The following is a 72,089-nucleotide window of genomic DNA, read 5'->3' on the forward strand; positions in this document are numbered from 1 at the left end:
AAACTCGAGCTCCAGCACCGCAAGTGTCTGCGCGTGTGCCTAGGCCTGCTCAAAAACTCGCAGTGCGCCGCAACGTTGGCCGAGGCAGGAGCGTGGCCACTTGAGCTCCAAGCAGCGCGCAGGGCACTGAATCACATCGACCGGCTTCACCGCGCACCGGACGGCGGCTCGCTGCTGCAGCGTATGCGCTCGCACCCGCGCTCACGAATGGGCGCGGCGCTGCTCGAGTATGACCAATTGGCACAAGGCCCACCCTCTACGGCTACTACGCGCCCTGGCCTGCTGCCACGGAGGTACAGCGAGAGGTCGTCGGCATTGCGGTAAAGCGGAGCACACCACTCTGTGCTGTGCAGCAGCTGGCCAGAGCCGTCATACACGAGGAGCTCCAGGACCATCTCCTCGTGTCAACCGACGGCTCAGTGGCCCGCGACAGCTGCTCCCCTGCAGCAGCGGCTACCACCCGCCCTCCGACTGCACAGACAGCAACACGCAACCTTCCTGGGCTCCTCCACCACGGCGGAGTTGATGGGGATCCGGCTCGGGCTGGCCCTGCTGCTCACCCTCGGCCCTCCGCCGCCCAGGAGTGCTCTACTGTGCGGCTCCCACGCCACCCTCAGCCGCCTGCAATCTAACGGCCGCGGTACCCCACTAGTGCGGGAAATTCGCTCGCGCATCGAGTGCCTCGCGCACAGAGGATGCGCCGTGCGTCCACAGTGGGTGCCTGGTCACTGCGGCATATCCGGCAACGAAGAAGCTGACGACCTCGCGACCGCTGCACACCAACTACCTGCCAGTGATCTGCCCCTTGCGCTGGAGGACGTGAGTGCGGCCATGCACGACCATCTCCGAAAGCAGCACGCCGACCCACGCATAGCAGGAGGTGCGCGCATTGACAGTGTCACCGGCTGTCGCGCACTTACACGGTCAGAACGTGCAATGATCCTCCGCGCGCGCATTGGCTGCGTGTGGCCCGGGGAACGACGGGAGCGTCACGGAATCGCGACGAGTGATGTGTGTGACGGATGCGGTGCAGTGGAAACACTAGAACACCAGCTCCTTCACTGTGCCGCGTTCGCCGATGCTCGTCGCGATATGCTCGCGGCCTATAGGGCGCAGGGCATACTACCAGACTCAATCAAGACGCTATTGTGGCCGCAGGGCAGTGCGCGCACTCATGAGCAAACTTTGGTGAGCCTCTGTGCATTGCTCGAACACACAGGCTTGACGTCCCGTCGGATCTCCGTCAGGTAGTAACACGCAGTGACAGAACGCTCCGCGAGTTCTACCTTGAACGATTAATATCTGGACGCCCCACTCCAGTTTTAGCCAACACAGAGCTGTGCGCGTGTTTTAATTCTTCTTAAATGAACTAATCACGCGCACAACCTGGACACATTTATTATTGTGTAAATAGTTTGTATATATTACTCCTTCTCCTATCCTCTCTTCCTGTCCCCTCACCTCTTTCATTTCATTTCTCCATTCTGCCCGCTTTCCTTTATTTCCGCTGCCCGAGCTTAGGTGCTTTAGTATTGATAGTAGACGCCGCGGCTAGTAAAATCGTTTCCTTCCTTTTTACTCTTCTTATTGTGTAAATCGTTTTTACATATTACTTCTCCCCCTATCCTCTCTTCCTGTCCCCTCACCTCTTTCATTTCATTTCTCCATTCTGCCTGCTATCCTTTATTTCCGCTGCCCCAGCTCAGGTGCTTCAGTATCGATGGCAGATGCCGGGGCTAGCAAAAATCTTTTCCTTCTTTTTTACTATTATTTTTAATAAAACCACTACCACCACCTCTTTTTTACTAATATTTTAATAAATGAAACCACTACCAGCACCATAAATAGACTAATACACCTGGCAGGCTTAACAGATGTCGCTTTATTAAAGGAAATCGAACGAATCTATATTGGCGACACATATTCGGCACCGCATCTGAAATACAACGGTACTTCAAATTCGCATATAGAGAACGACATATCGGAGGCGGTAGTAAGAGCAGCATTAGAGTAGTTAGGCACCGCCTCGGCGCCGGGAGCAGATAACGTAACCAACAAAACGCTAAGAAACCTAAATGACAGGACTGTAAAAGATCTCACTGCCTTTTTCAATCAATGTTTGCTGGCGGGAGAAATCCCGGGTACTTGAAATCACGCAAAGATAATAATGATACCCAAACCTGCCAAGGACCACGACTTAAAAAACCTAAGACCGATTTCTCTCACATCGTGCGTAGGAAAGCATTTGGAACACGTAGTACTAAGCAGAAGTCAGCATCACATGGACAAGGGGGACCTATACCTGGATTCTATGCTGGGCTTTGGGCCTTCCTTGTCAACACAGGACGTCAGACTGTAGCTTGGCGAGGAGGTTGTTAATCCGAAAAACAGTAGGGATAACCGAGCAATACTAGCGCTATATTAAACAAACACTTTTGTAAATGTCAACACGAAGCTATTCTAGAGGCGCCAGTGTCGCTGGGGTAGGGAAGAACACCTACAATTATATCTCAGCGTTTCTTCAAAATAGAACGACTGAGATACATATTAACAAACTCAAAAATGAAACCATTAAATTAGGAAGCAAAGGGACACCACAAGAATCAGTCTTTTCCCCCTTCCTATTTAACATATCTCTCATAAACTTGGCTAAAGAATTTAACAAAGTGCCTAACCTGTGCCACGCACTCTGCGCCGATGACATCACGCTTTGGGCCACCAAGGGAAGTGATGCCGAGCTGAAGGAAACCGCTCAAAGAGGCGCGGACACCGTGGTCAGGGAAGCCGAGCGGGTTGGACTCACCTGTTCCCCGTATAAATCGGAACTTCCAACAATGATGCAACCGAGAATTAAAGAACACCAACCTATTGAGATACTTCTGGGGCAAAACAAAATTCCGGAGGTCAAGGAATTTAAAATATTTGTACACTACATTCCGAGTAATGGTAAAAACGCCACAGCCATCAAGACACTGGCCCCTTGAGTAGGTCAATTCAGCAGGTTAATTACAAGAATCACCAATAAACACAAATGAATGAGAGAGGCAGACACCAGGAGACTTGTTCAGGCCTTCGTCCTGAGTAGGATCGTATACATGACACCGAATTTAAATCTGGACCGGACTTAAACAGAGCAAATTAACACCCTGATTAGGCAGGCATACAAAATCGCGCTATGCCTACCGACAACCACGGCTACGGATGAGTTGTTGGGGTTAGGAATAAGCAACACCATGGAGGAACTGATTGAGGCTCACAAAATCTCCCAGTTGAAAGACTCACTAACTCTAAAACAAACCAGCAAAACAATCATTAAAAAACTCAAAATTGGCCATGTCACCGAAAAATACGAGAAGCAGCGAGTACCTAAGAATATTTACGCGATGCTCAGTCAAGTTAAGGCGCTTTCAAAAAATATGAACCCCACGAGACATGAAGCTGGAAGACTGGCTAGAGATAAAGCTCTCCATAAATATTACTGTGGTCAAAGGGAGGTAACCTACGTGGACGTGGCGAAGCATGAGGAGAGGAAGGGCCACGTGATAGCCGCTGTAAACCAGGACGACGAAAAAACAACAGCTGCCACTGCCCCCACAAAAAACAGCGAGGAAGCAGAAAAGGCAGTCGCCCTGGCGATAACCAACACACAATCTAGAGTCATAATGAGTGACTCGAAAAGTGCTGTAAGGAACTTTGCACAAGAAAAAATGCACAAAATTGCACATCAAATCCTTGACAGCGCAAATTATATTCAAATTCGCCAGATTAAATTGATCTGGGTCCTCGCGCACTCCTTTCGTCCAGGGAATGATATGGCTCATGAAAAAGCTCGAGGTCTCATTAACCGGGCCATGAGCTCTCATTCCTGGGAGGTAGCTGAGGAGCACATGACTACATACCAAAAGTTACAAACTATTACAAAGAACTGAGATTAATATACCCGGCCGCGCATTAATCGCAAAATAAACAGAAACAGGTTGTTTGGAGGCAACTTCAAACAGGCACACTCCCTAGCCCACACAGAAGATGTACGGATGCCCCAGGCTTAAGCCTAGGCCACAATGGCATATTAGCAACAAAGAACAGTGGGAGCCTGCGGTAACCAGCTCGAAACCTGAAGTTCAGAGGCTGGTGGTGGACTGGGCACTGGAGGTCGCCTGCAGGCACGAAGCCGCGGGCATCTCCTGAAGCCTGGAACCAACACCACATCCACGGCGGTGACAACGCAACATCTTTGGTTCAACAAAGTTTTCAATGAAAAAAATGGGAATGACATCTCAGGTCTCTTCAATAACATCCTCCCTCCTCTTGCGGCCCTGTTGAGGTGCTCACCTAGTAGTGAGACAGGTACTGTGCGATGTGTTTTCCTCAAAAACAACACTGACGACAAGTTATACACCTTAACTGTGTACGGGTGTGTTGCCAAGCGTTAGTAAGTTCCATAATAGTAAGAATTATTTACACGCTTCGAAGGAGCTTATTGTTGAAACGAAATTCTAAACTCCTGAAAGTAGTGAAAAGTAATGTATTAAGGGCTTAACAATGCCGATATTTATAATAATAATGACATCTTAAGTCAAGAGCTTTGTTTTCAACGAGTCAACCCTTTGCGACCCCTATGAAAAGATGCGACTGCAGGAATATGAATGCTGAGATTTTGTTGCATTGTACCCACGTGACGATTGCACTCTTTATAATTGTACCGAAATACAGCCGATGAATGAGGCGTGTCGTAAAATATGGTTATTTCATACTGAATGGAACCTGCATGGAGCTTGATCAATCTGGAAAGCAAGCTTCGACCAGATGTACCTCGAATCACCACAGTCACGCCGAACTGAACTGATTGTAATCTGGTCATGAAAAAATTTGATTTTCAAAGCGAAAGATTTACTGGCCGCAGGTTGAGCAGTTTCGCGTGATCCCTGGAGAGCAGTGCTGTGCATGCGAGAGGAGCAGTGAGGACACACAGCGCATTTCTCTCTCTCGCTTCCTAGTAACAACTGCGCATGCGCCACTACAGGAGCATGCGCCACTACTATGGAGGAAAAACGCTAAGGCGCCCGTGCGCTGTGCGATGTCAGTGCACGTTAAAGATCCCCAGGTGGTCGAAATTATTCCGGAGCCCTCCACTACGGCGCCCCTTTCATCCTTTCCTCTTTCACTCCCTCCTTTATCCCTTCTCTTACGGCGCGGTTCAGGTGTCCAACGATATATGAGACAGATACTGCGCCATTTCCTTCCCCCAAAACCAATTATTATTATTATTAATTTTCAGTTTTCTCTTTCCTCGTTCCCTCCCTTCTTTATTCCTTCCTTTACGGCACGATTCCGGTGTCCACCGAGATATGTGAGACGGCTAGTGTGCATCGCGCGCTCACCGCGCCATCTGCATGACGTAAAGCCATGTGGCTCGCCGCCACCATTCCATTCCAAAAACCTTTATTTTCATCGCAGGCCTAGGGGGTAGGGGCCGGGACCCCCGCGATTAAAGGCAGGCGCGGCCTCCACCGCCACATGAATGGCTTGCTTCTGCTTGACGTGATCCGTGCTCCGCAGAAGGGTCTCCCAGGCTTCTCTACTATCAATTCCTTCGTTAGCCCTTGGGGAGTCTACACATCCCCAAATTACGTGACCGAGGGTCCCCCTCTCTCCACATTTTTTGCACTTATCATCTATGTCTTCGTCTTTGAGGACGTGCGATGCCCAGACCGGAATAATGTAATTACCTGCCTGTAATCTGCGCCAGATCGTCGCCTCTTTGTTTCCGAGCTCTCGGTCCGGTGGAGGGACTAGTCTCCTTTGTAATCTGTAGTTTTCAGTTATTTCCGTGTAATTCTGCATTCTCTCGTCTAGTTCTTTGGAGTCGGGCGGTTCTGCTCCGGCTCGGAAGTACAGATCTCGAGCCAGAGCGTGTGCCGCCTCATTGCCTGGAACTGACGTGTGAGCTGGTGCCCATACGAGGCTAATTTTCCTATCTTTGCTCCTTTTAGTATCCGCACCGCTTCTGGTGCAATCCTACCTCTACCATAGTTATATTTGGCCGTTTTGCTGTCGCTAACTATGAATTTTGCTTCTGTCCCTACACAAGCAAGCGCTATTGCAGCTTCTTCTGTTGACTCCGGATTGCGGCTGCGTATGGTTGCTGATGAGACTGCCTCACCCCGGCCATCCACCACCGAGGCTACCGCCGCTCCCAGCTTGCCACTCGCCGCGTCCGTGTATGCTACTGTTTTCTCATTTGCCTCGCTGAAGCGCCTGACTAGCGCCTCAGCTCTCTTCGCCCTCCTTTCCTTGTGAAAGGTGGATATTCCTAGGGAGAGGATCCACCCTAAGTTGTTCTCTAATTATTCTTGGGATGTCCTGCTTCTTTTTCGCCGCCGCCGCCGTTTGGAATGACGTCACACCGCGTTCCTCATCGTTGCGCTCGCCTCCGCTCGCTTCGCCAGCTGCGTCGCATGCCTGATCGCTTGAAACAAAGTGATAAGGCCGCGTGCAGTTTTGCCACTCCGCATGAGGGGTCATCTGACGAAGCCATCCTGCCGTCGAGACCAGACAAGTGCCCCAGTTGCGACAGCAGGGCGGCTTGGTCAGGTGGCACCCCCACGCAGAGCGGCAAGCTTCGTTACACGAGGCGGACGCTTTTACCTTTGACCGTACTTCAAAGGTAACCTATGCAAACACCTCGAAAGGGCAGCCTCATAAGCCGTCACTTTTAACACAAGGCGACCTGTGGAGTTTTGGGTTCCCTCGCACAGTTTCCTAGTTAACTGAAACATACAGGACATGAGACAAGAAGAAACATGATATCAAAAAATACCACGGGGTACTATGCTTTTAAAAAAAAGTAACAATGTTGTTAGCCGTCGTGTCCTCGAATGTTTCATCGCCTCCGGGACATGAACGTTCGAGTGCAGTGGGGCCGTGCGGGGGCCCAATGACCTGCGCGTCCTAAACTTCCATGCGTGCAATAAAGTTTCCACTACCTCCACCACAACGCGACGAACGGGACTGCGTTGTGTCCATGCGTGTTTCCTTCTAGGTCCTGTTCGTCGCCCTGAAGTCAAGGAATATCGTCACCAACTCGCCCAACTTACCTTTTCGTTCTTGAAATAATAAATTATTGAGACCTTCTATAAAGCGACCGTCTAAAACCTTAGCTCGAAAGCCGCGTTTCTTCAGTGGAAAGTTGTTGGACACCTCGAACAACGAACTTCGATATTATTGTTTTGGAGTGCCCAATTTTACAGTATTCGCCGAATACTGTATGGCCATGAACAGGCGCTCATTTGAAGCAATGTAGCATGGACGCCTTCTGAGCGCTTCCGCCGTTGCACCTCAGGCGATATACAGTTTGGCAGGGGTCTCAAACACACGCCCTGCCACGCCTTGCCAGGCTTCCCGTTCATCCCAAGGATTTAGGACTCTAATTCTTCGACGTCCGCTCGTTTCTACCTAAGTCTATGGCTAGCTTTTTTATGATAAGAGTCAAGAGACATTGAATACAGTAGCAAAAAAATTGGCAGTGGCTGAGCTCGGCTATGCCAGGATATACGTATCGAAAGCTAAGGCATAACAAGGTTAGCCTTGGTTCCTCTTGATTGCAAGTCCAGGTCACGTTGTTCTTCAGTTTCTTGAGCCCGCTGAAGTCTCTTCGTCGCATTCGATCGTTCATCACGGGCCGCCTGCAGTGAAGCAGGACTCAGGTCTCTCCGCCTGCTGGTGGTGCTGCTGCTAGCGGTCGAAACACCGGACGTTAAACGTGCCCTTCTCGCTGCGGCATATTCACGGCGTTTAGCCAGTCGTTTGTCGCACTGTTCCTCTGTTTCCCGGGCGATTCGTTTGCTCTTCATCTCGTTCCGATGTCGATTCCAGGCCTCTTCCTGCTTATCAGAATTGTCGCCGTCCATGCTGCTGCCTCAACTGTGATTGCGGCTCACGCGAGCTCTCCTTTTCAATCCTAAATGTTAACAGGCATGCGACGCAGCTGGCGAAGCGAACGGAGGCGAGAGCAACGACTAGGAACGCTGTGTGACGTCGCACCAAACAGCGGCGGCGGCGAGCCGCGCGGTTTGACGTCATGCCAGATGGCGCGTTGAGCGCGCGATGCACAGTGACCGTCTCACATATCTCAGTGGCCACCCGAACCGCGCCGTAAATGAAAGAATAAAGGAGAGAGGAAAGAGGAAAGATTAAACTGAAAACTGAAAGTTGGATTTTGAGGAAAGGCGCGGCGCTGCGCAGCGGCGGAACACCTGTGGCTCGGTGCTACTAGTGGCGCATGCGCAGTTGTTACTAGGAAGTGAGAGAGAGAAATCGGCCGTGTGTCCTCACTGCTCCTCACGCATGCGCAGCACGGCTCTCCAGGAATCACGCGACACTGCTCAACTTGCGGCCAGTAAAGCTTTTACAAACTTTTTCATGACCAGGATAGGATCGGTTCGGATCGGCATGACTGTGATAATTCAAAATATATCTGGTTGAAGCTTGCTTCACAGAATGATCAAGCTCCATGCAGGCTCCATTCAGTATGAAATAATTATATTTAAGGACACGCCTCATTCATCCGCTGTATTTCGGTACGTTTAAGTAAAATGCCCTCGTTACGTGGGTGCCGCGCTAGAAAATCTCAGCATTCATTTACCTGCTGTCACGTCTTTCCATAGATGTCGCAAAAGTGGCGTCGTTGATAACAACACTCTTGACTTAAAATGTCATTAATGTTATAAATGTAGGCATTGTTAAGCACGTAATATATTACTTTTCACTACTTTCAGGAGTTTATAATTTCGTTTCCAAAATGTGTTCTTTAGAAGCGTGCAAAGAATTCTTACTGCTATTATGGAACTTACTAACGCTTGGCAACACACCCGTACACAGTTAAGGTGTATAATTTGTCTTCACCGTTGTTTGTGAGGAAAGGAAATTGACAGTACATGTCTAATAGGTGAACACCTCAACAGAGCCGCAAGGGAGGAAGGCGGGATGTTATTGAAGAGATCTGAGATGTCTTTGCGATTTGTTTCATTGAAAACATTATTGAACCAAGAAGGTTGCGTTGTCACAGCCATGGATGCGGTGTTTGGTCTAGGCTTCAGGCGATGGCCGCGACTTCGTGGCTGCTGGCAGCCTCCAGTGCCCAATCCACCACCAGCCTCTGAACTTCAGGTTTCGAGCTGGTTACAGCAGTCTCCCACTGCTCTTTGTTGCTAATATGCCAACCTGGCCTAGGCTTAAGCCTGGGGCATCTGTACATCATATGTGCAAGGTTCCCTTTTGTATCCTTACACATGGGGCACTGTGGTTTAAAGTTACCGGGGTACATTAGGGCTCTTCTGTGTAGGCTAGGGAATGTGCCTCTTTGATGTTGCCTCCAAACAACCCGTTTCTGGCTATTAATGATATATTCGGGGCCACGTATGTTGATCTCTGTTCTTTGTAATAGTTTGTAACCTCCTGGTATGTAGTCAGGATCTCCTCACCTATCTCCCAGGGATTAGAGCTCATTGCCCGGTTAATGAGACCTCGAGCTTTTTCATGAGCCATTTCATTCTTTGGATGAAAGAAGCGTGCAGGGACCCAGATCAATTTAATCTGACGAATTTTAATATCTTTTGCCCTGTCGAGGATATCGTGTGCAATTTGGTGCATTCTTCCTTGTGCAAAGCTCCTTACAGCACTTTTCGAGTCAGTCATTATGACTCTACATTGTGTTTTAGTTATCGCCAGGGCGACTGCTGCCTATTCTGCTTCCTCCATGTTGGTTGTGGGGACAGTGGCAGCTGCTGTTTTTTCTTCGTCCTGGTTTACAGCGGCTATCACGTGGCCCTTCCTCTCCTGATGCTTCGCCGCGTCCACGTAGGTTACCTCCCTTTGGCCACTGTAGTATTTATGGAGAGCTTTATCTGTAGTCAGTCTTCCAGCTTCATGTCTCGTGGGGTTCATATTTTTTGGAAGCCCCTTAACTTGACTGAGCATCGCGAAAATACTCTTAGGTACTCGGTGCTTCTCGAATTTTTCGGTGACATGGCCAATTTTGAGTTTTCTAATGTTTGTTTTGCCGGTTTAGAGTTAGCGAGTCGCTCTAACTGGGAGATTTTGTGAGCCTCAATCAGTTCCTCCATGGTGTTCTGTATTCCTAACACCAACAACTTATCCGTAGGCTTATATGTGAGTAGGCATATCGCGATTTTGTATGCCTGCCTAATCAGGCGGTTAATTTTCTTTGTTTCAGTCCGGTCCAGATTTAAATACGGTGCCATATATACGATCCCACTCAGGACGAAGCCTTGAACAAGTCTCCTGGTGTCTGCCTCTCTCATTCCTTTGCGTTTATTGGTGATGCTTCTAATTAATCTGCTGGATTGACCTATGCAAGATGCCATTTTCGCGATGGCTGTAGCGTTTTCACCATTAGTCTGAATGTAGAGCCCAAGTATTTTAATTTCTTTGACCTCCGGGATTTCGTTTTGTCCCAGAAGTATCTCAGTGGGTGGTTGTTCTTTGATTCTCGGGTGCTTATTGTTAGAAGTTCCGATTTAGACGGGAAACAGGTGAGCCCAACCCGCTCGGCTTCCCTGACCACTGTGTCCGCGCCTCTTTGAACGGTTTCCTTCAGCTCGGCATAACTTCCTTTGGTGGCCCAAAGCGTGATGTCATCGTCGTATAGTGCGTGGGACAGGTTAGGCACTTAAGTTCTTTAGCCAAATTTACGAGATATATGTTAAATAGGAAGGGGGAAAAGACTGATCCTTGTGGTGTCCCTTTTCTTCCGAATTTAATGGTTTCACTTTTGAGTGTGTTAATATGTATCTCAGCCGTTCCGTATTGAAGAAACGCTAAGATATAATTGTAGGTGTTCTTTTCTACCCCCAGCGACCCTAGCGCCTCTAGAATATCTGTGTTCACATTGTCAAAAGCCTTGATTAAATCTAGCGCTAGTATTGCTCGGGTATCCCTAATGCTTTTTGGGTTAATCACCTCCTCGGCCAGCTGCAGCCTGACGTCCCGTGTTGAGAAGGAAGGCCTAAAGCCCAGTATAGAATCCGAGTATAGGTCCCCCTTGTCCGTGTGATGCTGAATTTTGTTTAGTACTACGTGTTCCAAAAGCTTTCCTACACACGATGTGAGGGAACTCGGTCTTAGGTTTTTTAAGTCGAGGGCCTTGGCAGCTTTAGGTATCATTACTATGTTTGCGTGTTTCCAAGTATCCGGGATTTCTCACTGTAGCCAAAATTGATTGAAGAAGGCTGTGAGATCTTTTACAGACTTGTCATCTAAGTTTCTTACCGTTTTGTTGGTTACGTTATCTGCTCCCTGCGCCGAGGCGTTGGGTAACAGGTGCAATGCTGCTCTTACTTCTGCCTCCGATATGGACCTCCTGCATGTTTGTAAACAAACGAGGTGGCGCTGCAGTCGCTAGCGAGCTCGTGGTAGGCAAAAGGTCGGGGAGTGGCGTCGCGGATAGGTGTTGAGCGCGTGTTTTCAAGGCTTGTAGGCGCGTTTCCAGTTTCTGCGAATCATAGCAATGGTCGATGCTTCCAACTTAGTAATTTGTTGAAGTACACGAGCTCGCGTTGGGCACGTGCGGCCTATAAAGAGAAATAGTTTGCCACTGTATTGTATATGTGGTTAGTAGTAAACATGACTAGAAAGCGTTCCTGCCGTTTATTTATGCGCAAGGCATTGAATAAAACAAGTTTTGACACTCTGCACTAGCCGGAATGATTTTACTTCGGGACAATAGTGAGGGGAAGTTCTGGCCTTGTTTCGTCGGAGCAGACGTGCGCTCATCGTCTGCTGACATATGTACGTGTCGCGCTGTGCGAAAAGTGGGGACAGCGTCGTGTCCCTGATCTCCTCTGTCTCGCTTAGCGCTGTTTTTAGCCGCATGACCACGCACCAGCCAGGCCGACTTGTCCTCTTGTTAAGCTGGTCAATTTGGTGAAAATTTTTGATTTCTAGAATTATTTCTTTCTTAGCCCTGAAGTCTAGTTTCGTGACGAAAAATTATAGCAAAATATTGAGTACAAATTTATAAATTACGCTTTTTAGAAGTGTGGTCGTCAAAAATTGTGAGGTAATTTCTTTGATTTCAGTGCCGCATTTCTTTGACCAAAGCGAAAGCGAAGATGCCATAAACTTTAAGGTTCGTTTTGTGACCTCTCACATTTTCTGCGACTGGATCACTCACCTTCGTAATTCGCATGAAAATCAAATGATTCCATTTGTCGCAAACTATTCCTGAGACGTTGAGGAGCGTAATAAATCTCGATTTTTTTCCCTACACGTGTAGTACTGTGTTAGTTATTTCTTGTAAGAAACGCTTTCATGCAACTATGCATGCATAAGTACTGATCATATAGAAAAAGAACTAATCGCGTCATCGTACAGAACAGGGGTTTATGTACAGTACTCACGGATTGAAATAGGACATTCGGAGCGCTAGCCTTGCAGTGCCACGCAGGCATGTGGTAAACCACAGGCCGGCTCATTGGCTACTGGAAGGAACAATTCTGCTTTGTAGATGTTCTCCCTCTCGCGCCATACCACAATGCACCACATTGGTTCCATGAGCGTCTACGGGCGGCGCTCCATGAAGCGACGGCCACGCGCTCCGAATGTCCTATTTCAATCCGTGAGTACTGTACATGCTGGCATAAAAAAACTGCGCACTATCTACTCAATTATTTGAGACCTTGGGGGGACTTGACGACGGTGTTAATTATAATTACCCAGAACTGCACCAGGTATAGCTATAAATAAAAGGAATTACTGAAACTAGCGTAGGAATTTGGTATTTGCACCAAGTTTAGTTACATATCTCATGCATGAATAACGAAAACACTTTTCATTGCCGCGTCCCCTCTCAATCTCGCCACGTGTCTGTTAGTAGCACTCCTGCGGCTGCTTCTTTCCAAACAAGCTTCGCGATCATGTACTACCTCATGAAACATGACACATGCATGATGCAATGAAAAAGCATATGGCGTTTAGCATACTTAAGGTACGCTATTCTAAGCACATCAACGCGACCGCGCAAGATTGACACAACTTACCAGACTTCTTTCTACTCGAGTGAAATAATTACGTCGTCATATCAAGAAACAGTTTCAAGTAAATAATAAATGTCATAAAACGCGCCATTAAAACATGGTGTGCTATTAACAAAAAAAAAACGCATTCCTTGGGGGTGAGTGAACCTGTCGGCGCCCCGTGCACACCGGCTCAAGGTGATAAGTACGTGTGCAGCTGCACATGTCTTTTTTTTCCTTGAGCAATTATTAGCCTGCTATCCTGAAGTTCAGGTGAATGAACGCAGTAACTTGCATGCTATTAAGTGCATTGAGTGGCAGTGCCTATCGAATCCCAGACTTCGCGCTTTACTACCGTGGCCCAATGCCTGTTAGCCAGTTTCCGAATGCGGCATTTATGCGCGAGAAACTTATCGAGGCTAATTTAATATTTTTTATGCTACTACGCGGATCCAGCTGTGACGCAGCTGGTCAATACATGCTGCTTCTGCAGTTCACAGGCTTGAAGCAGCCACCGGTAGCTGCGGCAGCTGCGGTAGGCACGGGCAAGCGGAATCTGTTTTGCCTACCATGCGAAAGTCGCTGCTAACATCAGCGCCACCGCATCTTCGTGACGTCGCGGGGTGAAGGAGGTCCATACCCTCGCCCATATCTGAATAGGGAGTACCGTTGTATATCTGATGCGGGGTAGATTTGGTGTTGCTAATATAGATACGTTCGATTTCCTTTAATAAAGCGTCATCTGTTAAAGCTGCCTAGTGTATTATTCTTTTTATACCCGTCCTGCTTTTCGCCTTGCTGCTTTCTGGGTCTAACAAGTGCCTCTGCAGTTGTCACCTGTTTTTATTCCCTAATTTACCAATCATCTCATCGCAAAATTGATACCACTGTTGCCTAATTAGGTATTTAGAGTGCTTTTCTATGCTGAGGTCCAACTGGTTGATTTTACACTTCAGTTTCCGGTTGTGGTTTTTTAGACGCCTTTGCATCAAGGAAGCCCTTGCCTGTCACATGTGTAATATCCTACTTTCTATCGCTTGAAGTTCTCTCTCTATCGGCACAGATTCTGTTGCTGCAGCAACGGCCCTTTCGATTTGTTCCGACCAAGTGCTAATATCTTTAGGGGTTCCTTCCTCTTCTCGTTCGGTTCTAATCCGCCTGAATTTTCACGAATTAGTTATTTTCTCCTGTAATTTCGGAATGCCTCTTATTTGCCTAATCGGTAATCTGGTTTCAATAAAAAAGGGTTGCTGCCTTAGCTTTTTTGGGTGTTTTGCCACTTTCTGTCCACCGCATTTTTACACATGGTCAGGTCTGGGCGCTTGGACTCTTTTGCCAAGCTGGGTCGGCATCGTTTGATCATTTAGAAGTGTTAGGCTTTCGTCCTGAATACAGATCCGGATCCCTAAACCTTTTGGTTGGTCTATTTTGTAACCTCACGCAGTGTGCGAGGCGTTAAGTTCTCCAACCACTACAAGTGGCGGTCTACCGCTCACACTAAGCTCCTTTTTAATTGCTTGCACTTCCGGGGGATGCTTTTCTATAGGTGTACTATACACATTCAGTACGAAAAGACTGGTTTTGCTCCTTTGCGAGGGTATCAGCTACACTTGGAGGCAATCTACGTCTACAAAGAATATTTACATGTTCTATAGCCGTAAGGATTCTTTGCACAAGTATCGCAGTAATTTTCTTTTCGAGTGCCTCGTAGTCTATTAATTTAGAAATTTCTTGCTTTTCGTGTAAGGCAATCACGTCCGGCACATTCCGTTCCTCCAAGCTTTGCATATGAAGCTGCAGGTTCTCCCTTTTTTGACGGTATCATCTGCAGTGCCACTGCCAGATTATGGTTTCCTTTTTCTCGTTATCCATTTTGCTCTTCCTGGGCTGGAGCTATGGGTATGGTTACCTCGGCCCTTTGCGTATCACGCTGTGCTATCTTAATTTTGTGCTCGATTTCATGTAATTAGATATGATGGCCTGCCGCCGTTGCCTCGACTTTACTCATCCTTTCTTTTATGTTGATTATTCTTTTGCTTTGTTCCTGCAACTGCTGCACTATTCGGTTTTTGCATCCTCTATCCGCACATTTCTTTTGTTGTTCCTGCGCTCTATTTCTACGAGAGTTCTCCTAAGTGAGCTGGACTGGTCTTCGTGGTCTTGACCCTCATTAGACCGCTTTTTCGACTGAGGATGCCTAACCGGTGAACTGGCTCTCGAGGAGGTCGCTGACGCTACCTCGATTGATCTATTACTTTCCACGGCAAGGATTTTAGGCGCAGTAAGGGTATGAGTCGTGGGCGTGGTTACGGTTTGAGCCTTTTCTTGTAACTTCGGCTGGGGTGGTTTGGATATAGGGATTTCATCCTGTACACTTTGAGCTTGCCCTCGCTTAAGTTCCAATATCTCCTTCTCTAGTTGCGCTACCTGAGCTTTTAAATATTCCATCACCCTTTCCCATGGAAACTGCAATTCCCAACTCACCTGTTTAGTTGTTTATTTCTCTCCCGGCTCAACGGTGGGAAGGATTCCAAGCGACTCCTGGCCCGGCCCCGGCTGCTGTCCCGGTCGCATCCCCTGGTCCTGTTCCTCGATGCTCGCTGATCAGAGCTTTTCGATTCCCACCCGCGCGGTGGTCGACCGGTGTCCTTTCTTTGCGGGGTTTCTTCCTCACTTTGTTGTCCTTAACGTGCCGTGATTTGCCTTGCACGGTGGCACGGCCTTTCAAAGCACAGCTTGCACTTTTTGGTTCCCGTGAAGTGGTCTTCACCATAATTGATGCACTTAGGGGCACAGCCTGGCGAGTCTTTTTTGGGGTGGTCTAGTCCACACCTAGCGTTGAGGTTAGTCCTCGGCTTGACGCACACATCCGCTCGATGTCCAGGTGTTCTACAGTAGAAGCAAGCTTCTTCTTTGGTCTTGAATTTGTACCTTATACAGATGACATTTCTGTACCTAATTTGTCTTGGAGGGTGCTCCTAATAAGTGAAAGTGATGATCATTGAGTTGGTGCGCCATAGTCTCCTTGCGTCTGTGATCGGCAGCGTTTTGTTCGCTTCTATAACGTCTTTAACAAATTCCTTGTGCCCATCATCCGCCAGGATATTGTATAAGATGCATTTAACTGCGTGGTCGACAGAGGGTATGTATGCCCTGAAGGGATAAGTATCATCATTCAATTTGAGGTATAGCAGCTTTACATATTCATTGGCTCTATCTCTATCTGGTGTGCTTAGAGTGAATTAGTTATTCACTGTGTTTATCCGGATCGCGTCCTGCTTGGGGGCCGCGGTCAGTTCCTTGCATCCAGCGCCTTTGATGACTGCTCCAACGTCTTTCCCAAAACGATGTCTTTCCCAAAAAATAATTTTCTTATCTTTCAGATGGTGTGGGCCCCCCGCGGTGGCGCAGTGGTTATGGGCGCTCGGCTACTGATCCGGAGTACCCGGGTTCGAACCAGACTGAGGCGGCTGCATTCAAATGGAGCCGAAACGCAAAGCCGCCCGAGTGCTGTCCGATGTCAGTGCACGTTAATGAGCCCCAAGTGGTTGAAATTTTTCGGGAGCCCTCTACTACAGCACCTCTCCTTTTCTTCTCTCAGTCCCACTTTTATACATTCTCTTACTGCACGATTCACGTGTCCGCCAATACATGAGACAGACAATGAACCATTTCCTTACCCCAAGACCAATTTTGTTTTCGTTTCGTTATAGCTGGCAGGTGGCATGTTACGTTGCTATTGCCACACTGGGTTCTTCCTGTGGCAGCCACCTTTAAGGTTTGCATTTTGTTCTGCATAGTATGCGTAGGTATCGGTAAGTACCTGTCTTGACTCCAAGTGACAGCTTTTTCTCTGTTGAGAGATTTCTACGGCGGGGGATTTCGGATTCTTTTGCCTCTAAAGTTTTATCGCTGCGTTTCTCTCCTCCTCCGTGTTTTATAGCCCGAACAGACGACGGGCATTCTGTCAAGTGGCAGGTGCGCTGTCAATGTCTGGAGGGTCATAGGCAAGGATGGCATGGGCCCCATTAAGCGCATCGAGAGCTGCTTCAAAGCCCCCGCGTACAATGTCACCATTCGAAAGGAGTTGGTCCCCTCCGTATTGGTTGCCCCTTCAGGGTCGCCTGCTTTCTTTTCCAGCAGGATCGTAGCCCTCTTCACACAGCTCGCCTCGTGGCCAGTGGGCACCTGCCCTGCAGCCTCCTGTGTTTGCTTTCCCGCGAGGCATCGTGCAGCAGCAGTCTCACCGCGATGAGGAATGGATTCCTTTGTCAGTTAAATTTACTGGCAAGAGAGGGCGCCAGCGTCGCTGCGCGTGAGACGGCTGAAGCCCGCGCGCGGTAGAGGGGGCATGGGGCTCTTCGGCGGGGATCGTCGGCGCGAGCAGACGTGTCGCTCGCGGCTCCGCTCTTCGTCGGCAGGGCGGGAAGTGACGGAGAGACCCGCTCCCGTACTCGTCCCGTCCGGTCTTCGGAGTATCCGTTGCCCTAGCGTGGGCGAACATTCACTCGGAACCTTGCTGGTGAATCGGACGACCTCGATTCATTAGCGTACCTTGTTGCTAGCTGGCGTTATTGTTGCTGTAGAAATAAATGCCTGTTTGTTTCAGGCAGTGTGTCATTCCTTTGTTCCCTCAGAGCAAGGCCCGCCGTGTTTGGCGTGCGCTCGATAGCGTACGCGATCACAGGGGGGGTCCGGGCGGCTTTGAACCGTGTCAGTTGCGATTGAGTGGGGAGAACGCATCTATCTCCCCAAATAAACGTCACATCTGGCGCCCTACGTGGGGCTCGCTCTTGGAACATTGGACGACTGTCGGTTCGGTTCCAGGAATGCTCTTTTTTCCGGACTTGACAAGTGCTAGGCCTAGAGTGAATTTTGATCGCTAGGACCTGCAGCATGCTTTCTTGAGTGCGAGGTGTACTGCGCTGCAGCATGTTTGGACTTTTCGGCGTGCTCAGCACATTTTTAATTAAGATTTCCCTGGAGTTTCCTCATGAGAACCACTTGGTCCGATGGTTCTCGGTCCGCAACGAGGGAGCGCGAGGCCTAGCGCCCGCGGAGTTGCCAAACCCGAAGCGAGTGAGTACGGAAGCCGCGTGGGTGGTCCGAGATTATATATTTTCTCTACTGTCTGTTTTTCGACTCTGGGAGTCGCGGCTCAGGGAGCCGGGTGGCCTGGGGCCACGGGTGCCGCTACGAGCTCACTGGTATTGCAGCTTGGCCCCGGGTGCTCCGACACCGTCTGATACGGTGGGCGTCGACCGCTCAGAAACTGCTTTGGGCAGGGAGCGGGGTAGTATCACCCCACAAATCTGTCTCCTCGCGGCTGTGCGCACGTGACACGTTTCGGGTCTTTGTTGTGTTCATGGTCGTTGACGGAGGGGTAGTTAGGCCTAATGATTTTCGGAGCTCCCTGCACTACGTCAGAATAGGCACGACCACCGGGCCTTGGTGTTGAGAGGGGGCGCACTTTGCTGCCCGCCCGTTTTTTTGTAGCCTCGCACGAACTGAGCAGTCCCGTTCAACTCAAGAAAGGGCTTTGTTCACTCGAACTGTGCGTTTGCACAGCCGCCGACACGTTTTGCTAGCGAGTTAGGCATTGTGCCACGAGGCCCTTGCGGATGCCGGACACGGCACCTGGACAATCGGCAACATGTCTAAGCCTCCGATCCTGCTGTTACAGGTTCTGCCGTGGATTGTTGCCGCAAGCATTTCCACCTGTGGAACGGATGAAACACCATTTTTCTACGCGACCCATCACGACAGCGATATCAGCAATAACCTGTTCAAGGGGCGTCTTCCGTCGATGACAGTGACGTCACCAGTGGCTAGCCTACAAAAGGAACTGCGCGACGCCGGAGCATTCAGAGGGCACGGCACCTGGACAATCGGCAACATGTCTAAGCCTCCGATCCTGCTGTTACAGGTTCGTTATTTGACTAATATTGGAAGTGTTAGGAGTGACAACCGCTTTCTGTTAGTTCTGCCGTGCCCTGGAAGATTGTTGACTGCTTTGACTGTTTTGAGTGACACTTGGTCTATGTTATTGTCTTTGTTGGTTTCTGGTGATATTGAGGAAAACCCGGGGCCAAAGACTGCTGAAATGTTGCAGTTAATTCTAGAAAACCAGGCCACGTCGGATGCTAAAATAGATAAAATGAGAACAGAAATGACCGAACTTAATGCAAAATGCGATAGGATGAGTGGATTTCTTGATATTATCGAAGAAATGAACAAACGAATGCAAACTTTAGAGACTCTTGTTCGTCAGCAGGCAGATAAGTTGACTGAATACGAGAACAGGAGCAGAAGTAATAATCTTTTGGTTTTTGGTGTCAAAGAAGCAAAAGACGAATCAGATTCCGATCTGAGGGAAGCTGTGGTTCTGAAGATATTTAATGAAAAATTGGGCGTTCAGGCGAAAACTATAGACAGAATTCACCGTATAGGCAAGAAAAAAACTGGTAGCCATAGACCTGTCATTATGCACTTTTTCGACTCTAGAGAAAGAGAGTTGGTATTTAAGAATTGCGGGAAGTTGAAAGGCGGCCCGATAAGTGTAAGCCCAGACTATGCGAAGGAAACAGTAGCAGTACGAAAAAAACTGTGGCAAAGTAGTAAAGCAGAAAGAGATAACGGAACAAAGGTCAAACTGATACATGATAAACTTAAGATTAACAACACCATTTACGCATGGGATCATGAACGACAAGAGCGTTGTCTGTACCGAACCCACCAAGATAAGATAGGACGACCCAAATTTATCGATGAGTCTGCTGGTCATAGTTCGCTATCCCCGACCAAATCAACTGCAGATTCTGATGATCATAGCGATTGCTCGCAAATATAGCTCAGAACTATTCTGTTAAACGCCCAGAGTGTAGCAAACAAAATAACTGATTTAGAACATTTGCTAATTTTCGAGAACCCTGACTTATTGTTAATAACCGAGACCTGGTTACATGAGGGAATTAGTAACGATAGCATTTTCCCACCAGGCTACCATGTTTTTAGATGGGATAGAAATTCTAGAGGAGGAGGGGTGGCTATTGTGAAAAGCACAGTATCTGCAGTCGCTCTTAGCTGCAGCCTTTCTGAAATGGTGTGGTGCAAGGTTTCTTGTGGGAACCTTGTACATTTAGTAGGTGTTGTGTACAGGCCGCCTTCTACATCTCCTGAATTTTTGGATGAATTGCTTTTGTTCCTTAACTCTCATGTAAATAAAAAAACCCGACTGATAATGGCTGGCGACTTTAATTTTCCACATATTAATTGGGAAACTTTGTCAACAGGTAATGTAGAAATAAGCAGTGCGAATAAAGTAATGGAAATTATCTTTTCAGGTGGACACAGGGGCGCAACAAAAACACACGGACATAGAAGTAGACAGGGACGAGCGCTCGTCCCTGTCTACTTCTATGTCCGTGTGTTTTTGTTGCGCCCCTGTGTCCACCTGAAAAGATATGAACCAACACGCCCAAATACAAGTACTTCTGAATGAAAATTATGTTTACTCATAACCTTAAGCAAATAGTAAAGGATTTTACAAGGGTTACATCGGGGTCCCAGTCATTGTTGAACTTGGTTTTCTTATCCCCTAAAGTGGCAGACCACACTATATCTGTCAAGCCGGGATTATCTGACCACAAGATGATCTGTTTGAATGTGCGGTTGAACACACAAGTTCGCAAAAAATCGCATGTTTTAATACGGGTCAAAGATTACAGCCGGGTAGACGATACGTCTATCTTAGACGTCTTAGAAGAAAACTTGAATCAGTTTGCAACTGCATCACACCATGAAAGTGTCGAGGAATTGTGGCAACGTTTTAAGGGCACACTAAAATATTGCATTGATAGGTTTGTTCCCACTCGCTCAAAGAAATCGAAGCAGCTCAATCCTTGGATCACTACAGAGATCCTTCAGTTAAAGCGCAAGGTAAAAAGGCTACGAAAGCAAAAAAATAGAGCGACAGAACTTTCAAACATCAAAAAGAAGCTCAAAACAGTGTTATTAGATTCGAAAAAAACTTACTTCAATACAACACTGACTAATTTTCTCACAAGCTTACCACAAAAGTTCTGGCAATATTTTTCAGCGAAAAAGAACGCAATCACACAGGTAATGGATGGGGACGATGAGGTGACTGATGAAAACGATATTGCAAATCTGTTTAATGATTTCTTCCAGTCGGTCTTTAGTAGGGATGACAATGATATTGAGAGTGATCATACAATAATTTACCCGTTGCCATACTCAATGCACGAGATTCGCATCAATAGGGAGGGCATCTGTGAGCAGCTGCTGTCTCTGGACCCGAAGAAATCGAGCGGTCCCGATGAAATACCGACGGAATTCCTTAAACGGCATGCTGAGTGGTTATCATATTATTTGCAAATTTTATTTGAAAAGTCATTGCGGGATCATTCTTTACCTCGTGACTGGCGCAGCGCAATAGTAGTTCCGGTATTTAAAGGCGGTAATCGACTTCTTGTAAAAAACTACAGGCCAGTTTCACTCACTTCCGTATGTTGCAAGGTTTTTGAACACATAATAGCTAAACACATCCTTCATTTTTTGGAAATAAATGACCTATTGTGTCCATTTCAGCATGGTTTTCGGACCGGCCTTTCGACAGTAACGCAGTTAATTGAAACAGTGAACGACTTTTGCAAGGCTATAGATGAACGTCAGCAGGTAGATGTGGTCTGTGTAGACTTCTCGAAGGCTTTCGATAAAGTTCCGCATCATAAGCTTCTTTTTAAACTACGCAGATTAGGAATCGCTGAAAATATAGTACTGTGAATTCAGGCCTATCTAAGTAACCGCTGTCAAGTCGTCAAAATAGAAAGTGCAGTATCGGATAGGCGTGAAGTTCTGTCGGGGGTGCCACAGGGCTCCGTTTTAGGTCCGCTTTTGTTTTTATTGTATATAAATGATATTTCTGCTATCGTCGAATCGCCTGTCAGAATGAAACTTTTTGCCGATGATTGTTTGATTTACTCTCCTGTGGCTTCCCCGGCAGATCAGATGAACATAAATAGGTGTCTTCAGTCGTTAAACTCGTGGTGCCTGAAATGGGGTATGCAAATAAACTACCAAAAATCTAATTACATGCAAGTAACAAGGAAGCAGAATGTTATGATGTTTCGATACAATATCGGTGAAAATTCCTTAGATCAAGTAAAGTGTCTTAAGTACTTGGGAGTGACATTAACAAATAATCTTGACTGGCGCACCCATATTGAAAATGTCTATTTAAAAGCCTATCAGAAGGTCTGTTTCCTGAGGAGGAAGTTGCCGAATGCGACTGGAGAAATTAAATTGATTGCGTACAAGACGTTCGTGCGGCCAATCATAGAGTACGCAAGTGCAGTGTGGAGTCCTCATCAAAAGGGTTTAAAACGGCAACTGGAAAGATTGCAAAGGATGTCAGCACGTTTTATATGCTCTAAATACCGCCGCACTGATTCAGTCACAGCAATGCTAAAAGAGTGTCAGTTAGAATCACTAGAAGTAAGAAGAACAAAGCAGAAATTGAAACTTTTTTTTCTTATAATGAATGATAAAGTCAAAGTTAATAAACATCACTATGTTACCCCTCCCCTGAAGCGTTGCCCTCGGAAAAATCACAGTAAGGTATTACAACCTATTATTACACGTACTGATGTCTATCGCTACTCCTTTTTTCCCGATGCTGTAGAAATTTGGAATCAACTACCAAGTGACGTTGTGGACCAAACAGATGTAGAAAAATTTGTGATAGGTGTGAACGCGTTCCTGGAAGATTGCTGTGCAAATCTGTAATTCTGTGCATTTGAGTGTTTCTTTTTTTTAGCGAAGAGAATTGCACTTGTGTCTGTATATGTTTCCCTCCCTGTAATGACCCTCATGCAGAGGGTTAACAGTATGAATAAATAAATAACTAAAGGCACGCCGAGAGCGTTTCAGCAATTTTGCAGATCCTTTGGAGCCACTCAGGCTTGCTGTCCGGTGCACGTCGTCTAGCTGCCGGCTACTGCGACGGAGCGGCCTGTATCCTGTTCGCTGCATCCATCCGGGGCAGCTGTGGCGAGACCAGTCGGCAGGAACCTCCGGCTGCTGCTGCCCTGGCGACTACTGCAAAATCCTGGCCTGCAGTTTTCCCACCGGCCTTCTATTCGCGGGGCTGCGGACACGGTAGTACGCGGGCCATGCGAGTCGTCCCAGCGGAGACCTTCACGCCGCCTTCGGAACGCAGCGGAAGTCTGCGTGGACGCTGTGGGCATGACCTCCGCTCTAAGACGTGCCTCAAGGACATGAAGACCAGTAGACTCCACCATAGCATGTACTTTCAGGCGCGTGGGTCTATTTAAGGTTGGGCGATGTGGAAACCTGCCCTGCAGCACCCTGTGTTTGCTTTCCCGCGAAGCACCGTGCAGCAGCAGTCTCACCTCGAGGAGAAACGCATTCTCTTCTTAGTTACATTAACTTGCAAGAGAGGGCGCCAGCGTCGCTCCGCGGGAGACTGCTGAAGCCCGCGCGCGGGAGAGGGGGCATGTGGCTCTTCGGTTGGCATCGTCGGCGCGAGTGGACGTGTCGCACGCGGCTCCGCTTTTCGCGGGCGGGGCGAGGAAGTAACGGGCAGTATCGCTTGCCCTAGCGCGGGCGAACATTCGATCGGAACCTTGCAGGTGAGCCGGACGACCTCGATTCATTAGCGTACCTTGTTGCTAGCTGGCGTTATTGTTGCTGTAGCAATAAATGCCTGTTTGTGTCAGCCAATGTGTCGTTGCTTTGTTCCCTCAGAGCAAGGCCCGCCGTGCTTGGCGTGCGCTCGGTAGCGTACGCGATCACGGGGTGGGGTCCTGGCGGATTTGAACCCTGTCAGCCGCGATTGAGTGGAAATAACGTATCTATATCTGCCCAAGTCAAATCCCACAGGGCACACTGCTGGAAGACCTGCGCATTCGCACACTGGTATGGACACCAGTAGGTGCAGATCTGAAACCCATCGCAAATGTGTGGAGCTGAACAAGAACCAACTTGAGGCGCGGGATCTGCGCATGGCCACAGCTGATCAACTGTGGACTGCCGTAACACAATAGTGGCAGACTCTTTGTGCTCGCCCCGACGTTGTGTTATCACTCTATGATTCGGTGTTCTATGAGCTGCTGGTGTTATTGCCGTTAATGGCAACCTCACTATGTATTAGTTGATTTTTATGTTCAAAGTGTTTATTTCTCACGGCAATAAAGTGCCTTTCAGTGCCAAACATTACTAATATTTATTTTAAGGCTGAAGCGATGATCCACGGTGAATTGCATTTTACGCCTCGATGTATTCGTCTCTGCTGCCCAATGATTCGGGATTCGAGTGGGAGCCGCTCGTGCATTCCAACAGCATGCCGCCGATGCAGGCACGGCATAAACGCAGAAAACGAAGGAGGAGAGGAGCAGTTGGCCCTACTTCCCTTTCGGAGACCATGCGATGCGCAGTCCCCCTCGTCACGACCATCAGCTGGAGAGTAGCCGAACGCCGCACCAGAAGTTTATCGAGCATGATAAGCTCCCGCGCGAGAGCGAGGGTGAAGTTGGCAGAGATGGGCATCCTCATGAGGGCGAACCCTCGTGAGGACGTCCTCACCCTCACCTCATGAGGGTTTCACTCGGTGAGGTGAGGCTGAGGGAGGATGGGTGGATGAAAATACGTGAGAACGAGGGTGAGGGAGGAAAGACATGGTGAGGTGAGGGCGTGGGAGAGACGGCATGATGAGGTGAGATTGAGGGAGGGCAGACTTCACTATTCGAATGAGAGGGTGGTGGCCCAGACCATACTCCGGGCTGATGCTTTTCTTGTGCCGCCAGTTAAGAATTCCCATTTTAATGCGCTGCTTCTTAAGGTGAAGATCCCCGGGAAGACATAGTTTCTACAATCTGGAGGTATACAAGGTGAACGCGAAACGCGGGTGCAGCACACATTCTCCATCGTCGTGATCTACTACGCCAACGAAAAAACTCTCTTCTAACTCAAAAACCTTTTTTGAATGTGTTAAGTATTCGGTGAAACACCCTGTATAGTGCGATAACAAGGGGTCACTGGCTAGACCGTGCGTGTGGCTGCCAGTCCAACGGGAACCATGGTACTACAGTCAACATTTTCATTATCAGCCTCGAGTCTGTCGGATGATCCGAGTGTAGAGCAATACACGTACAAATTATACCTAGTAAGCCTGTTGAATTCCCAAGCTTTATGCCTTCTTTGTCGGAACGAAGTCAGATTTCAGCTCAGTGAGGTTTCACAGAATTTGGTGCAACGCAAAAAATGCTTTTGCGAAATTTCACTGGGAAATCAAAGCCTCTTGGCGGCGTTGGTGTGGAATTTTTTATTCACGGTGTGAGTAGTTCAGTGCAATCATATCTTCTTTCTATATTCTGTTTTCTCTGGAACTGCGGTATAGGAAAGCGCTGCGGCAGTGTCTTGGGCAAAGGCGACCACTGTAGTCTTGCCATGAAAATAAACCAGCACCTTAACCACCTTGGTCTGCATCATCGCTCACTCCGCCTTGCAATGTAAGATGTGCTAAAAAAGGTTTAGGTCTATAGGGATTTAACGTCCCTAAGCAACTCAGGCTATGAAAGACGCCTTAGTGAAGAACTCCGGAAATTTCAACCACCTGGGGTTCTTCTCAGCCACCGCGGTGGCAAGATGTGCTAAAAAAAGAAAAAGTTGCACTGCTCTGCAAATAACAAATCTCTTGGTTTATTTCTGTTCCTGGTAAGGCCCGTGACCGCGTAATCGCGCGCCAGATTTTATGAACCAAATTTCTAGCAGAGATGGTAGGTAATTGACACTCAGCGTTTGAGTAAGGCGTAGACGTGCAGGCAAAAAAACACGGGCGGTTTCTGTTGGTGTTAATCATGAATTATCGTGCGCTAGAACAATTAGTCCTGTTTCGAATGGTTTATTTTGACTTTCTATGCTGTTGCTTGGCCTGAACATGCTTACTTTGGTTGATATGTCGGATGATGTAAGTTCGCGTGTTATAACATCATTTTAGACATGTACTGCGGTAGAATTGGTCACTGTTTAAAGTATCAGGTACCTGGGAGTCCTGATTACGCTCTAGGCGAAGAGGTGCAGTGCTAAAGCTACGCGCCTCAGCCCTGAGATGGCACGTGCTGCCATCGGTAGGGCTTGTGAGACCTATGTTGTTCCTGAGGAATTTCTCGCGACTAATCATTAAATTGAACTGCCACGGTGGGCAGTTTGCTTAATATCCAGTGGGCAACTTGTGATCACATCACAACATCACGTGATCAAGGTGGTCCACGTGCTAAAAGCAGGCTTCGGAAATACAACCTATTTTCAGCGGATTGGAAGAAATACGGCACTAAAATGGCAACCACAGGAGTCGTTGACTCCAGACTCGGGGAGTTAGTGATTACTATTATTCAGCCCAAATGCTGCATTTTAGGCAGTAATTTGGTTTTCAAGTGGCCTCAATAATGTTCTATTTTAAGCAACCGCATAAGGGCCTCACTGCAGCGGAAAGCCGCCACCGTACCGAGGGAAACACCAAAAAAATATAAAATTTTAAAGCTGGGCGATCGGGATCCGATCTCAAAGCGGCACTAATATATCAGTTCCGCTGGCCTCTACTTCAGACCACTACGCCGTCGCCATAAATTTTCTGTAAGTATGACAATTATAAGATTGAAAATATATTCTATTCACATTAAATAATTAATTACAAAGGTTTTAGGATACGCCACGAAAGACATCGAAAAAAGATAGCAACAGAGCAGTAGATGCGAGGTATAGGCTGAGCGCATCACCAAGAAGGATTACCACTCCGGTTTTAAGTCGCTGGGTTCATACATTTCCCTATATTGAAGAATTATTTGAGAGAAATCCTAACATCTTTGCTGTACGAACTGCCAAGTTCTTGTGCTGTGCTTGCAATATCATCGTCTTCGTCACGTAGCCGCGTTCACAAGAGTTTTTGAATGTGCCAGCCTCTCACACTGTAGTTTGAAAGAGTGGTCTTTATCATCTTCCATCCGTGAGCGTGGAAGCGTCATCAGACGAGCATGTAGCAAACCGCACGAAATTGCGGAAGATTAGAAGTAGTGAAATTGAAAACACCCAGTGCCATTGCAATGTGATCAGGTAATGGCAATTAATCTACATAAAAAATTGACTCAATCTGATCTATTCTGTGCTTAGCACTTATTGTATTGATCGTAGTAAACGCTACTGAATTGTTTTCTAACTACTCTTGGCGTACATTAGTATTTGTACACAAAAGCAACAACGCGCTGACATATTTTAGCAGTCCATTTTAGCACAGTGGGCATGGTAGAAGCAAACGATGCAGCATGCGAAGCAATCCGTTTTGTTTGCCATCCAGGTTAGCGATTCCAAATCTGCACACTGCTGCAGGAGTGAGGATCGCTTTCTAGGGCTGCTGCCCAGCCCACTGTGTGTTCAGCGTTTCCTTTCTTGCTTTATCGCATTATCAAAATATCTGTTGTCTTGTGGCGGTGTTCAAACAAACCCTGGCCCGATTGAAAAAAAAATGCTATCGGAATTGCTAGAAGACCAGAGCAAGATTAATTCAACAATGAGGGTTTCCATTCGTTTGAAACATACCTGAGAATAAACTTTCCGGTTTAACTCAGCGAATTCATAGCACTGAGAGACAGTTGTCGGGCCTAAATGTCTTAGCCACGAAGGTTAGAGACATGGAATCGGCAGTATCTGAACTTTAGCAGCAGCTTAGTACAGTTAGAAACCAGAAAGACGATTTAGAAAACGGAGGCAGGATAAATAACTTGATAATTTACGGAATAAGCGCTTCGCGAGGAGACTAGCGAGGAACTGGGAAACGAAGTAACTGCCGGTGTTTTTTGTGGAACAAGGTTTAACATCGAGTGGCGTCGAAAGATGCCACAGGGTGGGTAAAAAGAATTAAATAAGGCGCGACCACTCGTTTTGAAACTCATCGACTTCTGTGAAAAAATTTCAATATTACGATCCTGCTCTTAACTCAAAAACACTAAAAAAGCTCGAAATCGTTAGCTGAGGACTTTTCTAAACGAGTTAGGGAAATACGGAAACGCAGTGGAAAACCTATGAATAAGAAGGGAAAGAGGGCGCCAAGCTTGAAAGCTTATATATGGTCAGCTGAGCGTTAATCGCGTACTGTATGGTTGGGATGAAACAAGAGCTCATCGCTTTGGGCTTAGAAACAAATCAAACTGACTCCGGACTAAGTGATCCCAGATCCTGAAAACACTAAATGTTCATTGCAGAAGTGTCATAAACAAGTCAACTGAAATGGAGTCCCTTCTGCTTTTGCACGACCCTGAAATAGCGGCTTTGACAGAATCTTGGCTTAACAATACAGTGTTTAACTGTGAGTTCGTTACCACTAGCTCCAGTACGTACCGAAAGGATCGTGATTGTAGAGGGGGAGATCTCCGCCTTCGGTTTAAATCATCTCTGTGAATTTTACCAATGCCTGATGTACCCAATGTAGAGTGTATTTTTTTCACAACTGCTGTGGAAACGTTACATATATATTATTGGAACAATGTACAGGCCCCCCCAACTCTACCGTTGCCGTATTATAGGAACTGAAACAACATTTGTGCACCAATGTTAAACACGATAATCCTATTATACTGTCAGCGTATTTTAATTTGCCTGATGTAGGTTGGTCAAATTTTTCAGGACCCCTAAGGTGAAGCTATGATGGGCATTGCTTTTGGCTTTGACTTAATGCAGAAGAAATGTGGAAGAAAATACCATATTTCAGAAGAATTCTCAGTCAATGCTCGACCTCTTTTCGTTCAGGGTCAATTACAGCCAAAACAAATAATAGTAGATAGAATAATGGACCACAAACCTGTACAGCTCACTAGTGTAGACGCCGCTTCAGATAAGAAACCTAAACAATCATTTTATTCAAGCTTTTCTCGAGCTGTTCTCGAGATACATTATAAATATATCGAAATCTTGATCATTAATGACTTCACTTGGACTAAGCACATTGGCTACATAATGGCTAATGTTAAGCGCAAGCAGTTCTTTCTGAGGAGAGCTTTGAGACTTCCTACTCCTTCTGTCCGACTGCTCGCATACAAAAACATAATTCTGCCTATACTAGGCTATGCATGCGCTATTTGGGACACTTTCATTAAAACTTACACTAATAAGATAGAAATGGTGCCATGAAAAGCAGCTCGCTTTATTTTACGTAGATTTGTAGGTACGTAAGTTAACAGAACAGTTAAGCAAATCGGACTTGTCCCCATTGACTCAAAGAAACCGCGTGTCAAGACTAAATTTCTTTATAATTATTAACGGCCACTATAAGACAGATCACACGGGAATAATTTCTTTCTCATGTGGTTACGCCACTAGGCAAAGACATAGCCGCTGAGTAACAACATTTACTACGCGTACTAACCGTTTTTCTTTCCACGAACAGTATTTTTTTTTTGAAGCGATGTTTACTGCCTCAGGGCATAAAAACTATGAAGTGAAAGATGAGTAAGATGCTTAAATAAATGAAAAAAGTTGAGCTGATCTGATGAAATCAAGAAGTGAACGTTGATAAGGACCCTTTGTCGATGCAAAATATGAATCCGGATTGTCTGGCGAGAGTCCCACTGACGCCAGGTGCCGAATTCTCGTCGGGTTCAGCGCCGGGCAGTCCCACAACAGGTGGTGGATATCCGCCTCACAGTCTCTGTTCTTGCAGACTGGACATCCGGCGAGGGGATATAAATCTTTGAAATGCGGCCACTTGCGTGTCACAGCTGGAGTTAGGGCAACCCCGACCCGTATCCTCCGAAGCGCAACCGCCTCTTCACGGGTAAGACCACTTGGGAAGGTTACCGCACACGGAGGGATTAGAGCACGCGTGCGGCGCCGGAGGTGTTCCTTTCTTGTTAAAAGGAGGGTGGTGGCATCCAGAGTGAGGACTCGAGGCAAATACGAGGTTGGGGTCGAAAGGCGGGCCGCAGAATCTGCGTGGATTTGTGCGCTAAGGAGGTCACGCGGGACCCACTCAATACGGATTTGTTGCGGGATGCGTGCCGCTAGACGATGGATGTCTTGGCAGATTTCTGGGGTGCGACTGACACGTTGTAGTAGGCGTGTGACGTGAAGGGCGTCGGTGCGAATGACAATGCGGGCCGCTGCACTAAACGCCAGGGAGGAAGAACTGGCGGGGGAGGCTGTAGAATGGAGTGTGATGAAGCATATTCCCTGAGTGCACACGTGGTGTGTGTAAGGCTTGATTTTAGGCGGTGAGCATCGCGTCGTTGCTGCAGCACCAGCTCATCTAGTGCATTCAGCTGCGCATGTTCTTGGAACGTCACGATCGGGTAATGCGGGGAAGGCAAGTAATGACTCTCATTTCTTCTCGATTAACCGCTTCTAGACGATCCAATTGAGCCCTCGTCAAATGCTGGAATTGGGCTTGGTAAACGAGGCGCGGTTGCACAACCGCCCGCACCAACTGTGGTGCAACGTGCGAGCGGGCTCCGCCTGTTTTAGGGGCAATGCGTCTAATCAGACCCAACGGCTGAATTGCTTGCTTTTAGCCCAAGAAAGCCAAGCAGTACCTGTTCCTGACTCGTGTATTGTCAAGCCCAATATTTTTACGGTCGAACTTTCTTGAACTGGAGTTCCGGATAGATGGAGACGAATTGATGTTGCAGCCAGTTTACGGCGCCTCCTGTGGTTGGCGACTGACACGAACGTGGTTTTGCTCACTGAAAGCTGCTAACCAATTGAAGAAGCAAAAGTCGACGTAATATCTATGGCTGATTGTAGGCCTGCTGCTTGAGTCATTAGGGCGTTGTGAGTGCTCGACACTGTTATGTCATCAGCATACAATAAGAACTTAATCTCGGAGTCATCATGCAAGTGTCAAGCAAGGGGAATAAAAGGAATATTAAATTGTTGGCGATAACACCGATCCCCGAGGAACGCCGCAAAGAGGCACAAATGAAACGAACGGCTGCGCAAATCAGGACACAGACAAGAAAGGGACACCTTCTTGTCTGTCTTGTGGTGTCTCTTGTCTGTGTCCTGATTTGCGCAGCCATTCATTTCATCATGCACCAACTAGCCCCTCAGGCCGTTATTCTGAGGCACAAATGATCCGACGGCCTCACCACTGACGCGTATGACAAAGTGTCGGCCTTCAAGGAAGAATTTAACAAAAATGCGCAATCTAACGGAGAAATGCAGCTTGCCAAAAGATTCCAGGATGGCAGCATGACTTATATTATCGTACGCCTTTCCAACTTCCATGGCCAGTACAGTACGTACATTGTGGCTGAGAGTTGAGGCCAGTACTGCTGACGCCAAGACAGCCAGTCCATCTTCTGTATCTATGGACTTACGAAAACCAATTTGAGCGGGTTGGTAGAAAGCATGGTGCTCAAGCCACCACGACAGTCGTGTGGCAAGCATTTTTTCGGTAAGATTGCATAATGTCGGCATAAGCGATAAAGGCCGGAGATTTCCGAGGTCTGCTGGCGGCTTCCCCAGCTTTGGTATGGGGATCACAATAGCCGATTTCCAAGTTTCTGGTATGACGTCTTCTATCTATACCTTGTTAATGGTGGCGAGGAGTTGAGGCAGTACAGCGGAACTTAAGTTCTTGTAAACCTCGTACGGAATGGAGTCCGGACCGGGCGCAGTCTTCCGACGGGCCTCGTCTATTGCTGTAAGCAACTCGGGCATTGAAAATGGGCTTGCAACTCCCTCGGCGTCGGCTGTAGATGTGAGCTTATGGACACATGCTTGAATGGCAGCCAAGGGGTCTCCTATGAACCTTGGAGGCAACACATCATACTTAGGGTAAAACTTCCCGGCTGCCTCTCTGGCGAAATCATCCGGAGCTAAGTTAGGTGCGAAGCATGCTGTGGCCGCTGCGTCAGGACGACGGGAACCATGTTCAATTGCACGAAACGTTCGCCAGAGAGCAGCATTCGATGACTTTGTCGAGAACTGCTCACACCAAGTATGCCACTGCCGTCGCGAGAGATCGCGTTCATATTTGCGAGACTTGGCAGTTGGTAATTCAGCCTTGTCCGTGCTTATGAACAGTATTGGAAAGGAATCTCTTAACCAATGACCACGTTTCGAAACCATTTATGCCAATATCTTTTCCACTATGTTTTGAAAATCTTGGTGGCAAACAGCGCAACGACGCGGACAGAGTGGAAGAAAATACAGGACAAGCGCTGACTCACAAAATCTGTTGTGTGTGCTTATTTTCCAAAATTTTCAAGCTACGTTATTTTACATTGTTATCGTGTTCCCTGCCTGTGTTATTACGCTGTGTTTACTTATCTGTATCCCACCCTGCTAAAATCCACAATTGGTATTGCAGTATAAGTAAAATAAATATATATAAGAATGAAATATTACAAGTGCAGGGCACATGTACGCATGCACTGCGTGCCAGAAGTAAAGCCAGAGGGATATTTCAGGGCCCAATTCGTAACTGTATCGGTTTTGTCTCATGTGTTAGCTCAAACAGCTCACACACACGTACCCGCACACACACAAAAGTATAAGCATCTAGCCTCTCGTTCAACAGAGCCTTGAAGGCTTGTCTTGTATGTTTATATTACTCAGTAATATCGCCAGAAGTTGCACACTAGAAAATATAACTAAAATTTTAAAATGACTGTTAGTGAGGGTGAGGGCGAGGGAGGGCCAGCAATAATAATAATAATAAATAATAATAATTGGTTTTTGGGGAAAGAAAATGACGCAGTATAATAATAATAATTGGTTTTTTTTGGGGAAAGGAAATGGCGCAGTATCTGTCTCATATATCGTTGGACACCTGAACTGTGCCGTAAGGGAAGGGATAAAGTAGGGAGTGAAAGAAGAAAGGAAGAAGAGGTGCCGTAGTGGAGGGCTCCGGAATAATTTCGACAACCTGGGGATCTTTAACGTGCACTGACATCGCACAGCACACGGGCGCCTTAGCGTTTTTCCTCCATAAAAACGCAGCCGCCACGGTCGGGTTCGAACCCGGGAACTTCGGATCAGTAGAAGAGGGCAAACCAAAATTATCGAATTGAGGGTGAGAGCGAGGAAAGGCCGGATAACTTTTCAAAATAACGGCGAGGGTGAGGGAGTGCCATGGATTCAGAAATGAGGGTAAGGGAGGAAAATTAAAAATAAAAACGCAGCCGCCGCGGTCGGGTTCGAACCCGACCGCGGCGGCTGCGTTTTTATGGAGGAAAAACGCTAAGGCGCCCGTGTGCTGTGCGATGTCAGCGCACGTTAAAGATCCCCAGGTGGTCGAAATTATTCCGGAGCCCTCCACTACGGACCTATTTGTTCCTCTCTTCTTTACCTCCCTCCTTTATCTCTTCCCTTACGGCGCGGTTCAGGTGTCCAACGATATATGAGACAGATACTGCGCCATTTCCTTTCCACCAAAAACCAATTATTTTTATTTGGCCACCTCTGACTTATTGCTGCACGAGGCAGAATTTGTTGGTATGTGGGCCAGGAGACCATATAGTAATGCTGCCAGGGATAGAAGTCATAGTTGAAGCGAAAATTTAAACTTCTTGTCCCCGCTGCAGCTCTATAGGTGCAGAATATGGGGTCCAAAAAATAGCGAACATTAGATGTCATCAGTGTCCCCCCCCCCCCCCCCCCCCGTGTTCACGCGAGAAGCGTGCGTCGAGGCACCTATAATCATGCTAGAGTTGCTCACTGAGCAAAGGCCCGCGACTCTGCTGTGCAGAGCATTCAAGTACAGTCCTGAGCAGATATAATAATAATAATAATAATATTAATTGATTTTTGGAGAAAGGAAATGTCGCAGTATCTGTCTCATATATCGTTGGACCCCTGAAGTGCACCGTAAGGGAAGGGGTAAAGGAGGGAGTGAAAAAAGAAAAAGGTGCCGTAGTGGAGGGCTCCGGTATAATTTCGACCACCTGGAGATCTTTAACGTGCACTGACATCGCACAGCACACGGGAGCCTTAGCGTTTTTTCTCCATAAAAACGCAGCCGCCGCGGTCGGGTTCTTTATTCCTTCTGTATATTAACGACATTGTATCCATACCAGGCATGCCAGAAATCATTCTGTATGCGGACGACACCAGCATTTTCTTTTCTACACCTAATTTATCAACTGCAGTTACTACTATAAACCTATGGCTGACGAATTTCCCACAGTGGCTTCCAGCCAACCAACCAGCACTTAATGTTAATAAAACCAAATATATTGTATTCTCTTCTAGCAACAGACCAATTCGCCTCGCTAATCAGATAATTTTTCAGTCCCGGCGTTTAGAGCGCGATACGGAAGTAAAATTCTTAGGCGTACAATTCCACGAAAATCTCCGCTGGACACCTCATATTCAGCGCATTAAGCGTAGTATAGCACAATGCATTGGAATGCTGAAAAGGCTTCGCTCATTTCTATCGCTCCGGCTAAGAAGCCAGCTTTATTTCAGTGCAGTTCATTCTAGGTTGCACTATTGTTTACTTATCTGGGGAGTCACTCAGAAAACTAATCTTGAAAGCTTTTTTTTATTGTCAAAAGAAATCTATTCGGTTTATTGAAATTTTATCAAGATATGACTCCACATCTTCCTGCTGCAGCAAGAACCGAATACTACCTATACAAACATATTATGAGCGACTGTCACAGTTGGCATTCTTAGAACTCATAGCCAATCGGCAACAATTTTTTTCTAAACGCACGACAGATCAAGCACGATATCAGTTTAGACGCACAAATATACAGAAAACAAGAAACAGAACCAAATCTGGTGTGCAGTCTTTGAACTGGCAAATCCCAAACCTTTTGATCTCACATCGCGAGATATTTGATGTTATAGAGAAACCTTTCTCCATTTTTACTTTGCGTAAGCGCGCGAAAAGATACATTCTGGAAAATGCACTATAATTTTTTTTCTGCTTACATCTTTGTAATGATCGCAAATTTGCTTTGTTTTCTATGTACACAGTTAGATTCTATACATATGTTAGATCTGTGTCTGCTCTTACACTGCTCTGTTCTGTGATATTTTTCTTTTGTTTTTGATAGGTATACAATTAGTTTCTATAGATATATTGGATCTGTCTTCTCTTGCGTTGTCCTTTTCTTTGATTTTTTAGACTTGTTTTCTGAATAAGAATAGAAAGAATGTTTATATAAGGAAGTTGTGTTGTACAAACATTTACATTGTGATCATTATATTATTATGTATGTGTACATAAGTGCTTCTTGCTAATTTGTTCGAGTGGTGCTTAGGGCCCAGTCAGGCGAATTGATTGTCGCCTTTTGCCCTCTGCACCAAGACACTGCGTTGTCTGAATTTCTTGAATAAAAAAACCCCGGGGACTCCGGATCAGTAATCGAGCGCCCTAACCACTGAGCCACCGCGGCGGGTTGAGCAAAAGTGGAGAGACCACGGCGGCGGGCCGCACCGTGGCGCTACTGTCTCGCGCCGCACGCTCGCTGCGAGACTGTCCCCAGTGCAAAATTAAATCAGAGGTGGGCAGATGCCCTCATATTTAATTTTCTTCCTCACCCTCACTTTTAAATCCATGATCCTCCCTCACCCTCGCCCTCATTTTGAAAAGTTATCTGGCCCTCCCTCGTCCTCACCCTCACATAGTCGGCCCTCCCTCACCCTCACCTTCACGAGCAGTCATTTTAAAACTCTGGTTATATTTGCTAGACTGCAACTTCTGGCGATATTACTGAGTAATAAACATACAAGACAAGACCTCAAGGCTCTGTTGAACGAGAGGCTAGATGCTTGTACGGTATTTTGTGTCAGCTGTTTGAGCTAAAACGTGAGACAAAACCGAGACAGTTACGAGTTGGGCCTAAAATATCACGCTGGCTTTACTTGTGGCACGCGCTCCATGCTTAAATGTGGCCTGCGCTTGTAACATTTCATTGTTATATATATTTATTTTGCTTATACTGCAATATGCACTGTGGATTTTAGCAGGGTGGGATACAGATAAGAAAATACAGCGAAATAACACAGGCAGTGAACACAAGAACAAAGTAGAATAACGTAGCTTGAAAATTTGGGAAAATAAGCATATACAACTGATTTTCAAACAATAGTGGGATAAATATTGCCATAAATGATTGCGAAATGTGGTCATTGGATAAGAGATTCCCTTCAAACACAGTTCGTGGAAAGAATACTTAAAACGGTTAGTACGCGGAGTAAATGGCGTTACTGTGCGGCTATGTCTTTGGCTGGTGGCGTAAAATGATGAAAAAGAAATTACTCTCGTGAGATCTGTCTTATAGTGGCCGTTAATAAATATAAAGACGAATTTTAGTCTTGACACACGGCTTCTTTGTGTGAATGGGGGCAAGTCCGATTTGCTTAACAGTTCTGTCACTTGCGTACGTCCAAATCTGCGTTAAATGAAGAGTTGCTGCTTTTCATGGCACCATTTCTATATTATTAGTGTAAGTGTTAGAGAAAGTGTCCCAAATAACGCATGCATAGTCTAGTATAGGCAGAATTATGTTTTTGTATGCGAGCAGTCGGACAGAAGGAGTACGAAGTCTCAAAGCTCTCCTCAGAAAGAACTACTTGCGCTTACAATTAACCATAAGGTGCTCAATGTGCTTAGTCCAAGTGAAGTCATTAGTGATCAAGATTCCGAGGTATTTATTATGTATCTCGAGAAAAGCTCGAGAAAAGTTTCCATAGAATGATTCTTTAGGTCTCTTATCTAAAGCGGTGTCTGCAGTAGTGAGCTGTACCGGTTTGTGGTCCGATATTCTATCTACTATTATTTGTTTTGGCTGTAATTGACCTTGAACGAAAAGAGGTCGAGCATTGACTGATAATTCTCCTGGAATATGGTATTTTCTCCTACAATCTGCATTCAGTCGAAGCCAAAAGCAATGCCCAACATAGCTTCACCTTAAGGGTCGTGCTTTTTAACTCCAAAATTTGACCAATCTACTTCAGGCAAATTAAAATACGCTGACAGTATAATACGACTATCGGGTTTAACAGTCGTGCACAATTATTGCTTCAGTTCCTATAATACGGCAACGGTAGAGTTGGGGGGCGGGGGCTGTACATTGCTTCAATAATATATTTAACGTTTCCATAGTACGTTGTGCAAAAAATACACTCTACATTAGGTACACCAGGCATTGGAAAAATGCACAGGGATGATTTAAACCGAACGCGGACATCTCCGCCTCTAGCGCCACGATCCTTTCGGTACGAACTGTAGCCAGTGGTAGCGAACTCACAGTCAAACACTGTTTTGTTAAGCCAAGTTTCTGTCAAAACCGCTACTTCAGGGTCGTCCAAAAGAAGAAGGGCCTCAAACTCATTTTTCTTGTTTGTGACTCTTCTGAAATTAACATTTAGTATTTTCAGAGTCTGAAGTATCTTAGTCCGAAGTCAGTGTGATTTCTTTCTAAGCCTAAAGCGAAGAGCTCTTGTTTCATCCCAACCATACAGTACGTGATTAACGCTTAGCTTATCATAGATTAGCTTTAAAGCTTGGCGCCCTCTTTCCCTTCTTATTCATAGGTTTTCCACTGCGTTTCCGTATTTCCCTAACTCGTTTAGAAAAGTCCTCAGCTAACGATTTCGAGCTTTTTTAGTGTTTTTGAGTTAAGAGCAGGATCGTAATATTGAAATTTTTTCACAGAAGTCGATGAGTTTCAAAACGAGTGGTCGCGCCTTATTTAATTCTTTTTACCCACCCTGTGGCATCTTTCGACGCCACTCGATGTTAAACCTTGTTCCACAAAAAACACCGGCAGTTACTTCGTTTCCCAGTTCCTCGCTAGTCTCCTCGCGAAGCGCTTATTCCGTAAATTATCAAGTTATTTATCCTGCCTCCGTTTTCTAAATCGTCTATCTGGTTTCTAACTGTACTAAGCTGCTCCTAAAGTTCAGATACTGCCGATTCCATGTCTCTAACCTTCGTGGCTAAGACATTTAGGCCCGACAACTGTCTCTCAGTGCTATGAATTCGCTGAGTTAAACCGGAAAGTTTATTCTCAGGTATGTTTCAAACGAATGGAAACCCTCATTGTTGAATTAATCTTGCTCTGGTCTTCTAGCAATTCCGATAGCATTTTTTTTTCAATCAGGCCAGGATTTGTTTCAACACCGCCACAAGACAACAGATATTTTGATAATGCGATCACGCAAGAAAGGAAACGCTGAGTACACAGTGGGCAGGGCAACAGCCCTAGAAAGCGATACTCACTCCTGCAGAAGTGTGCAGATTTGGAATCGCTAACCAGGATGGCAAAGCAAAAACGATTGCTTCGCATGCTGTGTCGTTTGCTCCTACCATGCCCACTGTGCTAAAATGGACTGCTAAAGTGAGTCAGGGCGTTGTTGCGTATGTGTACAAAGACTAATGTACGCCAAAAGTAGTTAGAAAACAATTCAGTAGCGTTTACTACGGTAATTACATTAAGTGCTAAGCATAGAATAGACTCAGATCGAGGAAATTTTGCAGGTCGCCTAATTACCATTACCCGATGACATTGCGATTGCATTGGGTGTTTTCAATTTCATTGCTTCTAATCTTCCGCCATTTCTTGCGGTCTGCTACATGCTCGTCTGATGACGCTTCCACGCGCACGGATGGAAGATGATAAAGACTACTCTTTCAAATTACACCGTGTGGACACTGGCACTTTCAGCAACTCTCGTGAACGCAGCTACGTAGCGAAGACGGTGACATTGTAAGCACAGCACGAGAGCTTGGCAGTTCTTACAGGAAGGTTGTTAGGATTTCGTCCAACTGATTGTTCAATATAGGGAAATGTATGAACCGATCGACTTAAAACCGGAGTGGCAATCCTTCTTGGTGATGCACTCAGCTTATACCTCGCATCTACTGCTCTGTTTCTGTCTTTTTGCGATGTGTTTCGCGGCGCATGCTAAAATGTTTGTAAATAAATATTAAATGTAAATAGAATATATTTTTAATCTTATAATTGTCATACAGAAAAGCTGTGGCGACGATGTAGTGGTCTGAAGTAGCGGTCAGCGGAACAGATTTTTTAGTGTCCCTGCGAGTTCAGATCTCGCTCCCCCAGCTTTAAAATTTTATATTTCTTTAGTGTCTTCCCCGGTGCAGGTGGCGGCTTCCCACTGCAGTGAGGACCGTGTGCGGTTGCTTAAAATAACACATTATTGGGGCCACTTGAAAACCAAATGACTGCCTAAAATGCAGCATTTGGGCTGAATAATAGCAATCACCAACTCCCCGAGTCTGGAGTCAACGACTCCTGTGGTTGCCATTTTAGTGCTCTATTGCTTCCAATCCGCCGAAAAGAGGTTGTCTTTCCGAAGCCTGCTCCTAGCACGTGGGCCACCTTGATCACGTGACGTTGTGATGGCGTCACAAGCTGGCCATCGGATATTAAGCAAACTGCCCACCGTGGCAGTTCACTTTAATGATTAGTCGCGAGAAATTCCTCAGGAACAACATAGGTCTCACAAGCCCTACCGATGGCAGCACGTGCCATCTCAGGGCAGAGGCGCGTAACTTACAAGCTGCACCTCGGCGCCTAGAGCATAGTCAGGACTCTCGGGCATCTGTGAATATAAAGAATGACCAATTCTACGGCAGTACAAGTCTAAAATGATGTTTGAACACACAAAATTACTTCATATGATATATCAGCCAAAGTAAGCATGTTCAGGCCAAGCAACAGCTTAGAAAGTGAAGATAAACCATGCGAATCAGGACTAACGGTGCTAGCGCACGATAATTCAAGGGTTAACCCCAAGAGAAATAGCCCGTGATTTTTTTGCTTGCTCGTCTACACCTTACTCAAACGCTGAGTGTCAATTACCTACGTTCTCTGCTAGAAATGTGGTTCATAAAATCAGGTGCGCGATTACGCGGTCGCAGGTCTTACCAGGGACAGAAATAAACCAAGAGATGTTAATGTTATTTGGAGGGCAGTTTAACTTTTTCTTTTTTAGCACATCTTACACTGCAAGGTGGAGCGAGCGATGATGCAGACCAAGGTGGTTAAGGTGCTGCTTTATTTTCATGGTAAGACTACAGTGGTCGCCTTTGGCCCCGACATTGCGGCACTACTTTCCTATACCGCAGTACCAGGGAAAATAGAATATATAAAGAAGATATGATTGCACTGAACTACTCACAGCGTGAATAAAAAAAAATTCCACACCAACGCCGCCAAAAGGCTTTGATTTGATAGTGGAATTTCGCAAAAGATTTTTTTGCTCTGCACCAAATTCTGTGAAACCACTGAGCTGAAATCGGACTTCGTTCCGGCTAAGAAGGCATAGAGCTTGGGAATTCAATAGCCTTACTAGGTATAATTTCAACGTGTTTTGCTCTACACTCTGATCATCCGACAGACTCGAGGCTGATAATGAAAATGTTGACTGTGGTACTATGGTTCCCGTTGGACTGGCAGCCACTCCCACGTTCGGCCTGGCCAGTGACCCCTTATTATCGCACTATACAGGGTGTTTCACCGAATACTTTACACATTAAAAAAGGTTTTTGTGTTAGAAGAGAGTTTTTTTCGTTGGCGTAGTAGATCACGACGATATAGAAGGTGTGCTGCACCCGCTTTTCGCGTTCACCTCGTCTACCTCCAGATTACAGAACCTACGTCTTCCCGGGGATCTTCACCTTAAGAACCAGCACATTAAAATGGGAATTCTTAACTGGTGGCACAAGAAAAGCGTCCGCCCGGAGTATGGTCTGGGCCACCACCCTCTCACTCGAATAGTGAATTCTTCCGACCCTCAATCTCACCTCATCACGTCTTCCCTCCCACGCCCTCACCCCACCATGTCTTTCCTCCCTCAGCCTCACCTCACCGAGTGAAACCCTCATGAGGTGAGGGTGAGGACGTCCTCACGAGGGTTCGCCCTCATGAGGATGATCATCTCTGCAAACTTCACCCTCGCTCTCGCGCGGGAGCTTATCATGCTGGATAAACTTCTAGTGCGGCGTTCGGCTACTCTCCAGCTGATGGTCGTGACGAGGGAGACTGCGCATCGCATGGTTTCCGAAGGGGATGTAGGGTCAACTGCTCCCCTCCTCCTCCGGTTTTGGCGTTCATGCCGTGCCTGCATCGGCGGTATGCTGTTGGAAGGCACGAGTGGCTCCCACTAGACTACCGAATCATTGGGCAGCAGAGACGAATACATCGAGGCGTAAAATGCAAAGCACCGAGGATCATCGCTTCAGCCTTCAAATAAGTATTGGAAACGTTTGGCACTGAAACTCTCTTTATTGCCGTGAGAAATAAACACTCTAAACATAACAATCAACTAATACTTAGTGAAGTTGCCATTAACGGCAAACACACCAGCAGCTCGTACGACACCGAATAATAGAGTGATAACGCAAAGTCGGGGCGAGCGCGAAGAGTCTGCCACTATTGTGTTTCGGCAGTCCACAGTTGATCAGCTGTGGTCGTGCGCAGATCTCGGGCCTCAAGTTGCTTCTTGATCAGCCCCCACACATTTTCAATGGGTTTCATATCTGCATTTACTGGTGTCCACTCCAGTATGCGAATGCCCAGCTCTTCCAGCAGTGTGCCCACGAGGCTAGCCGTGTGAAGAGGGCTATGATCCTGCTGGAAAAGAAAGCAGCCGTCCCCAAAGGGGCCACCAAGCACGGAGGGGACAAGCTCCTTTTAAATGACGACATTGTACGCGGAGGCCTTGAAGCGTCTCTCAATGCGCTCAATGGGGCCCAGGTCATCCTTGCCTATGACACTGCAGACATTGACAGCGCACCTGCCCCTTGACAGGGTGCCCGTCGTCTTTTCAGACTATAAAACACGAAGGAGGAGAAAGACGCAGAGATAATGCTACAGAGGCAGAAGAATCCGATATCCCCCGCCGCAGAAACCTCTCAATAGAGAGGAGGCTGTCACTTGGAGACAGAGACAGGTACTTACCCAAACCTACACATACTATGCAGAACGAAATGCAAACCTTAAAGGTGGCGGAAACAGGAAGAACCCAGTGTGGAGACAGCAGCGTAACATGCCACCTGCCAGCTGTAAGGAAATAAAAACAAGTATATCTTTGGGGTTAGGAAATGGCTCATTATCTGTCTCTTGAATTGGCGGACACCTGAACAGCGCTGTAAGGGAACGTATAAAGGAGGGACTGAGAGAAGAAATGGGGAGGTGCTGTCTTGGAGGGCTCCAAAAAATTGAACCACTTGGGGATTTTTACCGTGCACTGGCATCGAACAGCACTCGGGCGAATTTGCGTTTCGACTCCGTTGAAATGCAGCTGCCGCGGACGGGTTCGGACCCGGGTACTACAGATCAGTAGTTGAGCGCCCTAACCGCGGCGCCACCACGGTGGGCCCACACGACTTGAAAGATGTGAAAATTGATTTTGGGAAAGACATCGTTTTGGGAAATACGTTGGAGCAGTCATCAAAGGCGCTGGATGCAAGGAATTGACCGCGGTCCTCAAGCAGGACGCGATCCGGATAAACGCGGTGAATATCTCTTTCACTATAAGCACACCATATAGAGATAGAGCCAATGAAAATGTAAAGCTGCTGTACTCCAAGTTGGATGATGAGACATATCCCGTCAGGACATACATACCCTCTGCCGACAACGCAGTTAGACATTGTATACAATATCCTGGCGAATGGAGGGCACGACGAAATTGTTAGAGACATTATAGAAGCGAACCAAACGCTCCCGATCGCACAAGCAAGGAGAGGGGGCACAACACCTCGATGATCATCACCTTCTCTGATTTGGAGCACCCTCCAAGACAAATTAGGTGCAGAAACGTCATCTGTATATGCTACAAATTCAAGAGCAAATAAGAAGCTTGCTTCAACTGTAGAGCACCTGCACATCGAGCGGATGTGCGCGCCAAGCAAAGGACTAACTTGTGCGCTAGGTGTGGACTAGGCCACCAAAAAAAAAAGACTCGCCAGTCTGTGCCCCTAAGTGCATCATTTGTGGTGGAGACCACTTCACGGGAACCAAAAAGTGCAAGCTGCGCTTTGAAAGGCCGCGCAACCGTGCAAGGAAAATCACTGCACGTTAAGAGCAACAAAGTGAGGAAGAAACCCCGCAAAGAAAGGACACCGGTCGACCACCGCGCGGGTGGGATTCGAAAAGCTTGGATCAGCGAGCATCGAGGAACAGGACCAGGGGATGCGACAGGGACAGCAGCCGGGGCCGGGCCAGGAGTCGCTTGGAATCCTTCCCACCGTTGAGCCGGGAGAGAAATAAACAACTAAACAGGTGAGTTGGGAGCCGCAGTCTCCATGAGAAAGGGAGATGGAAGAATTAAAGGCTCAGAAAGCACAATTAAAGGAGATATCGGAACTTAAGCGAGGCAGGCCCAAAGTAAACAGGGTGAAATCCCTAAATCTAAACCACCCCAGCCGAAGTTACAAAAAAAGGCTCAAACCGTAACCACACCCACGACCCATACCCTTACTGCACTTAAGACCATTGGTGTGGAAAGTAATCCACCAATGGAGGTAGCGTCAGCGAGCTCCTCGAGAACCAGTTCATCGGTTAGGCATCCTCAGTCGAAAAAGCGGTCTAATGAGGATCAAGACCACGAAGACCAGTTGAGCTTGCTTAGGAGAACTCTCGTAGAAATAGAGCGCAGGAACAACAAAAGAAATGTGCGGATAGAGGATGCAAAAACCGAATAGTGCAGCAGTTGCAGGAACAAAGCAAAAGAATAATCAACATAAAAGAAAGGATGAGTAAAGTCGAGGCAACGGCGGCAGGCCATCATATCTAATTACATGAAATCGAGCACAAAATTAAGATAGCACAGCGTGATACGCAAAGGGCCGAGGTAACCATACCCATAGCTCCAGCCCAGGAAGAGCAAAACGGATAACGAGAAAAAGGAAACCATAATCTGGCAGTGGCACTGCAGATGATACCGTCAAAAAAAAGAGAACCTGCAGCTTCATATGCAAAACTTGGAGGAACGGAATGTGCCGGACGTGATTGCTTTACACGAAAAGCAAGAAATTACTAAATTAAGATACTACAAGGCACTGGAAAAGAAAAATACAGTGATACTTGTGCAAAGAATCCTTACGGCTATAGAACAAGACATAGGCCTTGTAGACGTAGATTGCCTCCTGGTGGAGCTGATACCCTCGCAAAGGGGCAACACCAGTCTGCGTACTGAATGTGCATAGTACGCCCAGAGAAAAGCATTCCCCGGAAGTGCAAGCAATTCAATTGGCGCTTAGTGCGAGCGGCACACAGCCACTTATAGTTGGGAGAATCTAACGCCTCGCAAGCTGCGTGAGGATACAAAATAGATCAACCAAGAGCTGTAGGGATCTGGAACTGCATTGAGGACGAAGGTCTAAGGCTTCTAAATGTTCCTGTGAAGCCGACCCGGATTGGGAACAGTGTCCAAAGAAACACCAACCCAGACCTGACGATGCGCAAAAATGCGGGGGACGGAAAGTAGCAAAACAGCTAAGGGAGCGACGATTTTCGATTAGGCATATAAGGGGCATTCCGAAATTACAGGCGACAATAAATAATTGGGAAAAATTTAGGCGGATTAAACCCCAATGGGAAGAGGAGGGAACCAATAAAGATATTAGCACTTGGCTGGAACAGCTCGAAAGGGACGTTGCTGCCGCAACAGAATCTGTGGCGATAGAGAGAGAACACCAAGCGCTAGACAGTAGGATATTACACATGTGGCAAACAAGGGCTTCCTTGACAGAAAGGTGGCTAAAGCAAAAGCACAACCGGAAAGTGAAGTTAAAAATCAGTCAGTTGAATGTTAGCATAGAAAAGCACTAGAAAGAGCTAATTACGCAACAGTGGAATCCATTTTGCGATGAGATGTTTGGTAAATTAGAGAATAAAAACACGTGGCAACTGCTGAGACACTTATTAGACCCGGAAAGCAGCAAGGCGGAAAGCAGGAAGGGTATAAATAGACTTTAACACCAGGCAGGTTTAACAGGTGACGCTTTATTAAAGGAAATTGAACGTGTCTATACTGGCGACACATATTCGGCACCGCATCTGAAATACAACGGTACTCCAAAATTGGATATGGACGAGGACATGTCGGGGGCGGAATTAAGAGCAGCATTGCAGCAGTTAGGCACCGCCTCGGCGCCGAGAGCAGATAACGTAACCAACAAAACGCTAAGAAACCTAAATGATAGGTCTGTAAACAATCTCACAGACTTCTTGAATCAATGTTGGCTTGCGGGAGAAATCCCTGATACTTAGAAACACGCAAAGATAATAATGATACCCAAACCTGCCAAGGCCCTCGACTTAAAAAACCTAAGACCGAGTTCCCTCACATCGTGTGTAGGAAAGCTTTTGGGACACGTAGTACTAAACAAAATTCAGCATCACACGGACAAAGGGGACCTATACTCGGATTCTATACTGGGCTTTAGGCCTTCCTTCTCAACACGGGACGTCAGGCTGCAGCTGGCCAAGGAGGTGATTAACCCAAAAAGCATTAGGGATACCCGAGCAATACTAGCGCTAGATTTAATCAAGGCTTTTGACAATGTGAACACAGATATTCTAGAGGCGCTAGGGTCGCTGGGGGTAGAAAAGAACACCTACAATTATATCTCAGCGTTTCTTCAATACGGAACGGCTGAGATACATATTAACACACTCAAAAGTGAAACCATTAAATTCGGAAGAAAAGAGACACCACAAGGATCAGTCTTTTCCCCCTTCCTATTTAACATATCTCTCATAAATCTGGCTAAAGAACTTAAGAAAGTGCCTAACCTGTCCCACGCACTATACGACGATGACATCACGCTTTGGGCCACCAAGGGAAGTGATGCCGAGCTGAGGGAAACCGCTCAAAGAGGCGCGGACACCGTGGTCAGGGAAGCCGAGCGGGTTGGACTCACCTGTTCCCCGTATAAATCGGGACTTCCAACTATAAGGCAACCGAGAATTAAAGAACACCCACCCATTGAGATACTTCTGGGGCAAAACAAAATTCCGGAGGTCAAGGAATTTAAAATTCTTGTACTCTACATTCAGGGTGATGGTAAAAACGCCACAGCCATCAAGACACTTGCCCCTTCCGTAGGTCAGTTCAGCAGGTTAATTAGCACAATCACCAATAAACACAAATGAATGAGAGAAGCAGACACCAAGAGACTTGTACAGGCCTTCGTCGTGAGTAGGATTGTATATATGGCACCGTATTTAAATCTGGATCGGACTGAAACAGAGAGAATTAACACTCTGAGTAGGCAGGAATACAAATAAGCGCTATGCCTACCCAAACCTACGGCTACGAATAAGTTGTTGGGGTTAAGAATTCACAACACGATGGAGGAACTGATTGAGGCTCACAAAATCTCCCAGTTGGAGAGACTCGCTAACTCTAAAACCAGCAAAACAATCAGTGGAAAACTCAAAATTGGCTATGTAACCGAAAAATCTGAGAAGCATCAAATACCTAAAAATATTTATGCGATGCTCAGTCAAGTTAAGCCGCTTCTAAAAAATATGAACCCCATGAGAGATGAAGCTAGAAGACTGGCTAGAGCTAAAGCTCTCCATAAATATTACGATGGCCAAACGGAGGTAACCTACGTGGACGCGGCGAAGCATGAGGAGAGGAAGCGCCACGTGATAGCCGCGGTAATCCAGGACGAAGAAACAACAGTTGCCACTGCACCCACAAACAACATAGAGGAAGCAGAAGAGGCAGCAGTCGCCCTTGCAATAACCAACACACAATGTAGAGTCATATTGAGTGACTTGAAAAGTGCTGCAAGGAACTTTGCACAAGGAAAATACACAAAATTGCACCTGAAATCCTGGACTGGGCAAAATATATTCAAATTCGCCACATTAAATTGATCTAGGTCCCCGCACATTCTATTCATCCAGGGAATGAAATGGCTCATTAAAAAGCTCGATGGATGGATGGAAAACTTTATTAAGCAGGCGAGTTTGGACCGTGCAAGGTCTCAGGGCCACCGCACAGCCCTCACATTACGCGCATGTGTCCAGGCCACGTAGGGCCATAGCACTGGCACCCCGGTTCACACAGCGAAGTTGCGTGTCCGGGTCCTGCGACGCAAGGAGGGCCTCCCATTCCTCCCATGTACCGATGGCCGGCTGTCCCTGCGGGGGAGGAAGGGCAGCCGAAGAGGATGTGGTCCAGGGTGGCGTGCGGAGCTCCGCAGAGAGTGCACTCTGGGGAAACATGGCGGAAGTAGGAGAGACGCTGAGGGGTAGGAAGAGTTCGGGTCTGGAGTCGCCTCCAGATGATTTGTTGGGAGTGGGATAGGCGGGGGTGGGGAGGGGGATAGAGTCGACGGGCAAGGCGTGCTTGTTGAGTTAATTCTGAAAACGTGTGTGCCCGCTCCCTCGAGAAATCCCGGCTGGGGTCGCCATTTGCCCGGCAAATAAGTCCTCGGGCTGTGTTATCGGCGGCCTCATTTCCGGGATTGCCAGAGTGAGCCGGCACCCACACGAACTCAATACGCCTATCGGGATTTAGGGTGCACATTCTCAATATCTGCCACGCGGGGGGATGGACGCGTCCGCGGGCGAAGTTAAGAACGGCTGTTTTGGAATCGCTAAGTATATAAGCCGCATTGGTTTGGGCAATGGCTATTGCTATAGCTGCTTCCTCTGCTTCTTCCGGGGTACAAGGGGGGTCTATGAAATGGGTAAATGGGGAGGGGCTGCTGGATGGTAAGCCACAGCTACTGAACGGTCTGGACCACATGCGGCGTCCACCCAGCGCACATCCTCTTAAGTGCCATATTCTTTATGAAGAGCTTTGGCTCGCGCGACGCGGCGGGATTGATTGTATTCAGGGTGGACATTCTTAGGAAGGGGTTTCAGGATAAGCGCGGTGTGTATGGCGCGAGGGAGAGAGATGAAGTCTGTCGTGTGGGCCGGTATGCGAATTCCCAGAGAATCCAGTATATATCGTCCGGTTTCCGAGCCAGCCAGACGAAGGTACTGTGTGTAGCGATGTGCATCTATAAGTTCTTGTATAGTGTTGTGCATTCCTAATTTGAAGAGCCTGTCCATGCTAGTGCTCTTTGGTAGGTTTAGCGCTGCTTTGGTAGCCATGCGGATTAGAGCATTGATCTTGTCTTTATCCGCACAGGAGAGGTTCAGGTAAGGAGTGGCGTAAAGAATGCGGCTAAGCACAAAGGCATGCAGCACCTTGAGATTGTCTGCTTCGTCTAGACCGGCTCGTGAATGTGAAACCCTTCTAAGAAGATGGATGACGGAGTAAGTGGACTGTTTTAGTGCTTTCAGGGTAAGGTTGTTTTCCCCCGTGTCCTGTAAATGCAGGCCAAGAATGCGGAGGGTAGGTGTTTGCGGTATGGGAGTGTCATGCAGGTAGATCGTGATGGGGGAGGTAGGGACGCGCCGCGGGCGGATTATGAGGAGTGCCGACTTTGTGGGGGAGCATTCAAGCCCAATGTTTGCCGCGTGAATAGCTATAGTTGTGGCGGCTTCCTGAAGGGTCGATTCTATGTCGCCATCCGAGCCGTATGTGGTCCAAACCGTTATATCATCAGCGTAAAGTGTGTGTCCTAAGTGCGGAATGCTGCTGAGAGCCTTGGCCAGGGGGATGAGGGTGAGGTTGAAGAGGAAGGGAGATAACACCGCTCCTTGCGGGGTACCAACGTTACCAAGTGTGAAGGGGGGGGGGGGGGGGGGGGGTCTGGATATCATCTATATGCAGTGAGGCTGTGCGACCGTTTAAGAAGGCCCGAATATAGTTGTAGGTCTTAGGCCCCAACTGCAGCTCTTGGATGCCCTGCAGGATGGCGCTGTGCGTAACTTTGTCGAATGCTTTGGTGAGATCGACTGCCAGGATTGCTCTGGTGTGATGTAACATGTCATTGAGGATAGCGTGTGAAATCTGCAGTAGGGCGTCCTGTGCCGAGAGGTGGGCTCGAAATCCTACCATAGTATGGGGATATAGTCCATGGGATTCCATGTGTAGCGTGAGACGGGTGAGGATGACATGCTCAAACAGTTTGCCCAAGCACGAAGTCAGCGAAATGGGACGGAGGTTTTGGGCGTTAATGGGCTTATTTGGTTTAGGAATGAAAATTATTTTCCCGTGCTTCCATTCAGCGGGTAGCGCCCCCATTTCCCAGCACTCATTGAAGTAGTCGGTGAGAAGGGAAATTGAACGGTCATCTAGATTTCTGAGCATGACATTTGTGATTTGGTCCCCCCAGGGGTTGAGTTTCGGAGCTTGATAAGGGCTGCTCTGACTTCAACCTCCATAATGGGGGCGTCGAGGGAGGGTTGATCGGGGCCTACATAGTCGGGATATGATACAGCTTGGCCCACAGTGGTATAAGTTGATTGTAGTTGGCGTAACAGTGCTTGATGATTTTGACGATTTTTATGGGTAAGTGTTTTGAGTGTAAGCCGTGTTTGCTTTTTAGATTCAGTGGGGTCTATAATATGCCGTAGAAGATGCCAGGCCCTGGTGGAGGAGAGATTACCGCGTAATCCGTCACATATTTGGTGCCAGTTAGATTTACTGAGTGCGGCACTGGGCTCTTCTATTTGTTTCTGTAGTTGCGCTAATTTTAGCTTAAGTTTCCGATTTTGCTTCTGGGTTTTCCAGCGTGTGAGGATACTGTTTTGAGCTTGGAGTAGGTGCGCTAAGCGACTGTCTGCAACGGGAGTCTCGGGGGTGGCGTCTAATGTTTGCGTGAATGCCTGTACATCGTGTTTCAGCTTTGTCATCCATGTGTGGAGGTTAAATGGGGATTCTAATGTTTTGGCCTCTCTGTGCTTCCGAAGATTATCCCAGCTGGTAATTCGGACATGGTAGTTTTTAGCTTTTTTGGCGAAATCAAGCTGTATAGTTATGATATAATGATCACTGCCCAGGGCCTCATTTGTGCTGGTCCACACCGGTGTGGGAAGGTTGCGACCAAAAGTAAGATCTGGGCTTGTGTCGACAGTGACACTATTGCCAATTCTTGTAGGTGTGCTCAGATCATTATATATGGACAGGCCGTGCATCTGAAGGGTGTTGCGCAATTCCGCTCATCTCTTGTTAGTGCGGGTGTACCCCCAGTCTACATGTGCGCAGTTGAAATCCCCTAATATAATGAGGGGGTTCCTTTTTGCAGCGTTGGAGGCGGCTTTAATTAGAGATTAAATCTGAGACCGGTTGCCTCGGAAGGAGGTAACAGTTGAGGATGAAGAGGGGATGGGATCTGTGAGTGGAGGGGATTAATTCTAGGAATGTGTGAGCTACCGGCGAGGTTAGTACATGACAAGTGTATGGTACAAAATGTTGGAGATACGTGGTAACCCTGGGGTTTGGAGTGGTGTCAGAGGGTACCAGAGCGTATCCTGGCAGCGATAAATTTGTGCCAGCATCCTGAAGTGCTACTATATCAGGGGGTGTGGAGGAAGCAGAGAGGAGCTGCTGCAGGGGGTCTCGTTTGCGACGAAACTTCCTGCAGTTCCATTGTAGGATGCTTAATTGGAGATTATTGCCCGTCAACTGGGCCATGCTGGAGGGTGGGGGGGGGGGGCGGAGGATGGGAGAAGCTATGGGGTTGCTAGCTGGGAGATGTGAAGACATTCCAGCAATTATTTGTGGAATTTGTTGGAGAATGGCAGTGGTTACTTGACTGATAATAGTTTCTGTAAGCTTAGTGATGGCGGCTTCAATGTAATTTTAAGTCTGAGCCAGAATACTGGCTTCGAGCTGTTGGGCAAAGGTTTGTAATTTAGAATCCATGTCTGGAATGTCTTCTGGTCTGCGTTTCTTTTGTGGAGGGGGTGTGGAGGGTTGGGGTGTAGGTGAATAGGTTTGGGGTGTTGGTGAAGGAGTGGGTGGAGAAACGGTAGGATGGATAGAATTAATGGCTGCCCTAAGATGCTTTACCTCTTCCCGCAGGAGAGCTATCTCTTCCTCCCGCTGTGAGGTTTGGGGTGTACTGGTGGGTTTGGTCCAGGCTCGCTGGCGATCTTGATGAAGCACTAGCGGTGGAAAGTCCTTTGGCGTGGGCACTGGTTGCTTGGGTTTCAGCGCGGTCTGTCTACGAGGTGGAGGGGTCCTGGCTTTGCACGAGCCGGTACCGGTAAGGTGGGAACCACCACAAAGAATGCAGCTTGGTGTGCATGGGGTCTCTTGAGGGGTGTGCTTCTCGCCACACCGCGGGCAGAGTCCAGCCTTCGGGAGAGGGCACACGTCCTACCTGTGCCCAGGCTTCCTGCAGTTTGTGCAGGCATCGGGGCTACCCTTGTATTTGTGCAGCGGTGTACCACACACATATATTTAATTGTGTGAGGCACGGGACCTGAGGCAAAAGTTATTAAGATGGACGCTGTTTTCCCCATGCGTCGGGCCGCTATAATGTTAGCGTCCGGGTTTCTGTATTGTAAGTCAGTCACGATTCGCGCTGGTGTTTCATTCCAGTAGGACCGGGAAATGACGCCCTTGACTGCCGCTGGAGGAGCCGCGATGTACGCGGCTACCGGGTATTGTTGTCCAGCTAAGGTAATTTGTTGAATTTTGACCAATGCCAGAGCTGTTGCCTCCGCTACCGTCGCCACTGTGAAGGTGTTGTTGGTTGGGTGGATTCTTATGTGCAACTCGCCAATCACTGAACAGCTGAGAGTCGAGGGAAGTGCCTGCAGGATACTGGGAGCCGGGATCTTCTCCAGGGAGAGGCCGCCTCGCGGGCGAAAGACGACTCTGATGGTTCCCGCCGGCAGTGCGGCGAGTTGCTTACTTCTATGGACGACGGCGCGCGTCATGCGTAGGAGCTGCGGCGTCTCCTTGAACGCGCTTCGGGTGTTCCCAGATGCAGCGTCCGGTGGCGCGCCGGCGTTGCTGGCGCTTGGTTTAGGTTAAACGGAGGCCTATACCGGGTGTTTTGGGGGCGAATTCGAATCCGTGGTCCGATTACGGTATGCATGGAGCACAGTTTTTCACTCACCAGGGTGGCAGTCCAAGGGGTTCAAGGTCTCTCCATCCACGGGCTCCTCCATGGTTGTTGGGGAGGGAGGAACGCGGCGCGCCGGCGAGGCTCGCCTCGACGAGGCGAGGCTTAGCGCAGCGGCGTGGCTGCCAGAGGCATTTTCAAGAGGTAGCTCACCGAGGTCATTGGGCACATCCAAAAGATGGTAGCGATTGGGGTCCGTGATCCTTCCAGGATCCGTTGAGGGCCTTGGTGGGTCCTTGAAAGGACTTAGCTGGGCACAGGAACCAGAAATTGGCGGAGCCGATAATAAACGCGTCCGCTCACTCGGGCCCCCTAGTGGCCGTTCTCTAAAAAGCTCGAGGTCTCATTAACCGGGCCATGAGCTCTCATCCCTCGGAGATAGCTGAGGAGCGCATGACTACATACCAGGAGGTTACAAACTATTACAAAGAACCGAGATTTATATACCCGGCCCCGCATAAATCAACAAATAAACAGAAACAGGATGTTTGGACCCAACATCAAATAGGCACATTCCATAGCCCACATAGAAGAGCCCTAATGTACCCCGGTAACATTAAACTACAGTCCACCATGTGTAAGAATCCAAAAGGGAACCTTGCACATATGATGTACTGATGCCCCAGGCTTAAGCATATGCTAGAAGGGCATATTAGAAACAAAGAACAGTGGGAGACTGCGGTAACAAGCTCGGAACCTGAAGTTCAGAGGTGGGTGGTGTATTGGGCACTGGAGGTCGCCTGCAGGCACGGAGCCGCGGATATCACCGGAAGCCTGGAATCAACGCCGCATGCACGGCGCTGAAAACGCAACAAAGTTTTCAATGATAAAAAATGGGAAAGACATCTCAGATCTCTTCAATAACATCCCGCCTTCCTCCCTTCTCTCTCGACCCTGTGGAGGTGTTCACCTAGTAGTGAGGCCGGTAGTGTGCGATTTCCTTTCCTCAAAAGCAGCAGTGAAGACAAATTATGCGCCTTAACTGTGTACGGATGTGTTACCAAGCGTAGTAGAATTCTTTACATGCTTCTAAGGAACTCATTTTGGAAACGGTATTATAAACTCCTGAATGTAGTCAAAAGTAAAGTAAGAAGTGCTTAACATTGCCGATATTTATAAAATTGATATTTTAAGTCATGAGTTTTGTTTTCAACGAATCAGCCTTTGCGACCTCTATGGAAAGACGTGATGGCAGGAATATGAATGCTGAGATTTTGTAGCGTTGCACCCACGTGACGATGGCACTTTACTTGAATGTTCCGAAATACAGCGTATGAATGAGGCGTGTCGCTAAATATCTTTATTTCAAACTTAATGGCACCTGTATGGAGCTTGTTCATTCTGTAAAGCAAGCTTCGACCAAATATACTTCGAATTACCACAGTCCCGCCGAACTGATCATGAGAAATTTTGATGTTTTTTTAAAGCGAAAGCTCTGCTGGTCGCAGGTTGAGAAGTTTCGCGTGATTCCTGGAGAGCCGCGCTGCGAATGCTTGAGGAGCAGTGAGGACACACAGCGCATTTCTCTCGCTTCCTAGTCACAACTGCGCATGCGCCACTAGTAGCACTGAGCCACAGGTGTCCGCCGCTGCGCAACGCCGCGCCTTTCCTCAAAATCCAACTTTAAAATTTCAGTTTTCTCTTTCCTCTTTCGACCCGCCGCGGTGGCTCAGTGGTTAGGGCGCTCGACTACTGATCCGGAGTTCCCGGGTTCGAACCCGACCGCGGCGGCTGCGTTTTTATGGAGGAAAAACGCTAAGGCGCCCGTGTGCTGTGCGATGTCAGTGCACGTTAGATCCCCAGGTGGTCGAAATTATTCCGGAGCCCTCCACTACGGCACCTCTTCTTCCTTTCTTCTTTCACTCCCTCCTTTATCCCTTCCCTTACGGCGCGGTTCAGGTGTCCAACGATATATGAGACAGATACTGCGCCATTTCCTTTCCCCCCCAAAACCAATTATTATTAATTTCCTCTTTCCCTCCCTTCTTTATCCCTTCCTTTACGGCGGGGTTCGGGTGTCCACCGAGACCTGTGAGACGATCACTGTGCATCGCGCGCTCGCCGCGCCATCTGGCATGACGTCAAACCTCGCTGCCGCCGCTGTTTGGAATGACGTCACACCACGTTCCTCGTCGCCCCGCTCGCTTCGCCAGCTGCTTCGCATGATTGATCGCTTGAAACAAAGTGATAAGGCCACGTGCAGTCTTGCCACTCCGCATGAGGGGTCATTTCACGAAGTCGCCCTGCTGTCGAGACCGGCCCTGTGCTCCAGTCGCGACAGCAGGGCGGCTTGGTCAGGTGGCACCCCCATGGAGAGCAGCAAGCTTCGCAACACGAGAGGCGGAAGCTTTTACCTTTGATTGTACTTTCAAGGTAACTTATGCAAACAGCTCGGAAGGGCAGCCTCATAAGCTGTCACATTTAACATAAGGCGACCTGCGGAGATTTTGGTTCCCTTGCACAGACATTTCCCTAGTTAAATAAAACTTATACAGGACATGAGACAAGATGGAACATGATATCAAAGAGCCACGGGGTCCTATTCTTTTAAAAAAGTGACTGAACGTTGTTAGCCATTGTGTCCTCGAATGTTTCATGACCACAGCGCGACGAACGGGGCTGAGTTGTGTCCATGCTGGTGGTGGTGTAAATTTTATTACATACAGGGGAGTTTAGGACGCACAGATCCTTGGGCCCCCGCACGGCCCCACTGCACTCAAACGTTCATATCCCGGAGGCTCATGACGCTGGCATCCCGGCCTGTGGCGATGGCTTGCTTGGCCGAGTCCTCGGAGCACAGTAGGGTCTCCCAAGCCTCCCAAATGGTAAGGTGCTCCAGGCCCCGCGGGGGACGATCCGCCGGGCAGAGGAAACGGATATGATCGAGAAGGGCTTTGGGGTGGTGGCAGAGGGTACAGGAGGGGTTTGTGTGGAATTGGTGATAGCGCGAGCGTATATAAGGGGAGGGTAAGGTGCATGTTTGGAGCCGCCTCCAAAGTGTCTGATGATAATTGTCGAGGGAGGGATGAGGTGGGGGGTACAGCCGACGCTCGGCTTTGCGGGCCTGCGTCATTTCACTGAAGGAATGCATGCGCTCCCGTGAGAACCCCAGATCGGAGGCCGCCGGTGCCCGGTTGAGAGAACCTCGGGCTAAAGTGTTGGCAGCCTCGTTTCCGGGATTCCCGGAGTGGGCAGGCATCCATATGAGCTCCATGTAGCGGGGTGGGTGTGCGGCGAGGGAGTTCAATATGCGAAATGCACGGACGTGAACTATCCCGCGGGCTACACTTAGTATGACAGTTTTAGAGTCCGATAGCATATACCGGGCCTCCGTGCGCGTGATGGCTAGGGCAATAGCGGCCTCTTCATCCTCCTCCGAAGTGGCAGTGGGGGATATATGAAGGGTAGCAATCGGTTGTAGGGAGGGGTTCGTGATGCCTGCAACCGCGTCCTCGCCTGTGCATGCGGCATCCACCCAAATGGCATCCGGTTCCATGCCATAGTTTTTGTGGAGCGCCCGTGCGCGAGCTCTGCGGCGGGGCTCGTGGTAGGTGGGGTGCATGTTTTTAGGGAGAGGTTAAATACGTAGTTCGTGGTGAATGTGGTGGGGGACCGGGAGCTGTGTGGGATCTGTGGCTGGTATCCTGATGCCGAGGGTGTGTAGGATGTGTCTGCCGGTGGTGGTTCTCGCGAGACGCATGTATTGTGCCTGTCGGTGGGGCTCGATAAGCTCACCTATCGTGTTGTGTAGGCCTAGCTGGAGGAGTTTTTCGGTTGACGTATTTAGGGGTAGGTGTAGTGCTGTCTTAAATGCTGTTCGGTACATGGCATCCAGGGTGGAGATTCCTGTGGCCTGGAGTTTCAGGTAGGGGAGCGTGAAGAGAAAGCGGCTGAGGACGAAGGCATGAATGAGACGACATAGGTCATGCTCCTTCATGCCCCGGTGGTGTCCAGAAACTCGTCGGATTAGGTGGGATATCGACACCGCCGTCTGCTTGGGTTTCTGGATGGTGAGAGTGTTTTCCCCATTGTTCTGGATGTGGAGGCCCAGTACCCGGAGACTGTGTACCTTCGGGATGTACCGGTTTTCCAGTTTCACGGTTATGGGGGCTGTGGGGCAGTTTCGGGTTGTGGGGCGGAGTATGAGGAGCTCCAACTTCTTCGGAGAGCATGAGAGTCCGATACTCCGCGAATGTGTTTGGGTGAGAGTAGTTGCCGACTGCAGAGTATTCTCTGTCTCCATCACTGCCATGGGTAGTCCATAGAGAGATATCATCAGCATAGAGTGTATGCCGAAGGTGAGGGATAGTTAGTAGTTTGCGGGCTAGGGGGATGAGTATGACATTGAAGAGGAAAGGGGAGAGGACAGATCCCTGGGGGGTGCCAATCCCATTAAGGGTGTATGGGCGGGATGTCTGGGGGCCGAAGTGAATTTCGGCGGTGCGGTTAGTAAGGAATGCTTGAATATATGTGTACATACGTTCACCTATGTTCAAGGGGGAGAGCGCCGCCATGATCGCTTTATGGTCTAGGCGATCAAAGGCCTTGGAGAGATCCAAGGCGTGGACAGCTTTTGTGTGGCCCGGTATGAGGCGGTGAGCTGGAGCATGGCGTCCTGGGCCGACAGGTGGGGACGGAAGCCCACCATGATGTGCGGATAGAGGTCTTGCTCCGTCATGTGTTGGGTGAGTCGGGTGAGTGCGATATGCTCCAAAAGCTTGCCCAGACATGATGTTAGTGAGATGGGACGAATATTTGCAGGTGTAAGGCTTTTGTGGGGCTTGGGTATGAATAAGATTTTGGCGTGACGCCAGGATTGCGGAAGAGTGCCCTCCTGCCAGCACGTGTTGAAGTACCCCGTGAGCTGGGCAATCGACTGATCGTCCAAATTGCAGAGCATGCTATATGAGATACGGTCAACTCCTGGAGTGGAGTTAGACCGGAGAGTCAGGAGGGCCGCTCTGACTTCTGCTTCCGTAATCTCCGCGTCGAGATTCGCATTCGGGGTGCCGGCATAGGGGGGCAGGAGGTTTGAGGTACCGGGAGTTGTATGTGTGTTCCTAAGTATGTCGATGAGTGCGTCGGGAGAAAGGTCGGTCCTGTGTATAAGGCGTGTGACTTGGTGTTGTGTGGCTGTTTTGGATTGCGTGGGGTCAATTAAGTGACGGAGGAGTTGCCAACTGCGTTTGAAGGACAGATTTCCAGCCATACTGTCGGAAATCTGTCCCCATTTGGATCGGCAGAGCTCCTCAGAGTGCTCAGTAATTTTTGTTTGCAGTGCGGCTAGCCGCTTTTTAAGGGTCCGATTGAGCTTTTGCCCTTTCCAGCGCTGTAGGATGCTATGGTGGGCCTCCCATAGGTGGGCCAGGCGAGTGTCGAGAGTGGGCGTATCTGGTGTGGTGTCAAGCGTTCGAGTATGTGCGGAGACATCGTTCATGAGTGATGCCACCCACTGGTCGATGTCTGTGATGGGGGCATCAGGAAGGGCCGCCCCAGCGGCGCGGACCGCATCCCAGTTGGTGAGTTTGTGTGTTAGGTGAAGGATAGTTCTTTGTTTGTACGGTACTGTAACGGAGATAATGTAATGATCGCTCCCTAATGTGTGATGTGTTGTGTTCCACGTATTACCCGCAAGGTTGTGGCTCAGTGTAAAGTCCGGGCTAAAGTGATAAAGTTTTGTATTGTGAGGGGGAGCTGTTGTACCAAGGACCAGAGTCGCCTTCCTCATCCCGTGGTGGTGCGGTAGCCCCAGTCAGTATGCTGACTGTTGAAGTCCCCTCCGATAATCAATGAATGCTTGCCTGCAATACGATGGAGATCGCGGGTGGTGGTGGAAACATTTATTCAGAACGGACAGGAGGTGTTTGGATCAGCCCGCAAGGGACCGATCCTTACAAACACTAGGTGGAGGTCCCTAGTTTGGGACCCCAGTGGCGGTAGCCGCCGCCCGGGCGCGCCCGACTAAGACTTGTTGGGCCTGTAAGTCGTGGCAGCCGAGTAGGGTCGCCTCCCAGTCCTCCAGGGTTGGGTTGGGGATGGAGGGAATGGCCGGGTTGGAGGGGCAGGCCCACACCATGTGATAGGTGTCCGAAGACACCGCGCTACAGTGCGGGCAGTTGCCGCTAAAGAAGGGGTCGAAATGTTTTAGGGCTGCCGGGCACAGCAATGTATTGGTGAAGAGGCGGAGAAGAAGCCGCTCATCCGCCTTCTTGAGGCCTTTACATGGGCTAGGGTAAAGGCGATGGCTATCTTGATAGTACGTTGCGATATTTTTGAACGTATAGACCGGATTAACATCGGGTTCCTGATCAGGTGGGGAAGAGAAAACAGCCCGGTGAGAGAGCGCGCGGGTGGCTGCGTCTGCTGCCTCCTTTCCTGCCAATCCCTGATGAGCAGGGGCCCATATGAGGTGACGGTGTGCGGGGTCCGTATCCCGTATGCAATTCTGGTATATTCGATAGGCTAGGAAGGGAGTGCAGCCTTGTTCGACGTTCCGACAGGCCCCTCGCGAGTCGGTGATTATGTATTTTGAATTGGAATGTGAGGCCGCGAGAGCAATCGCGACCTCTTCTGCTTGTGTTGCACTGCGGGCTCTGAAAGTGAGGCCGTTAACTGTGTTGCTGCTGTGAACTACCGCGGCTGTGTACCATCCCCCGTGGTGAGGGCCGGAGGCGTCCACGTAGTATACACCTGTTTTGTTGCCATAATATCGGGCTAGCGCTTCCGCTCGTGCCAGGCGCCGACCATTATGGTCTTCATGTGACATGTTTGCTGGAAGAGGCCGCACGTGGAGGGCACGTCTCCACAGTTCCGGGATGTGAAACCTGTCTTCCATTGGAGGGGTGTGTTGGATATGGAGTCGAGCAAGAAGGCGGCGACCCGACTCCGTTAGCGACCAGCGCGTGTACTGGTTTGTAAGGTGCGCCTCCCGGAGCTCCCGGAAAGTATTCACCACCCTGAGAGCCATAAGCCGGCTGTTTGAAGTAATGATGGGGAGGTCAAGGGCACGTTTAACAATTTTGCGAAGGATGACCTCAAGGGCGTCCTCCTCTTGTTTCCGTAGGTAGAGATAAGGAGTCGAATAGAGAATTCGACTAGTTACGAAGGCGTTTGCCAGCCGCAGGGCATCCTTACTTCGTAACCCTCCGCGTTTGTTGGAAACCCGGCGGACGATGCGGCCCACCTGGTCCCCCACCTTACGGAGTTTGGCCAATGTAGTGTCTGGCCGCCTGTGTTTGTGGATGTAGAGTACGAGTACCCGTATCTCATCACTTTCGCGTATGGGACCACTCTCGAGAGAAAGAGATATTTTAGTTGTGCACTTCTGTGAGGGGCAGAGGTGCACAAATTCCGATTTTTGAGGGGAACATTGAAGACCGCAGCGGCGGGCGTAGCGGTCTACTATCGTCGCCGCTGTTTGCAGGCTGGTTTCAATGTCCCCTGTGCTGCCCTGTGTGGCCCACAGAGTGATGTCATCGGCGTACAGGGCGTGCTGCACGCCGGCGACACCACCCAGCTGGGCCGGCAGGTGCATCATGGCCAGATTGAAGAGCAGCGGGGAAAGTACCGCGCCTTGAGGGGTTCCCCGCGTGCCGAGTAGGTAAGGACCATGTTCTCGATCTTGAATTCAAATGTAGGAATGACGATCAATTATAAATTGGCTTATGTATCGGAATGTGTTGAGGCCCACAGTCGGTGTGACGTAGGTTAGTGAGTATGATCTCATGTGTTACATTGTCAAATGCCCCTTTAATATCCAAGGCGAGTACTACCCGGTCATTATGGGGGCATTCGAGGGGGTCAAGGACTTCCCGATTGAGTTGCAGGAGGACATCCTGTGCGGATCTGTGTGGGCGGAATCCGGACATGGTGCTCGCAAATACATGTTTGTGTTCAAGATATGTAGATAACCGATCCCGCACCATCGTATTCATTAGTTTGCCCACACATGAGGTGAGAGAGATGGGGCAGAGGTTATCTGTGTCAATTGGTTTGCCACCTTTAGGAATAAAAGTAACCAAAGCCGTTTTCCATTCGATTGGCAGGGGGGTGTCCCCGCGCCAAATCGCATTGACGTATTCCAGGAGGGACTGGTATGCCAAGTCGGGCAGGTTCGTCAAAAGCTTGACGGTGACCTTATCCCGTCCTGGCGCAGTGCCCCGTTTCATTTTGGCGAGAGCCGCCCGCAGATCATGGAGCTGAAAAGGTTGATCCAGCTCCGTGTTTTCTCTGCCTGCATAGAGTACGCAGATCCACGGGGTCTTGGGCTGTACACAGATACTGGTCCCGAAGTTTCTGTGCCAGTTGAGTCGTGTTGCCGGGAAAAGCGTGCATGGCTCGCTGCAAATGTTTTTGTGTTTCGGTTCGTGTTTTGATTCAAATTTTTGAATTTTGTTGAGCAAAACCTCATTCTGTGCCCGGAGCACGTCGATCTGTTTTTTGTATTCCGCGTCGAGTGCGGAGACGGTAACTGGGGAGGAGGAGGAATGGGAGGAGGAGGAGGTGATCTCAGCCCAGCTGCTCACCTCTTGTTTGCCGTTTGAGACGCTGATGCCCGGGCGCCGGCAGCGCCATTTGTCCTGAGCGCCGGGAAGTGGCCAGCGTTCCTGCCGCTGGGCGGTGGCGGTGGGGGCGTAGTCTTGTTCCCGGGCGGTGACTTCACCGAGGATGATGATGATGATGATGATGTTTTGCTGTCGATGGCGTCAGCCCCACGCGGCGTTCCGCCACCGGCAGCTGAATTGGGATGACTTGGCTGCCGGCCAGGTTGCTGTTTTCCAGGGAGCTCTGGGCGCCTAGCCTTGCGGCCGGGCACCTTGAGCTGCCTGAATTTCCCCGTGCAGTCCCGGGAGTTGGTGGCGTGGGCTTGCCCACAGACTGCACAGGACGGAGTGCACTCATGCGGTGTCTTCACCCCGTCGACGGTCGACACCGCACGGCCACAAAGGCCACAATTTTGATCCGGGCAGGGGCATGTGTCTGCTCGGTGTCCCACAGTACCGCACCGCACGCAGGTCGGGATCGTTTTCTTATATGCACGTACAAGGGTGACTTCTGAGTTGTAATGAACGTATCGCGGCACCACCTTGCCCACGAAGGTGAGCGCCGCGACGTCTGATGTTTTGCTCCCATGTGGGGAGCAGGCTGAGCGACGCTGCGGCCTTGGTGCCCAGGTAGGTCGCGAACGCTGCTCCCAGCTCACCATGTTGAAAGATTCTTCAGAGCGACGGTCACCCGGGGCTTCAGGATGATAACGATGTCTTCGGGATGAAGCCGCGGAAGCGGCTTTGGTTTTCAAGCAGGTCCCTGGGGCCCACCGTGAAGCGCTGCAGCGCGCGCAGCATCATTGTGCAGTGTTGAGCGGCCTGGCGACGTGGCGTCCGCTTTCTTGGAGTGAGCGTTCCGCTTGCGGGAGCGGCGTTCCACTAGCTTGAATAACTTCAAGTTCTTGATGGGCGCAGAGTCCGGGCTATCAGGCGCTGGATTTGCTGGAACCTCGGACCAGGCCATGGCGTCCGGGTAGTAGCCACGTTGTAGGTTTGGCGAAGCCATCTTGCCGCGGGTGGGCGACTCACTCCCGGCCGGGCGCCGGCGTAGGCGTTAGGCCTAGCGTCGCCGCCACGATACCCAAGTGAAGATCGGCCCTAAAAGGCCTAACTTTTGCCCCACCTGTGTGCGAGAGGTATGCACAGATAGCTGTCGACTTCGGGAAGTCAAACGCGGCAGTGTTGACGGGGTTGTGGTCGAAGATCCGTGGCTCCAGCCAAACATTGGCGGAGCCGAAGCTCTGACGCCCTCTCACTGCGGCGGCTGCGTTCCTCCTCCGAGATCGCGCAGTAGCGTTTCCAATGAAGCCATCGGATGAGACGGTGTGTGATATATATTTGCAATAAAAATAGATGGTGTGCAGTGTGCATCTTGTATGATTTCTGTGATCTCGCAGGGCGTCTCGGAGGTGATCTGATGCGTTAGGTGTGTAATGAAACGATGTATGAGTGTGGAAGCCCTGGGTGTATTCGTTGCGTCCGAGTGAGCGGATGTGTAGCTGGGAAGTGTTGCAGGGGCATGTGTGTCCTGAAGTAGGAGGATGTGGGGCGTGGGAAGTGTGGGGAGGAGGAGTTGGAGGGGTGCGCGTTTGCCCCAGAAGTGGCGACAGTTCCACTGCAGAATTGATAAGGAATTAGGTGGTCGCCCCGCCATACTGTAGCTTGGGTGGAGTGAGGGTAGTTGGGTTGGGTAAGGGGTTCTGTGGGGTAGGTGGGCGGGATTGATGGGGGGATTGGGTAGGTGCAGCGAGGGAAGGACCTGCTCTATTGTTTGGAGGCGGGTGTCGCACCGTGCGAGGCTCATCTCAAGGGTATGCACCATGCGCGTAAATGCCGCTTCAATTTGTTTCTCGAAGCGTTGGGACAAGTAGTCGACGAGGTGATAAAATTTTGCCTCTAGACGCGCGCTCAAGGTCGGTTTGTGTGACGGGTGGTTGCTCTGGTATACGTTGTTTCTTGGGTGGGGCTGAGGTGGGGGTTTGGGAGTCCGATTGTTCCATGTTTTCAGTGGGTGTTTGAGGTAGCAGCGTGGGTTGCGTGGGAGGGACTCTTGGAGGAAGTGGTAGAGGGGTAGAGGTGGGGGTCTTGATGAGAGAGGTAAGACGACTCACCTCCTCTCGCAGGGCCTGTACCTCCTGGTCACGGGGGTCCACCTGTGTGGGCTGGGGGGGGGGGGGGGGTTGAGGCCTTGCTGGTAGCTTTGAGCCTGTTGCCTGCTACTCTGTCTGCCCAGGAAAGTTGTGGAGGCTGTTGGTCCTGGCGGCGACGAGACAATGAGCGAGACTTGCTTGAGCGACGAACGCTGGCGCGGTCTCCGTCTCGCTTCGGTGTGCGGGAAGTGTGCGGTTGCGGTGAGCGCCGTCCCATCGCTTTGCAACCTTTAGTACCCGTCATGTGGGCGTCTCCACAGAGTATGCAGGCTGGGGTGCATGTCGGAGTGTCCTCTCGGGGGTGCGGGATACCACATCTTGAACAGTTGTGCGTACGCTGAAGGGTACACACATTCGCGCGATGCCCTGGCTTTCTACAGTTTGTGCAAGCATCCAGGTGTCCTCTATATAAAGTGCAGTTGTGGAGTCCGCCTCCGTAGGAGATGGTTCGGGGCACCGGACCCGCCCGGAAGGTGATGAGGATCGCACGGGTCTGTCCCATGCGGCGTGCATCAATGATGGGGACGCCAGGGTTTCCCGTGACGAGGTCTTCAAGAATCTGTGCTGGGATTTCTTCCAAGTAGGCGTTAGTGATTACTCCTCTTACTGCAACATCCGGGGGGACGATGTAGGGGGTGACGGTGTAGGCTTGGGTTCGAATTGAGATTTGTTTTATGGCGACCAGGCGTAGCGCGTCGGCTTGATGCGGGGTACTCATCGTGCAGGTGTTGTTTAGGGGGTGGATACGCAAGTTGGTGGCGTCCGGGACCTGGAGGTCTTTGGCTGCAGATATCAGGGCCAGGCGAAGATGGCGCGGTTGAAGGTCGTTTAAGTTGAGTCCCCCGTTTGGCCGAAACACTATCTTGTAGGCATCCCCAGGTAACCGCGGCTGGCGTTGCGACCTTTGCGCCGCGAGACGCGTCGCGCGCAGCTGGGACGCTTGGTGTACTGAGTCTTTAGGTCGTGAGCCGGTGGTGGCGTTCGCCTGGTCCTGGTTTTTAGGTGCTCCTTTCTGACGGGCGGGTAAGCTCAGGATATGGTTCCAGTCCTTGGGATCGTATTCCTTCGCGTTGATTGTCTCTCCGATCACGTGGACCTCCATGCTGTCGATGTAGGGGAGGTCGAGCGGCTTTGGCTTAGCGCACAGTGGCGTGAGGCCTAGTGCTGCAGCTGATCGGAAAAGGGCGGTTTTCGGCCCGTGGGCCCACTTAGGGGTGACTGACGGCCAACAAATTTGAATAAATGGTAGTGCTCACCTTTACGAACGGTGCAGTGAAGAGATGGGCACTGCGTGGGTTGGAATCCGGACGAAATCGCCGTGCTTGTACAGAGCCGATGCGAAGCGCGTTTGCACTCGCCGGCCCCCTGGCGGTCACTCCCTTGTGTCCATGCGTGTTTCATTCTTCTACATCCTATTCGTCGCGCTGAAGTCAGGAATATTGTCACCAATTCGCCCAAGAACTTACATTGTCGTTCTCGAAATAATAAATTATCGAGGCCTGCTATAAAGCCAGCGTCTAAAACCTTAGCTCGACAGCCGCGTTTCTTCAGTGGAAGGTTGTTGGACACCTTGAACAACGAACTTAATAATTGGTTTTTTGGGGAAGAAAATGGCCCAGTATTTGTCTCATATATCGTTGGACACCTTAACCGCGCCGTAAGGGAAGAGATAAAGGAGGGAGTGAAAGAAGAAAGGAAGAACGAGGTGCCGTAGTGGAGGGCTCCGGAATAATTTCGACAACCTGGGGATCTTTAACGTGCACTGACATCGCACAGCACACGGGCGCCTTAGCGTTTTTCCTCCATAAAAGCGCAGCCGCCGCGTTTTTATGGAGGAAAAACGCGGCGCGGTTCAGGTGTCCAACGATATATGAGACAGATACTGCGCCATTTCCTTCCTCAAAAACCAATTATGATTAAGTTCGTTGTTCAAGGTGTCGAACAACTTTCCACTCAAGAAACGCGGCTGTCGAGCTGAGGTTTTAGACGCTGGCTATACAACGAACTTCGCTATTCTTGCTTTGGAGTGCCCAACTTTACGGTATTTAACGGTATTTAACAGGCCCTCATTTGAAGCAATGTAGCATGGACGCCTTTTGAGCGCTTCCGCCGTTGCACAGCAGGCGATATACAGTTTGGCAGGGGTCTCAAACACCCGTCCTGCAGAGCCTTGCCGGGCTTCCGGTTCACCCCAAGGGTTTAAGACTAATTCTTTGACGTCCGCTCGTTTCTACCTAAGTCTATGGCTAGCTTTTCATGATCAGAGTCAACAGACATTGAATACAGTAGCAAAAAATTGGCAGTGGCTTAGCTCGGCTATGCCAGGATATACGTAGTGAAAGCTAAGCCATAGCATGGTTAGCCTTGGTTCATCTTGATTGCAAGTCCAGGTTACGGTGTTCTTCGGTTTCTTGAGCCCGCCGCTGAAGTCTCTTGGTCTCATTCGATTTTTCATCACGGGCCGCCTTCAGTAAAGCAGGAATCAGGTCGCTCCTCCGGCTGCTGTCGTTGCTGCTAGCGATCGAGACATCGGACGTTAAGCGATCCCGTCTCGTGGCGGCATATTCACGGCGTTTAGCCAGTCGTTCGACACGCTGTTCCTCTTTTTTCTGGGCGATTCGTTAGTTCTTCATCTCGTTCCGATGTCGATTCCAGGCCTCCTCCTGCTTATCAGAATTGTCGCCGTCCAGGCTGCTGCCTCAACTGTGATTGCGGCGCACGCGAGCTCTTCTTTTCAATCGTTCATGTTATCAGGCATGCGACGCAGCTGGCGAAGCGAACGGAGGCGAGAGCAACGACGAGGAACGCGGTGTGACGTCATACCAAACGGCGGCGGCGGCGATTCCATTCCAAAAACCTTTATTTCCACCAGAGAAGAGGCTCCCCTACTCCCCATCTCTGGCACGCAGGCCTAGGGGTGGGGGCCGGGAGCCTCGCATCTAAAGGCAGGCATAGAGTTCTTGGTCTCTTGCGGCCTCCAGTGCCAGGTGAATGACTTTTTTCTGCACGGCGGGGTCCGCGCTTTGCAGAAGGGTTTCCCAGGCTTCCTTGCTATTTATTCCTTCTTTAATCCCTGGGGAGTGTGTACATTCCCAAATGATGTGATCTAGGGTCCCCCTATTCTCACATTTTTTGCATTTTTCCTCTATTTCCTTTTCCCTAAATACGTGTGATGCCCACACCGGGTTTATGAAGTTCCCAGCTTGTAGTCTACGCCAAGTTGTAGCTTCTTTATTCCCTAGTGTTTTGTCCGGCGGAGGGAAAATCCTCCTTTGACTTCTATAGCTCTCTATTATTTCTGCATAGCTGATCAGTCTCTCATCCAGGTCCTTGCAGTCGGGCGGCTCTCCCCTGGCTCGGAAGTAGAGGTCTCGAGCCAGGGTGTTTGCCGCCTCGTTTCCAGGGATGGATGCGTGAGCTGGTACCCACACGATGCGTACGTCCCTCCCAATTTCCTTCTTTTTTAGAATTTGTGCTGCTTCTAAGGCAATCCTACCTCTGCCATAGTTGTAGACTGCAGTTTTGCTGTCACTAGCTATAATTTTGGCCTGCGTTCCTACGCATGCGAGCGCTATTGCGACTTCTTCCGCCGTTTCCGGGTTGCGGCTTCGAATGGATGCTGCTATCTCAGGTTCCCCCTTTCCGTTGACCACTGAGGCCACGGCTGCTCCTAGCTTCCCACTTGCTGCATCTGTGTATGCCACTGCTTTCTTATCTAGACTGTCCAGTCCTCTGGCCATGGCTTCTGCCCTCTTTTCCCTTCTTTCCTTGTTGAATTCTGGGTGCATATTTTTGGGCAATGGGTCTACTCTGATCTTTTCCCTAGCACATTTTGGAATGTCTTGTTTCTTTTGCATCCCCCTGTCGGTTTGCCTGTCGACCGCTTCTAGTATAGCTCTGCCGGTGCTCGTCCTGCTGAGCCTATCTAGCTGCGCTGATCTTACCGCTTCAGCTATCTCACTCCAGTTGTTGTGAAGCCCCATATTTAGTAGCCTTTCGTTTGAGGTGCTTATTGGCAAGCCCAGCGCCTTCTTATAGCTTTTCTTGATTATGGCATCAAGCTGCCTTTTTTCTGTTGCCCCTATCTTGAGGAAGGGGGTCGCGTAGCTGATCCTACTTATTATATATGCCTGTACTAGTTTCATTAGGCTCTTCTCTTTGAGGCCTCTACCTCTAAGCGATATCCTTCTGAAAATGCCCGTGACTTGCGTCGCAAACTTGTCCAATCTTTTTAGGGTTTCATCATTGTAGCCGTTACTTTGTATGAATAGGCCCAGAATCCTGATCATATCTACCTTAGGCACCAGTTTTCCTTCCACAGTGATTTTAAAGTCCTCACCCTGCTTGAGCCTGTTTCTTTTTGGGTTGTATACCAGAAGCTCAGATTTCTCTGGTGAACATGCCAGTCCTCTTTGTGCTGCATACTCTACCACAGTGTCTGCTGCCTTCTGGAGTTTCCTTTCTATTTGCCCGTCGTCTCCTTTGTTCATCCAGACATTGATGTCGTCTGCATACATACTGAACTTTAGACCCTCTATTCCTTGAAGTAATTTAGGTAACCCTCTCATTGCTATGTTGAAGAGGAGTGGGGATAGTACCGACCCTTGGGGGGTGCCCCTGCTGCCCAGTTCTATGTTCCCTGATTCTATGTCCTGATATTTGATCCTCGCTGTTCTCCCAGTTAGGAAGTCCTTGACATAGTTATATGTTCTCGGACCTACCTCTAGACTATGTAGTTCCTCTAGTATAGCCTCGTGTTTGACGTTATCGAACGCCTTTTTGAGGTCGAGACCTAGGATTACTTTTGCATCTTTGGATTGGGATTCGATAATGTCGTGCTGCAGCCTCAGCATCACGTCTTGCGTACTCAGCCCCGGGCGGAAGCCAATCATCTCGCTTGGCCAGAGCTCGTTGTCTTCCATGTATCTGGTTAGCCTTGTCTGAATTACGTGTTCCATTAGCTTCCCTACGCAAGATGTGAGGGATATGGGTCTTAAGTTTTCGAGCTTCGGCGCTTTTCCCGGCTTTGGAATGAGTATGATGTTCGCCTCTTTCCATTGCGCGGGAAGCTTTCCGGTTTCCCACACGTTCTGCATATATGCAGTGATTGCTGTTATCGAGCCATCATCTAGGTTCCTCAGGGTTTTGTTGGTGATGCCGTCCGGGCCCGGGGCCGATTTTGACTTTAGCTTAATTATTTCCGCCCTTACCTCCGCTTCTGTTATTGGGCCGTCTAAAAGCTCCATCGGGGGACCCTGGTACTCTGGGAGTTCTGCCCTCTTCGTGTCCCCTATATATGTTTGTATAATTTCTTTAACGAACTCCTCGTCCGTCCCCTCATAGATGTGCTTTGTCTTGGCTAGACTAATGCTCGCCTGCGTTTTAGAGTTGGTAGGGTCGAGTAGGTGCCTTAATAGGTTCCAGGTCTTTGTTAAGCTCATACCCCTTTCCATCTCGTCGCACCTGCTGCACCAGTTTTGCTCACACAACTGTCGTGCATATTTTTCTATGTCCCGATTTAGTCTTGCTATTCTTCTCCTGAGGTTCCTATTCCATCTCTGCTTCTTCCATCTGCGTTCGAGTCCATTTTTGGCCTCCCACATGTGCAGCAGTTTGTTGTCTGCTAGTTCTAGAACATATTGCCCCTTCAAAGTTACGGTCGCTTCCGACACGTGCTTCTTAAGGGTTTCTGTCCATTCCTCTATGTTTTGGATGGTTCCCCAATTTTGCTGGTCCCTTTGGGCCCTGAATTTGTCCCATTCCGTGATTTTGGGCAGTCTACCCGCTTTATCTTTGATGCCCGTGCGTACCGTCGTGGCGATAATGAGGTGGTCACTTCCTAGGTCCGTTCCTGTGTTCATCCAAGTGGCTGCCCTAACGTTTTTGGTTAGCGTGAGGTCAGGTGTGGTGTCCGCCATGACGCTATTCCCTCTCCTAGTTGGGCACCCCGGATCTGTTTGCAGGGTTAGGCCTAACTCCTGTATGTCCTCCCATAGGTGTCGTCCCTTCGTGTCCCTCGTACTGTATCCCCACTCCTCGTGATGGGCGTTGAAGTCCCCTACTATGATCAGTGGGCTATTGTTTGCCACTTTCATTGCTTTCCGAAATATTGCCCTGAACCTGACTTTTTGCTGCTTCGGTCTCGAGTACACGTTTAGTAGGAACAGGCTTGGTTCATTCTTTTTGCCCGTTATCATCTCTACTAGGACGACTTCTGCCTCTGCCGTGTTTAGCTCATGCTCAATTGTTGCTATGTTCCTTTTAACGTATGTGGTGACATTAGATTTCTCCCCTCTATCACTGTGGAATGCTTGATACCCTGGTAGATTTAGCCGCTTACCAGTTTCTTGCAGGGCTATGGCCAGGGGCTTTTCCTCTAATGTATCGATATATTGTTGCAATACCGCTCGCTTGCTTCGGAAGCCTCGGCAGTTCCACTGCCAAATGAGGATCTTGTTTTTGGCCTTTCTATCCATGTTGGATTCGTGCTATTGCTTCCTCCGTTCGTTTATGTTGCTCCGCGTGGGCTATCAGCTCCGCTCTCTGGCTTTGTAATTCTGTTCTCTGAGCCTGGACTTCAGACTGCAGCTGTCCTATTGCCTGCGTTATCTGCATCATGAATGCCCTCATCTCGGCTTGTAGGGTGGAGATTGCTAGCCTATTCGCTTCGCTCTCTTTCCTGAGCGTTTCCCATATATCTACCTCCTCGTCCCCTTTGCGTTTGAGTGGGGGTCTCCTTGCTTCTTCCGCCTCCTCCGTTACCTGCCCTGTCGCCTGGGGTTTCTGCGTAAGAGGTCCGGTCTGCTTTGTACCTGTTTTGGGCTGTTCTGCTTGTTTCATCTCTAGTGGAGCTGCTTTTGCGCTCCCCTCTATGTGCTTTTTCAGGAGTCTCTGTAGCTCCTCTACCTGTTTTTTAAGTTTTTCTATCTCTCTGTCTTTATCATCTTTAGCCTGGGAGGCCCCTCTGTTAAGTTTTTCTATCTCCCTGTCGTTATCATCTTTAGCCTGGGAGGCCCCTCCTGCAAAGCTTACTGTTTTCGGCTCCTTGCTCGGCTCTCTGCTCCGGTCGCTGCGTCCTTTTCCCCAGGGGTCCTTTGGGTCCCTGGGCCTCGATCTCTCCGGGTCCCTGGACCGTGATCTGGATCTCGCCCTTCTTTGTTCCCCGAGTCCTCCCTGTCCTTTGGGGGCTCCCGGTTTTCCTGGGGGCGTCTGGTTCCTTGTCTCGCCTTCCCCCAATCTGGGGAAGCTGTCGTCTCGGCGATCCGTTCTTCCTGTAGGCTTCTGGTCCTTCCTGCGGGTCTCTTCTTCCTGCCTTTTTTCCCAGATCTTCTTCTTGATCTCGTACGGTGTTCTGTATATTTCCTTGCATCTTCGGTCTCCTAGTGGGTGTTCCTTTGCGCATAGTTGGCATTTGGTCTTGCATTTGTGGCCTTCTGCTGGGTTCTCTTCTCCGCAGCTTCTGCACTTCTTGTTTTCTGGGTCCGGGCAGACGTCCTGTCGGTGTCCCAGTCGTCCGCATGCGTAGCAGACCTCGTACCTTTTCTTGTAGAGGACGCACCTCGTCGGCGTTGGGGATAGGTACACGTGCCATGGCACCCTGTTGCTCTCGAACAGGATTAGGACGGCCTTGGATTCTTTCCCTAATCTTCTCACTCCCAGTATGGGTGGGTTCTTGGCTCCGTGTTGCTCTAGTCTTTCGAAAATTTCTTCCTCCGTCCAGAAGTCCGGGGCGTCGTAGATCACTCCCTTCCCGCAGTTTTCCGGCGGGGTCAGGTACGCGTTCAGCGTTGTCTCTACGTCGCCTATCTTCAGCTCTGTTAGCGACGCGTATTTCTCTCTTCTATTTCCATCTCCGGTGGCTATCATGATGGACTGCTGTTTCCTGTTGAAGGTGATTATGTCCTCTCTGCTGCCTTCTCCGACCGCGGCCGCTTCGGCGATGGCGTTCGCCAGAAACGCTCCTCCGTGCACAAGTAGCTTCTCTATCCCACCTCTGGGACGCATGATTATTTTGTCGAAATCTTGCGGAATTCTCGTTATTTGTTTCTCCACCGATCTCGCAGCCAGTCTTCTTCCCTCCTGCCTTGCGGCCGTCCTGTCCTTAGCTTTTGTCTCGACCACGGGGTCGTCGGCTATTTCCTTTTCCGGAATTAGTCTTCCATTCTTTCTTGTCCTAAACCATTGCCCTGGGGCTTTTAGCTCCTCCGGGTCTATCTCTCTTCCCTCAACCACCTCCATGGCACTGGGAGGGCTCGGGCGTCGGCCGTTAGGCCTAGGCCTCTCCTTTGTATTGGCTAAGCCTCGTTAGGCTTAGCCCGGTCTCCTTCCCGTTGGGGCCTTCTCGGCCCTATAATTCAGGAAAATCGGCCCACCTTGTTGGTTATTGGTGTTCCTAGCCTTCCGGTTCTCTTCCGACGCTGATTCCAGCCAGTTTGGGTCGTCCTCAGGCTCCTGAGCACGACTTCGTCCCCGATGTCGACGGAGCTCGCCGAACGCACGTCCGACCGCCTCGACAGCCGGCGGAAGAATCCCGCGGCGGCGGCGAGCCGCGCGGTGTGACGTCATGCCAGATGGCGCGGCGAGTGCGCGAAGCCCAGTAACCGTCTCACATATCTCAGTGGACACCCGAACCGCCCCGCAAAGGGAGGGCTAAAGAAGGGAGGGAAAGAAGAAAGAGAAAGCGAAAATTTGAAACTTGGATTTTGAGGAAATCGTGGCGCTGCGCAGCGGCGGAACATCTGTGATTCGGTGCTACTAGGGGCCCATGCGCAGTAGTGACTAGGAAGCGATAGAGAGAGAGAGAGAGAAATATCCGCGGCGAGGCGCGCGTTGTGACGTCATATGCCTCCTCGGAGCACCACCATGGCGAAATCTCAAGTTCGTGTCCAGTAAAGCTTTCGCTTTGAAACAGCACTTCCAACCTACTCATTTCATTTTCCGAGTGCTCGGATCATGGAGGAAGGAAAAACTCAGGAGAGGCCCTTTCCATACAACAACATGGGAGAAAAGTGTAGAGGAAGTCACGTGGTTTTTTTCTCGCTCGGGAGGTCATCTTGTCCGGGCAGCTTAGCAACGCCTTCATAGTTGCTGTTTACAAACCGGGCGGCAGCAGCCGGCCGCGGCGTAGGCGTACTTTCTTTAACTGCTCGAGTTTATGTTTTTGATAGTGCTCACAGGCTGGCGTTGACGGCGTTTAACCATATCTTAGTGCAAAATTTTTGTTGCGTGCCCGGATTTGAACGCTTTCGGCGACAACCATTCGACGACAACGTCTACAGCAGCGTTGCTCGGAGCCGTCGGGAGACCGCCGCTGTTCACTAAAAGGAGCATTCGCGCTGTTCGTTCA

The sequence above is a fragment of the Amblyomma americanum genome, chromosome 4 (genome assembly GCF_052857255.1).
Source record: "Amblyomma americanum isolate KBUSLIRL-KWMA chromosome 4, ASM5285725v1, whole genome shotgun sequence".
Taxonomy (NCBI): domain Eukaryota; kingdom Metazoa; phylum Arthropoda; class Arachnida; order Ixodida; family Ixodidae; genus Amblyomma; species Amblyomma americanum.